Source organism: Eulemur rufifrons, chromosome 7 (assembly GCF_041146395.1).
Source record: "Eulemur rufifrons isolate Redbay chromosome 7, OSU_ERuf_1, whole genome shotgun sequence".
Lineage (NCBI taxonomy): Eukaryota > Metazoa > Chordata > Mammalia > Primates > Lemuridae > Eulemur > Eulemur rufifrons.
Window position 1 is genome coordinate 157,587,409 of NC_090989.1, and position 55,198 is coordinate 157,642,606.

General features: G+C 39.0%; 1 protein-coding gene and 1 pseudogene across 2 annotated transcripts; both read right to left on the reverse strand.

The window, feature by feature from the left end:
• Positions 1-419: 419 nt before the first annotated feature.
• Positions 420-46,901, reverse strand: DCP1A (decapping mRNA 1A). 2 transcript variants are annotated; one of them, XM_069473707.1, is made up of 10 exons: positions 46,754-46,901; positions 44,268-44,308; positions 41,054-41,181; positions 21,438-21,504; positions 18,016-18,154; positions 14,048-14,161; positions 6,029-6,787; positions 3,686-3,751; positions 1,468-1,686; positions 420-1,131 (listed from the first exon to the last, which is right to left on the reverse strand). In XM_069473707.1, exons 1-10 carry the CDS (start codon positions 46,886-46,888, stop codon positions 1,051-1,053), a joined length of 1,749 nt encoding a protein of 582 aa, XP_069329808.1. In that variant the 5' UTR covers positions 46,889-46,901; the 3' UTR covers positions 420-1,050. The 2 variants fall into 2 exon arrangements, with proteins under 2 accessions (XP_069329808.1, XP_069329809.1); XM_069473708.1 differs by lacking the exon at positions 14,048-14,161.
• Positions 27,541-27,639, reverse strand: LOC138388859 (U6 spliceosomal RNA; annotated as a pseudogene).
• Positions 46,902-55,198: the final 8,297 nt, after the last annotated feature.

Below are 55,198 nucleotides of genomic sequence, written 5' to 3' on the forward strand. Positions count from 1 at the left end.
ACAGCCTAGGAATATATTGGTAAAGTTCTGAATCTCATACTTTCTTTTCAACTCCATAATCTACAACAAAGTAAGGGCAGTGTGAATAACAGCTCCCTTTTCTGCATAGCTTTAAAACTATTCTCGGTACACTCAAGGAATGGAACCAGGATGGCTTAGACAGATGGTTCACTGGTCCTTTTGTCTAAGTGTTAAGGAAAACAATCAACAATGATTTCTAACTGTGTTTAGACAGAAAAGGAAAATAAAGCTGTGCTTCACACACATTTTCAAAATCACTGCAGAGCTTAACTTATAATGAAGATCTGATAGGATTTGGGTGTTACCAGCCCCAGCCTTTGCTTCAAAGGTGTGCCGTGCCTGCTCCCCTACCGTGCCTGCTCCCCCACCGCTAGAGCCTGCCAGCACTCTGTTCAAACGTTAGTGCCGGGTTGGGAGCGTGCTGCAAGGCAGCACTGGGGACACCTAAAAACAAAATGCTAGTAAGACATTTCAGAACTTTAAAGGCCCAAATAGGGCATTCATAACAAATGTACTCCACTTGAACAAATAATTCCTAATTTACCAACTTAAACTCAGATCCTTAAAACTCTGATCTTTAAAAGCTACTCTGCAGAGCTGACTTCTACTCTGTTCAGAACTGAACTATCAGCCTAATGCCCGAGAGTTTCTCGAGGCAGGGCTAGGGGAAGGGGCGTGGGCTGGGCTGAGCTGCAGTAAAGCTGGTGACGACTCCTCCCTACGTCCTTGAAAGTGAAAGCAAGCTGAGAGACTCCTTATTTCACATACTTGCTTATAGCTGATGAAAACACCCACAGAACTCAACACAATGATCTTTTTTTTTCTTTTTTTTTTTGTCAAAACAAAGGTCTGCTGGTGATGCTTCACAGTGAAACCTCCTTTATCACTGAGAATGTTACTTGGAAAACATTCTTATGGAATGAGTCTCTTTCTCATAGGCTCGATTTCAGGATTCTCAAAACTCAACGTTCTGTTTAGAAGTTTCCATGATGAAGCCTATTTGTTTCTGCCTTATATATTCTGCTCCAGTCATAGGTTGTGGTTGTCTTTGTTCTTGGTTAGAACCTGCAAGTAGACTTCATGAAGTGTACTGAGGAAGCTGGAATCATTCTAGAAGAGATGATAAAGGTTAAGAACACGAAATATTACATTTACCTCATCAGAACTTACTTCCTTGATAATAGCTTACAAAAACTGTAAGTAATTTGTATGGCTAATGACCAATTACCCCAATAATCCCACCACCTAGAGACAATAATTAATATATTGGAATTCACTCAGCTAGTTCTCCATCAGGAAGGAGTACATGCTCAAGAAGAGAGAAACATTACTCCCAGCTAGTCTTTGAATTTACTTTATGAACTGATTTAGTAGGAAGAACTTATACAATTTGTTTTCTTTCATTAAAGACTGAAAAATCAAAGACTAAATTGATATCCTACATACCTTTATTAGATGTATTAATGTATCCTGGAGCTGAGACTTGCTGAGAACAATGGAAGGCTTTTTCTGATTTTCTGGTGTTCCAATAGTTAGAGGAGAAGGGGAGCTTGCTTTCCTCTCAAGGTCTGAGGACCTTGCAAACGTCTGCTGGAAAACACTTGGAGACAGCAGGACTGAAGACACCGCGGTGGTCGCTGCAGTGGCTAGTGAGGGGCCTGCAACCTGACAGGGGACAGTGGTCATCCTGTACCCAAGTGCAGAAGCTGGCACCGGGCCCAGCGCAGGCATAAACGGTGTGAAGCTGGGGCAGAGTCAAATGCTAACCATTCTGGGTTCAGACAAACACTCAGTAGAAGCATTTGAACATTTTATACCTGGTTATGACGTTTCTGTTTGCTAAAGGGTGAAGAGCCCACTTAAGAATGCCCTGGAATTACTATGGGAAGCCAAGTCCCACTACCACAGAAGGTGAATATGATAAATAATAGCAAAGAATACATAGTAAGAACAATCCTACGTTCCTTTGTTCCTTCTCCACTCACACTGATTCACCTGTCTAGCCTTACAAAAAAAAAAAAATTAAAAAAAGAAAAAAAATTAAAAAAAGAAAAAAAATTTAAAAAAGAAAAAAAAAGAATAATTTTATGATAAATCAAAAAGGTAAAGTTTTTTTGTGGGGGTTGGGAGAGGAGGGGAAATGAAGAGGACATGAGGGAACTTTCTCGGGCGATGGAAATGTTACATATTGATTGAGTTAGTGGTTACCCAAGGGATATTACATACATGTGTCAAGACTCATTAAAATTACACTGTAATAAAAAGAATTTAAAAATCCAGTTATGTTCAATCTATTTAACAGATTTGATACCATTACAGGTATCAAAGACAAAATTTCTTAAAAATACAGCTAACATAGACCTCTCTCTCCCATTTAGATGTGCTTCTAGGCTAATTATAGCTAATAATATGAATATGCTAAACTATAATAGTAATAATCAGCATTTAAAATAATTCCCGCATTTGCTACAATCAGTAGAAGTCTACATTTCTCTTTCTCCTATATGATGTCTTCTCATTCATGAATAGCAAAGAGCTTGCCACACAGTTTTCAGGGTGTACTTTCTGGTATCTGGGCCATTTAGCTCACTTTTTTTGGTGTCAAACCAGGCTGAGAGCTCCTGCTGATCACCAGGAGCAGGACAAACTACAGAAAAGACTGTTTAATGAGACCAGTTAGAAGGGGGCTTTAGACTGGGTGTGGTAGCTCACGCCTGTAATCCTAGTACTCCAGGAGGCCGAGGCGGGAGGATTGTTTGAGGTCAGGAGTTTGAGACCAGCCTGAACAAGAGTGAGACACTATCTCTACTAAAAATAGAAAAATTAGCTGGGCGTGGTAGCATGTACCTGTAGTCCCAGCTACTATGGAGCCTGAGGCAGGAGGATCATTTGAGCCCAGGAGTTTGAGGTTGCCGTGAGCTATGACGATGCTATTGTACTCTAGCCAGGGCGACAGAGCAAGACTCTGTCTCAGAAAAGATGCTGGCTTTAATTTAAATTTTGAGACTGGAGAATTTAAATAAAGGCTCAAAGGCAAACAGGAATGTGACATCTAAGGAACTGAAAAAAGAGTGTGTATTTCAAGGTTGGTGGGTGGAGAGTGGGGGCAACATGTAAAAAATGAGGCAAGGGAGGACAAAAAAGGGACAGAATACGCAGGCCTGGGAGGTTTTGGTGTCAGAGGAGTGGGAGATGAGAGGACTGTAGCAGAGTAGGGGCTCTGCTCCCTGGGACCCCACGCTCTTCCAGGGCTTATAGAAATCAGGCTTGTCTATGGCCAAACCACCCTAAAAACGCCAGATCTCGTCTGATCTTGGAAGGCAAGCAGGATCGGGCCTGGTTAGTCCTTGGATGGGAGAAGTCAGGCTGATACACTCTCGGCAGTCACCCACTCACAAACACTGAGTGAGGGTCCAGCCTGTGACCCTGCCCTCTATACACACGGCTAGGGAAGACAGCCATACAGAGATGACCCAAACCTCCAGAGGGAGCAGAGGGAGAGCAATGAACTCCGACAAGGCAGGAGAGCCCAGCCTAGGAGGGGCATCTAAGATGGGCCTCAGCTTGAAAGCTAAAACTTTTCATTAAGGTGACATTTTACTTCACACCCAACAGAAGAACTTAAAAATACATATTGCGTTCTTCAGAAAAAGGGAGTCCTTACCGGGATGGCAGTGGATAACACCTTAGGCTGGACAAATACTTCAGGATCCTGGTTTTGCTGCATAGACTGAAATGTTTAAAAAGAAAAGATGAACAGATGTAGCAAGTTTCTACTAAGAAGATCCTAGTTACTGGTGAAAAATCTATGTTAGCAATAGGGAATGGTTCTGGCATTAACTAGTTCCTAGATTCCCGAGGGAAGAGGCTGACAGGAACTTGTGACAATGCAACCAATCACCAACTGCACAATGAGGCTCCTGGACTGCCCCTCCTCTATTTAGCTTCCCCGGGAAAAGAGGTACCTGTAAGGCTTTTAGTGCGTCTTTAAAGAAAAAGCTGAAACCTGTATCTCTTATAAGAGCCAGGGACAGCCCAGGCATATTTTTGCTGCTGAGTCTGTAGAGATGAGAGATCTAGGAAGTAGATACTCTGGATAAGGTGATTTAAACTTGGCACTAAACAGCCTTCACACAGAGGCACACTTCTACATGTCCTTATTCATTGGTGAGAAAGAACCTTCCTGTTGTAGAGCAAATACATTAGAACTTAAGAAAGTCCCAGGTCCTGAAAGTGGCCACTGCCAGGGAAATACAGATTTTCATGTAGGTAAGCATCCCCTGCCAGGAGGCAGGTAGGACTGGATGCTGTCCTAGAGGCCAGAATCTGCACAGGGCCGTGCTTAAGATTGCTGGTTACGCTTCCAGAACAACAGAGACAGTGGCAGCAGGCCCATTTCAGGGGTATGATACCTCTCTGTTGAACAGAATATTCTCTCTCCTTTTTATACTGCAGAGAACCTCAGTAGAAATTACCAAAGAATGATAACATAATGATGTGACCAATATACTAAGTTTCCTTTCTTTTGGTATAAGATTTCAAAGGAATGGAATAAAATATCCTATTAACCAAGAAATATGCATAATAATTATTATGGGCTCTTCTATTCAATATTATTTGGTAAAATGCTAAGATTGAGGATTATTATTATTGCTGTTGTTGAAGGGCATGAGACTAAAATCCTGAACGGCAGCCAATACTGTTTTAGAACAGCAGGTCTACCCACTTTCAGTTCTGTGATTTTACACTAGTCACTAGAACCCTCAATTGATTTTCTCTTTTGTAATCTCAACCACCTTATGAATTACTGTGAGGGACAAACTCTTCTTTACCCTCTACACCCAGTCTGCCACTAAGTCCCACTGATGAGACATCTCCACCTGTCCACATTCCCACATTCAAGGCCCTACCAGTTCAAACTCGGGTGACTGGTCCTACTCCTGTCTTCTTCCCAGCACATCACTCTTTGCTCAAAGCCCTTCAAAGACTTTCAGGGCTCTGAGAACAAAACTCAAACTCCTGAACACAATTTACAAGGTCTTCTTCATCTTCCAGTACTGGCTCCTCCAACTTGCTTTACATAGTTTCTGAATCCAGCCACACTACATTTCTTTAAGTTCACCAAACGCCTGCTCATACCCGGGCCACTGCACATGCTGTTCTCCTCGCCTCAAACACTTTCTCCACCTCTAGGAAAGGTCTGGTTAACTTCCATTGAGTTGCTGGATCTCAGCTGAAACATCAGTTTCATTAGGAAGCTTTATTTGACTTCACACCTCCAGATCTGGGATGTTCTAACAGCACCCTAGGGTACCTGGCACAAGGCAGGCACTCAAGGAGAGTACTGACGGAGCTGGGAGAGGAACTAAGCTTGGAGTAATTTAGATCTATGGTCCTGAGTCAAATGAGGACTCCTGGAATTGTCGGGCAAAAACAAAATGTTTTGTTTTTTAACAAAAAAAACCCTAAAATGACTGCATATCCAGATAAGACAATACAAATACAATTTCTTAGATTATATCCGTTGAAATAATTTTGGGAAGTGGAATTGAGCTACACCACCATTAACCAATTATTTAGTTGTTTGCTACAGGGATTCTTGCCTCCCCTGGCTCCTAGCCCCTGACAAACTTTATGAGAGCTTATTTGGAGGTTCTGGCAGGGGAGCACGGCTACTTGTATACCCTTGACTGAAGAACAGTCCTCCTCTATTGGAGAAGGTCGTCCTTTTTGACCGAGCGCGCAGCTTCGGGAGTGACGCACATGGAGCAGTGAGGGAGGAAGGGGACACCCGCCTAGCCAGCCAGATCAGCCGAATCAACCCTGGCGATCAATGGGTGACAGATGTCGCAGCCAGATCGCCCTCACATCCTGACAAGCTTTAAAGAGGTAACTCTTTAAAATGATCTGTCTCAAGTAAGTTAAGACCAAGGTCTTTGGTCTTTGTAGTTTCATCCCATTCAGTGACAGTTACCCACCCCACCCACTCCCACCCTGCCGCCACTACCTGAAAGGGAGCAAGCACCATGTTGCTCAGGGAGGTTGAGGCTGCTGCTCTTGCTGCTGCTGTCTTACAGGGAGGCTCTATGAAGCTCTCAGGTGTGGCCAGCTGGCCAGATGCTGAAGAAAAGCTGGGTACCATTGCACCTTTCCCAAGTGGCTGTGTCTGTATTTGGTCATGCTGTGGGGTCAACCTGAGTTTCTGGAGAAGATCAACGCTTGGGAGGGATGTGCCAGCTGTGTTCGTCATGCTCAGTGAGGCCCTGAAGGGGCTCTGGCTGGCAATCAGACTGGCGTGGCTTAGATCAGGGACTGGCTGGTTCAGGAGTGGAGACCTCTGTCTAGGTGTGGTCTTCACTGCTTGCATCATGGTGCTGTTTCGAGGTAAGCTGGGGGGAACCTGTGCAGCAGGAGCTTCAGCTGGCAGAGTGGGGCTGAGCACAGGGCTCAAAGGGATTGTGTAGCTTGGGGCATGCTTTTCACTAGTTTGTGTGATGGCGGCTGGAGTGATTAGCACCGGGGTGGTGACTTCAGGTTGGACTGAGTGGTGGGCAGCAGAAAGGACACCCAGGTTTTCTGATTGAGGGGCTCCGCCTGACTGCTCAAAGGGAAACGGTAGGAACGAACTGGGCTCTTTCTGGGAGGCATCTCCTGGCAGCCTCTCCACTTCTTCTGAATCCAGACCCACAACTGCTGGCTGTTCCTTTGGCAAAGAGGTTCCAAATAACTCTTCCACAGTCAGATGTTTGTGTCCAGATGGAGCAGACTGAAAAAAATCAAACCCCTCAGTGAAAGAAATCTCTTCCATATCAGTGCAACTAAACATTTTTTTCATTGACTAAAGGAGTTTGCAGAAGAAGGATAGATGGAGTCCGAAAATAAAAAATGGAAAAAACTGAAGTTGTGCTAGGGATTAAGGCCAAGGTACATGTAGTATCCCCAAGTTTGTGGATGGAAATCTGCACTAGTAATAAAATTCAAATTTTTAGAGACTCTGGGCAATAGTGTTAGAATTTACCTTTTTTTCTTGCTAAATGAATATAAGGTGAAGGGGAAATAACCTTATTATTGTGCCTAATTGCCCCATGTCAGTAACATATAGGGAATTGATATGAGAGAGTACAGAGTGACCAAATGCTAATCAGATGATTCCTACCTTTATTTTCACTGTTCTTGATAAAAAGCTAGGCACTACATCTCAGGGACTGGGTCCCAAATACCAGAAAATAAATTTAACCACTTAATAGCAGGCCATTCTCCCTCCTTATCCACTAATCACAGAATCCTTAAGAAAAAGTGAAGCGTTTAAGCCTGAAAATTTTAAAATTACATATTTTAGAAAATTGGCTTATTGACATCATTGCAACTATTCAAAGGAAAAATAGTCATGCTGTCCTGCACCTTCAAGCAGTATCGCCATATATTCAGTAACCTTTACTTCCTAAGTACTCATAGGATGCCAGGTCCTGCTATAATCTGAGCCCAAGAGGCAAAGTAAGGAATGACAAGTTCTGACAGAGCTTACATTCTTTTTTTTTTTTTTTTCTTTTTTGAGACAGAGTCTTACTCTGTCACCCAGGCTAGAGTGCTCTGGTGTCGTCATAACTCACAGCAACCTCAAAATTCCTGGGCTTGCAATCCTTCTGCCTCAGCCTCCCGAGGAGCTGGGACTATAGGCAAGCACCATCACATCTGGCTAATTTTTTCTATTTTTAGTAGAGACAGGGTCTTGCTCTTGCTCATGCTGATCTTGAACTCTTGACCTCAAGCAATCCTCCCACCTCGGCCTCCGAGAGTGCCAGGATTACAGGCATGAGCCACTGCGCTCGGCCAAGAGCTTACATTTTAATGGGAGACATATGTAAGTGCTTTGAAAACAGAGGAAGCCTCAACTTAGGGTCTTATTCCTAAAATGTGTGAACTACTTAGTTGTTTATATATATGTATGTTTATGCTGAAAAAATTAATTCACTAATAATATGATATTTTAGGGCCTCAGGAAGACTATAAGTCTTTCTCAAGTGTAACAGTGATAGCCCTATGGTATGATCACATTTCTACAGAAAAACAAACCCAATTTTTTCCAGGCAAATGTTTATTTCATCCACTGGAAAAATAATTATTGAGTTTACCAGGTGCCAAACACTGTGCTGTGATTGTGAGGTGGGGAAAAGAGGCAAGGACCACTGGTGATAAGGGCTTCCCTAGGACAGAGCTGCAGGGTGCCAGGGGTACCCAGAAAGGATGCTAAGCTGAGGGGGGCGCTGAGGTGAGCTGGCTGGAGAGCACCAGCACTCCGAGAGCTGCAAGCACTTCAGCAGGGCTGGGTCAGAGGTTTGGTAGGAGGAGGGGTGGTGAAGGGAAGAGAGAAGCACTGGCCAGACTGCGGAGTGTCTGAGACACATTAAGGGATCTGGACTTTATCCACAGGCCAATGGGGACATGTTAGGGAATGAGCCATTAAGCTTTATATTTTAGGATGTGCACTTTGGTGAACACAAAAAAGACTGATTAGATACCCTGGTATCTGGGTACTGGGTGGTGTTGTGTTGCTTGGTCAGGCAAGCCCAGGAAAAGCCCCTAGGCTGGGGGTGGGGGGAAGCCGGAGTCAGTTTTGAACACATCTAAGGTCTCCTTGGGACATTTGGAACTCAGGGGTACCGATTTGGAAGTTATTAAAACACAAAAATAGTAATACAAGTCAAGGGAGAAACGGCATTCCCTCAGGAGACTGCAGGGACAAAGCCTTAGTGCCCTACAGACCACCAACAGGTGAGGGTCTGGAGAAGCACTGCCCGCTGCCTCTGCTTCTTTCTAGCTGTGTAACCTGCATCTCAGCTCCTCTGTAAACTAGGGAGGGCCGGTGGGAGGCTGAAATGTACAGAACCCAGCAGCATATAGGAAGTGCCTGTTTAATGTCAGCACTCACAGTGACAACAGCAGAAAGCAAGTTCCTCCCAGGCAGGGGCTGACTTTCTCACCTCTTCTCTCATCCTTGCTTCCTTTCTCCTGGGCTTGCCTACACACGGAATGGCACCACCACCCAGTACCCCAGAGCCAGTGAGGACACAGAACAGGCTCAGGACGCTCTCTCCCAAAGATCTTCCAGAGGGAAAAGGTTAGCTTGAGGAGGGAGGGAGCTGACAGGCAGCACACCCTTCAGGCGTGGGCATAGGGGACCTTCATCAAGGGAGGGACCCATATCAGACAGCAGGGAGAAGTGGCTAACACCAATGAGGATGCAGGCAAATCTGTATTTAAGGGAAAGTGAAGAGAATGCTGTTTTGTATTTTCTCACTGGTGTGAGGATGGTGTTGTCTGCTAGGTGAGAGGCAACAGGGCAGGTCTGGGGAGAATGCAGTCGGTGCAAAAGAACTTGCGGAGGAAGAGGCAGAAGACGACTCCCTTTGTAAAAAATCATAGCTTCATATCAAGCCATTTTATCTTAGAAAATATTCAACAAAAGGAATTCTATTAATATTAAAAAGCTAACATAATATGTCTTGGCAAGTTAATATGACAAGAGGCCTTTGTTTAAGTGAGGAAATTCTCAAATGGCAAATTTGGGCCCCCACTAATAATGCCATAGTAAGACTCATAAGACTATCCTGTCATAACACTCTCTAGCACTTTAAAGGATTTTCCAGATTCAGAATCTCACTTCAAATAGAAGGCAGCATCAACACCTAATTATACACTGTGGATATAAAAAAAAGATACTAAAGATTTTATATGGTTTAATTTCCTCACATTTTCACTTCTGAGAAAACTAGAGTTTAGGGTCTGAAATCAAAGATGCCTAGGTTCAATTCTCAGCTGTTAACGGGGAAATTTACATAATCTTTCTATTTATTTCCTCATCTGAAAAATGAGGACAATTGTGGCAATTATCTCATACAGCTGTTGTTAAAATTAAATTCTCAATATAATGTATGGTGCCCAACATTAATTCAATAAATTGAAGTTTTGAAGTTCACTGTTATTATCACATTAACAACATATAGGCTTTTTTTTTTTTTTTTTTTTGTTTGAGACAGCGTCTCCCTCTATTGCCTGGGCTACAGTGCTGTGGAGTCAGCCTAGCTCACAGCAACCTCAAACTCCTGGGCTCAAGCAATCCTTCTGCCTCAGCCTCCTAGTGAGTAACTGGGACTACAGGCATGCACCACCATGCCCGGCTAATTTTTTCTATATATTTTTAGTTGTCTGGTTAATTTCTTTCTATTTTTAGTAGAGACGGGGGATCTCGCTCTTGCTCAGGCTGGTCTCAAACTCCTGACCTCAAGCAATCCTCCCGCCTTGGCCTCCCAAAGTGCTAGGATTACAGGTGTGAGCCACCACGCCCAGCCAACATATAGTCTTAATAGCAATCATGATAAATCTGTTTGGATACTTTTTAATAAGCATGAAATAATGTGCTGAGATATTAAAAATGTATCAAATCCTTCTGGAATATCATATCCTCATGATGCAAAGCAACAACAAACACAAGAACACCCGATGGGATAACCAAGGCTATGCTATTTTGAACCACTCTGTCATTCCCCAATGCAAGGAATCATTGAAGACACATGTTTGTTGAAAACTCCCTGGTAACATTTCAAGTCCACTCAATGTTAAGTCAAAACAGACAACGAATTCTCCCTTGGGACAGACTTCTCTGTGCAGGCCACGTAACTCTACTCAAGTGCACGGCTTCCACTTCCCATGCTCAACACTGTGACTTACTTTTGGATTCTTGGCATCATTAAATGTCTACGGACAGAACAGAGATAATCCATCCCCCTCATTTAAAAAAATATGCTAAAATATACATAAAATTTACCATTTTCACCATATTTAAGTGTAAAATTCAGTGGAATTCAGTACATTCATGATGTTGTGTAATCGTCACTACTAACTATTTCTAGAACTTTTTCATTATCCCAAACAGAAACTCCGTAACCATTTAATAATCCCCATCTCCCTTCCCTTCCCCCAAACACCCTGGTAACCTCTGTTTTACTTTCTGTTCTTATGAATTTGCCAATTTGCCTATTCTAGTTACCTCATACAAGTGAATCACACAACATTTATCTTTTTGTGACTGGCTTATTTCACTTAGCATAATGCTTTCAAGGTTAATCCATGTTGTAACATGTATCAGAATTTCATTCCTTTTATGGCTGAATAATATTCTATCATATGTATATATCATATCTTTATCCATTCATCTATTGATGGACACTAGAGTTTTTGAGTTGGTCCCACTTTTTGTCTACTGCAAATAGTGCTGTTACGAATATTCTTGTAAAAGTATCTGTCTGAATCCCTACTTGCAATATTTTTAATTATATACCCAGGAGTGGAATTGTTGGGTCATATGGCAATTCTGTTTAACTTTTACAGCTCACTGCAGCCTTGATCTCCTGGGCTCAAGCAATCCTCTCACCTCGGCTCCCAAGTAGCAAGGACAATAAGGCACATGCCACCATGCCTGGCTAATTTTTTTAAATTTTTTTGTACAGACCAGGTCTCACTATGCTGTCCAAGTTGGTTTCAAACTCCTGGTTTCAGGTGATACTGCCTTGGCCTCCCAAAGTACTGTGATTACAGGTGTGAGCCACTGTGTTCCTGCCTGGATTCTGAGATTTGTAAAGCTTTGCTCAGAGCAAGTGTTAGTCTGTCATTCAGTCAGCAACAGCCCATGGTGCAAGACAAAATCCTAATATACTGGATGAGGTTTTACAGTTTCCTCCTCAACCCACAGTTCTTGATGTTTAGAGCTATTTCTGTTTGGATTTACTAGTTATTGTGCTGGGCATTCTATTAGGCAGACATTATTCTTGATCACAGGAAGAAAAAACAAAACAAAACACAACACACTAGGGAAATAGTCCCAAGAGAAGTTTAATAAGTGAATTATGAAACTGAAATGGAATTCAGTACTATTTAAAGGCTTGACAGCATTATCTGCTCCTCAGCACTAGATGGCAGTGTTATTAAACAAATGTAGTGTCTGTATGTAGGGGCTGATTATAAATTTGAGCAAATATAATCAGTGGCTTCTGACAATATCCAGATCTCAATATTTTACAAAATTTTGTTGCTATGGCCTAAAAAATGAATGGAGTTTTAACACTCTTGGCTGATAAACCAGATCAGAAGAAATCTACAAACCCCGTCTCTCTAATGTTTTTAAAAATTGAATTCATAATAACATCTTTGTAATAGAACCATATTTAATATATGTTTGATCTTCAGAAACCTAAATCTAGTAAAAATGGAGCATGGGAATGCAATACACAAAACCTGGCTTAAATTAATTATCATCTAAATACCTAAAAACACTGGACAAAATGCTGATGGGAATGTAAAACGGTATAGCTTCTCTGGAAAACAGGGAGTGTCTTATTCAACTAAAACATCCAATTACCAGATGACCCAACATTTGCACTCTGAGGCATTTATCTGAGATAAATGAAAATTTATGTTCACACAAAAACCTGTACACAAATGTTCATAGAAGCTTTATTCATGCTAGCTGAAACTAAAAACAACCTAGATGTTCTTCATAGGCAATGGTCAAAAATAGTTACAGTTAACCAAATTTTGTTACTTCCCTACCATGCTGAGCAATAAAAGTGAACAAACTTGATACACGTAACAACTTTATCGAATCTCCAGGAATTATGCTGAGTGAAGACAGACAATCTCAAAAGGTTATATATTATGATTCCATTTATATAACAGTCTTGAAATGACATTATAGAACTGGAAAATAGGTTAGTGGCTGCCAGGGGCTAGGGGTGGGGGAAGTAGAGAGGGTAAGACACGGAAGTTGGTATGATCATAAAAGGGCAACACAAAGGATACTTGTGGTGACAGAAATATTCTGCATCTTGACTGTGGTGGTTGGATACACAAAGCTATACATGAGATAAAGTGCATAGAACTGAACACACACACATACACACACACACACACGCACACATAAAACTGAGGAAATCTGAACAAGATGTATGGATTGTATCAATATCCTGGTTGTGATATTATACTGTATTTTTTAAGATGTTATCAAAAGGGAAATGGGTACATGGGATATTTCTGTATTATTTCTTACAATTGCATATAAATCTATAATTATCTCAAAACAAAAAGTTTTATTAAAAAACTATAAGTTTTACTTGGTATCTATTCCTTTATCGGACTATCAATTATAAAGAGAACTAATTAATTCAACAAATATTTTCAACGCTAGATGCTAAGGATACAGCAATGAACAAGGCAGATAACACTGCCTGCCCCAGGGAGCTTATATTTTGGTGTCCAGGAGACAATGAGTAAAGAAGAAAAACACAAACTATGTTAGCTGGTTAGATGTCAGTAAGAAAATAAAGCACACAAGGAGGATGGGGGTAGGGTAGGGTAGTTATTTTAAATAGGGTAGTCAGAGAAGGCCTGTCCTATATGGAGGACATGTGAGATGTGAAGGAGGAAAAGGAGCAAGCCATATCTTCAAGGAAGTATTATAGGCCAAGGAAACATCAAGTGCAAGGGCCTGTCCTGAGGCAGGAGCATGTCTGGTACATTTGAGGAAAGATATGAGAGCCAATGAAGCTGGAGCCAAATAGGCAAGGCAGAGCCCCAGGTTAGAGGGGCCAGATCAGGTAGGGCCTCATGGGCCACTGTCACAATCTTGGCTTTTGAGTGAGATGAGACACCACTGGAAGGTTTTAAACTGAGGAATGTCACAATCTGACTTATGATTTGCCAGGATTACTCTGGCTGCTGGGCTAAGAATAGGTAAGGGAGTGGCAGTGGGCAAAAGATGGGAAATCAGATAGGAGGCTACTACAAGATCCAGTGAGAGATAGTTACATGGATCAAGGGAAATGACCTGGGCAGATAGATGTCATTATGTTGCTGCACATTTGGACCTTGACAGGTAAGTGCCAAATCAAACTTGTACCACATTAAAACCCTACAAAATGTTAGTCTTTGTTTTGTTACTTTGGACAAAGCTAAGCCTTTAGGTTGTACAAACCTTATCTTGTGACCCGGAGGGCGTCTCTTCTAGTGTCTCGGTGCTTCCCAGATTGGAGAGCTGAGTGCCTGGCTGTAACCCAGGGCTGGAGATATTTGAGTCGCCCATCTGATTCTTAAAAAAATTAAAAGAAAAAGTATCATGTGAAAGAAGTTTGCTGTCATTTGGCTCACAAAACAGCATTTAAGGTTATCAGAAATGCTATTTTTAAAAAAATAAGCAAAAAATCCCCCCAAATGCTTGCTTTGGGCTCTCAAGTAAATATACAATAAAACTTCTAGAAAGCTGAGCACCTAATTTTAGGCAACAGTGTTAGTCACAATTGTTAGTTTTATATTTGTGTTCCTACCACTACAATCAGGATACAAAACAGCTACATTACTCCAATAAACTCCCTTGTGCCATCCAGTTGTCATGCCCTCCCTCCACTCTCAGTAACCAGGTCTGTTCTCTCTCACTACAGCGTTGTCCTTTCAAAAATGTCACATAAATGGAATATAAGTAGAATGCTGGCTTCTTTCACTTAGCATAATGTCTTCGAGATTCATCCAAACTGTTGTATGTGTTCATTCCTTTTTATTGCAGAATAGTATTCCATTATATGAATACATTACCATTTGTTTAACCATTCACCTGTAGAAGCACATTTGTGTTGTTTCCATTTTTTGGTGATTCTGAATACAGCTTCTATAAACATTCATATAGGTTTCTGAGTGGACAAAAGTTTCATTTCTTTAGGGTAAATACCTAGGAGTGGTATTTCTGGGTCACATATAAAGATATTTTCTTTGTAAAAGTTTTATATTTTACATTTAGATCTATGATCCATTTTGAGTTGATTTTTGTATAAGATGTTAGTTAGGTTGAGATGGGTTTTTCTATTGTATATGGACATCCAATTGTTCCAACATCATTTAAATTTCTGTTAACATGCATATGACACAAAAAGTGAAAATATTTTGTTCTTAAAAAGAATCCTCAAGGCCGGGCATGGTGGCTCACGCCTATAATCCTAGCACTCTGAGAGGCTGAGGCGGGAGGATCACTTGAGGTCAGGAGTTCAACACCAGCCTCAGTACGAGTGAGACGCCATCTCTACTAAAAATAGAAATGAGCTGGGCAACTAAAAATAGAAAAAAAAAAATTAGCTGGGTGTGTGGCACAGCCCTGTAGTCCCAGATATTTGGGAGGCTGAGGCAGGAGGATCACTTGAGCCCAGGAGTTTGAGGTTGCTGTGAGGTAGGCTGACGCCACAGCACTCTAGCTTGGGTGGCACTCTAGCCTGGGCGACAGAGTCTGTCTCAAAAAAAAAAAAAAAAAAAAAAAGTCCTCAAAAAATGATCACTAGATGAACATGGCATTATGGATTTTTAGAAACTTAAGTTATATTTGGGCTATCTGATCCAGTATCTGGTGAGCATTACCTATGCCAAAACTGACACCAAAAATAGTTTAGAAAACTCAAGAGATCAGATTTTTTAAAAAGCAGCCATGTCAGGTTCATTAAAAAGAAAAAAAAAGCAGCTCCAAACTTCAGTCCAGAGACAGATTCATTTTGATGTCATACTATAAAGATATGTGCTTAAGCACAGGAGGAGGTACTCAAATGTTAAATGAACAACATGCATTTTTTCTATTCAAATGACTTAATCCTTATATATTATTTCAGAATATCATTTACTCAGTGTTGCCAATTTGAATAGGGGTGAAATAGTCTGTGAAAGCCTATGAAATATCTTAATCTTCTAACATGCCTCTGTTTGTGCAATATTACCATCAACCAGTATCAACTTCATTATGCTTGGGGAATGCCTGGAATTGAATTATACTAAATATAAACTCAAAATATTGTTCATTGGCTGGTTTGCAGGTAGGGGGTTATCAGAACTTATTAACATTAGTGTCATTAAAGTTGGTATACAACCCCCCTCTGCTAAATTTGATTGGCAAAAAAAACCCCAAAAACAAGAAACTCCACCTATTTACAGTTTTCAAAATCAGAAAGAACACATTAAAAAATAAATATCAAAGACTTAACCAAATCCCCAAAAGTTTCATTTTAATCTAACTGTAGACAACATTTTATTTATTCTATATTGTGGAAGAATTTTGTGTACAACAAAAATTATTGTGCTATCCATATTCTTTACTTTTGCAATATTTATATGACTAGACATCAGTCAGGGTTTTTAGACTGCCCACTTGACTCGAGAGTTCCTTTAAAGCTTTGTATATAAAAATAAGGCCTGCCTTCCTGCTTTTCTTTGGTGGCTATTTGTTTCTCAGCCCAAAGAATAAGCCAGGCCACTTCCTGGAGTATCTGCTCTAGTGTGCAACACCTACAGTTTCTGTCTCACATGGCACCTTGATCCAGTCATCGGGATGAGTGACAGAGCCCTGGACTTATTAGTTACCTATAAGAACACTGAAAGGCCTCTACAAACAGAACAAGGTGTCTATGTAGATAACTCAGATGTCGTTAGAGGCATGAGAGGGGATTTTGGGAATATAAGGAAACTTTTAAATTCAGAAAATGATTCTTGCAATTTATTCTCAGTTTCCTAAGAATTAATGAATTTATTATAGAGATGACTGCTTTCCCTATATTTAACTTCCACAGATCCATACATTCCTACTAATTCTCTTTGAGACATTGACGAATTTGGTACAACTTGAAACTTCTTACGGGCTCTAGTGTACAATTCTCTACCCAGGAAGTAGAACTTCCTTTGGTGGTTGAATATAGATGGTTTATTGTAGTTTATGGTGAATATGCCTCTTTTAGTTAGAAGAAATTACCTTCCAGAACAACTTTTTTCAAAGTTTGTTCCCTGAACTCCAGATTCTTGAGTAGTTAAAGGGTAGTATGTAAAAAATGGTCCTATAGTCAAAACAATCTGGGAACTGATGTTATTGTTTTATTTATCGTGGGACCTCTCAGTCTTGGGCACTGTAAAGTCCAAAGAGCATGAGGGGAGGAGGAGTCATGCTAAGATTTCCTTAACTCATTTGATCAATTTGAAGCATTTTTCAAGGTTAATCTGTTAAAAACCGAGAAGCCAGGGTTATAGCAGAACTGTTTGGAAAACAGGTCTTAGTGCTTTTCACACTATGTTTCTTGACGTTTTGGTGAGGTGAGGATGAAATAGAAAGGAAAGCATTTGCCCAATGTTTAATGAAGAGTTAAGGTGACAATTATAACTCTGTCGAAACAAAATGCAGCATTAGAAAGCTTTAGTCTCACTCTAATGAAGTGTGGAGCTTTGAGGTGCCAAGTAAAAAGCCAAGACAGTTCCACAGCCACAAAATTTGAAGACACTGTCATGAAATGTCCACTGCTTGGCACACTGTGGATAGTTTATAAGCATGTGTTGAATAAATTAACTAATGCATCACAATTGCCATTTTATTCAACTTTTGGGGGAAAATATTATCAGTTAACTTATAAGCTAAAATGCAAAACAGATGAAAAAGAAAACATCGAATTTCAGAAAAGTCTCTCATTTGCATAAAATTCCAAAAGATATTTAATGAAGGCTGTATACCTACCACCAATTACACATCATAAATGCACCTTTTAGTATTATGGGGTACAAATTATCAGAATACTTTCCAAAGCCTACATAAATTCCTACAACCACTGAGCATCCAAACTACTGGAGGGGTGAAGAGGCATGAAGCTTTTCCAGCTGTGGGCTAACTTCTGTGGGCTAACTTCTGCACTCTAAGATCATTTTCTCCTATAGTAATTTTACAAGAATACAAAAGAGCATTGCAAAATTTCTTGCCAAAACAAGCACTCTGAAGTAATCAGAGTTCTTTTCTTATTTTTAAGTCTTAAAATTGTAAGACATATTTTCTTTTTGAACTAATTATTTCTGCTGGCCCTAAAGGTGACTTCCCACAGCTTCCTGCAGGCCTCCTCCACCTCTTTTGGTCTTTTCTGGTCAGCACCCAGAGAGCCTCACCCTCTCGTACTCATCCTTGGCTCTGCTCAGCATCTCCAGGATGTCGATGGGCCTGTGATCGCTGCAGCCGTTGGCCTGGCTGGGGCTCTGTTTATCCCGAGCAGCTTGCTGGGATCTCCGTGTCTCTTCTTCTACCACACTAGAGGAGGAGAACCAGGTTTTAGAAAAGACTCTTTAGACACAGTCTGACCCATGATGTCCATTGGTGTCCATTTCCCAAAGATACACTAAGAATGTCACATGATGACATTGTCCTTGCAATACGTAACATTGAGCACAGTTATCTCATTCTAGGAATATATGACCCACCACTAACCATCTAACAACAGTGCCAATCAATATATTTCACCTTCAGAAAGACAAAAATACAGAATTTCTTCCTAGAGTTAGTCTAAGCAGGTTCATTAAAAACCGTACTAAAGTATCTTTTTTCCTAGAATTATCTCTAAATCAAACTAATTGGGAAATTTGAAAATGGACAATGCACCAGAAGCAAGGATCAGAGAGAGAAAAAAAAAAAAAAAAAAAAAAAAGGAGAATGCCCCCAAGACACAGGAAGGCTACAAAGCTGAACAACCCACTGTGGAAAGTTTATATCGATACTGTGCTGGCAAGGAGAAATATCAGCTTCTTGAAAATAGAGGTCTTGGTGAATCTTCAAAAGTTAATGACAGCACTACAAGCAAACAAAAGGTTTCCGTTATTTTTCCTCTAAAAATCACTAAATGGGAGACCAAGCTCAGGGTGGTCGTGGGAATGCTTTTTATTTTGATTGGTGCTGCTTAAGCTAATTCTTCACTTGAAAATCGATAAAGCAAGAAAACAATGCCACTGATAGGGCTGGGATCTTCATATCTATCTGTGGGCTTTCATTTTTAAAGAATATCTCCTCTCCACTCTATAGAAAGATTTTTTTTTTTTTTTTTGAGACAGAGTCTCACTCTGTTCCCCAGGCTAGAGTGAGTGCCGTGGCATCAGCCTAGCTCACAGCAACCTCAAACTCCTGAGCTCAAGCGATCCTCCTGTCTCAGCCTCCCAAGTAGCTGGGACTACAGGCACGCGCCACCATGCCCGGCTAATTTTTTCTATATATATTTTTAGCTGTCCATATAATTTCTTTCTATTTTTAGTAGAGATGGGGTCTCGCTCTTGCTCAGGCTAGTCTTGAACTCCTGAGCTCAAACGATCTGCCCACCTCGGCCTCCCAGAGTGCTAGGATTACAGGCGTGAGCCACCGCGCCCGGCCTCTATAGAAAGATTTAAAGCAATTAGAGCAAAATGTTAGGAACTGAAATCTGGGTGATAAGCACAGATATTTTATTATTTACTATATTTTTCTTTAAGCTTGAAATAAATAAAAAATTTTAATAAGGCAACTAAGAATAAGCCTACTCTCCATGGGATTTTTTGAGCACGGCCACAACTTCATAATTGTATTAACGAAGAACTTTCTAGACAATTATGACAGGCAATAAAACAATTCGGTAGTGAAAGGTTTATTTTTATGGAATAAGGGGTACAAGACAAGAACAGGCCACTCAGTGTCAGTTTATGACTTTAAAATATCCTGTTCAGGAACTCCCTTTAAAAACACTGGGTTAAGTAACATTAAACAGATCTTTTTTAAAAATATAGTCAGTTTTGGCTGGGCGTGGTGGTTCATGCTTGTAATCCCACCACTTTTGGAGGCTGAGGCGGGAGGACTGCTTGAGGTCAGGAATTTGAGACTAGCTTGGGCAGCATAGCAACACCTCATCTCTACTAAAAATAAAAAAATTAGCTGGGTGTGGTGGCATGGGCCTGTAGTCGCAGCTACTGAGGAAACTGAGGCAGGAGAATTGCTTGAGCCTACGAGTTGGAGGCTGCAGTGAGCTATGATCATGCCACTGGACTCCAGCCTGGGTGACAGAGCGAGATCTGTCAGGAGTCCTGGATCATAACTTGCCCTTAGCTACGTGCATCTTCTTTTAAAATGCAAATATACCCTGAACTGAGGTTTTAGGGTTAATTATTTATTTATACTTTTATGAGTTTAAAATTATACTGTTAAAAAAATTAAGACTATTTTCCTCCAAACATGTAGATAAAAACCTTGCAGTAGAGCAAAAGGAACGTTGATTTGACAGAGGGGGAAGAGAGGTCCATGTTTCTGAGGAGATTCAGGCAAACACTGAAAAGAAAGCAGAAGTGCACCAGAAGAGTCAGTCTGCCCATTGCAGCATTTTGCCCAGAACTCCGTAGCTCCTCAGCCCCTCCCAGCACCACAGTGCCTTGGGCTCCCAGAGTCTGTATTTGCAGTTCAGCAATGTGCATAGGCCACTCAATGGGTGGCTTCCACAGGCTAGCTTGGGAAAGGACAACGAACCACCCTTTATTACGCTAATTCAATGAAAATTATTTTCTATATTTCAAGAGTCCGAGTTACAAACAATCCATCAGTGGATTAGGGCCCGCTAAGCGTAGAGTCTGTGTCAAAAACAAGCTCACGGCTGGGCATGGTGGCTCATGCCTATAATCCTAGCACTCTGGGAGGCTGAGGCCAGAGTTCGAGACCAGACTGAACAAGAGTGAGGCCCTGTCTCTACCAAAAATAGAAAGAAATTAGCCAGACAACCAAAAATATATAGAAAAAATTAGCCGGGCATGGTGGCGCGTGCCTGTAGTCCCAGCTACTTGGGAGGCTGAGTCAGAAGGATTGCTTGAGCCCAGGAGTTTGAGGTTGCTGTGAGCTAGGCTGAGGCCACTGCACTCTAGCCAGGGCAACAGAGAGAGAGACTGTCTCAAAACAAACAAACAGCAACAAAGAAAAAAAAAACAAGTTCACTTAAAGGAATTTAACATTAATGTGTGTGGGAGTTCTCTACCAGGCTACTGAATACAGTATCACTTGTTACAGTGGAAATTTGTACAGAACCTAAACCTGAACCATTGTATATGCAGGTCAGGCTGTGCACTGGATATGGATGACATCCTCTGGAGCTGGACAGTCTGGCAGCCCTAACCTACATGTTCAACAGTAAGGTTCTTGTTAAATTATGATCTGTCTGTATGATTGGATATAATGCAGTCATTATAAATACTACAGAGGAAAATATTACACCCTGGAAAAATGCTGTTGACATGAAAGCAGTATATACAGTATGATCCTATTTTTGTAAAAAACAATCACACACATCCACTTAATGTACACACAAAAATAAAGACCAGTAGGAAACAGACTGAAATGCACATCGGAAGTAGTAAGAGTATATAATTTTATATTTTTAAAGCTTTTTTGCTTTTATCAAGTTTTTGGCAATAAAAAGGAAATGAAGGGTAAATACATGAGTTAGTAGACTTTAGTAACGAAGAGAAGTGGGGAGGGAAATTTTTCATTTCTCAGATACCATAAATTAAATCTATAGAGTAATATAAATACTTACTCAGCCATGAGTTTTGCTATACGGTGACAGTCATTCTTGTCATAAAACCAGATACTGTATATTGACACTTGAAAAACAAAGGAAAAAAAAAGATGAGGGGGAATGAGGTTTCAACATTTGGGTACATGTAAATAATGTATTATCATCATGGCATGTCACTGAATTCATCATCAGACCTTCAAATTGTTAATAGTACCTCTAAAGAAAAAAAAATACCTCCCCTCAAAACTGTTTAATAAAATCAGGACAGGTAAAACATTCAGACAAAAATTACAAAAAATAGTTGGTTTTAGGCATTATTATCAGATCTCACTGAACCTAAGATGCCACTAAGTGTAAGATGTTTATGTATTATCAAGAAAGCAAAAAGCTGCCAATTAAACTAAGATTCAATTAAACTGATTGTAAGATGATTCCAAAACAATATTAACATGTGAAAAAAAGTCTTAATTATTAGTAAAAACTAAGTTCACTGGCCAACCAAACACCAGAATCTTTGAGTCTCTTGCATCTTAAAATACAGAATTAAAATTCTGTTATATTACAGACAAAGCTCCAAAAACAAACACTACTGCCATATCCATCCTATGACTGATGGTTCACATGTGAAATGGACTGAGGCTCAGTCGATCACACTTCTTTTCCCATTTTTTTATTTCCAGTATGATAATCAGCACAAACAAAGCCCTCAAAAAAAATTTTTTGCAACATAAATGAACTTTATTATTAAAGATGTTAATACATAGAAGCTACTATTTTTTCGATAAGGTCAAACAGAAATACTGAATATACAAGCCAAAATAAAACACATGGATGGGTAAAGGCTCATTGCTACCATGTGTACCTACCGTGACAAACATAGCTTTTCCCAGCTTATACCTCCTTTGACACTTAAAATGACTCTCTGGCACAGGAAGTATCATTATGCTTTAGTTAAAAAAAAATTTAAGGAGGGGCATGGTGGCTCATGCCTGTAATCCTAGCACTCTGGGAGGCTGAGGCGGGAGGATTGCTTGAGCTCAGGAGTTCAAGACCAGCCTTAGCAGGAATGAGATCCCGTCTCTACAAAAAATAGAAAAATTAGCCGGGCATGGTGGTGAGTGCCTGTAGTCTGAGCTATTCAGGAGGCTGAAGCGGAAGATCACTTGAGCCCAGGAGCTTGAGGTTGCAGTGAGCTGTAGTAACGCTACTGCACTCTAGCCTGGGCAACCAAGTGACACCCTGTCTCAAGGGAAAAAAAAAAAAAAATTTAAGCCTTTTATTTTGAAATAATTGTACCTTCACATGCAATTGTAAAAAACACATAGATCTCTGTGCCATTCAAGTTGTCTCCCCCAATGGTAACATTTTACAAAATTACAGTATACTATCACAGCCAGGATGCTGACCATTTCCATGGCCACAAGGATCCCAGGTGCCTTTCTATAGCTACATCCACCTCTCTGGTTCCTCCCCTGTCTCTAACCGCTGGCAAACAAGAATCTATTCTCTATTTCTATACCGTTGTTATTTCAAGAATGTTATATACATGGAATCATATAGTATTAATATATAACCTTATAAGATTTGACTTTTCTGACTCAGCATCATTCCCTGGAGAGTAATCCAAATTATTGCTTGCATCAATGGTTCACTTCTTTTTTTCCCCAGCAACCTTCCGTCGTATTGGATGTACCAGTTTATTTAACTATGGTAGTTCCATGTTTAGCTTAACAAGAAACTGTTGAACTGTTTTCCACGGTGGCTATGCCATTTTATATTCTTACATTGTGGCTTGAATTTACATTTTCCTAATAGTTAATGATGCTGAGTATCTTTTTATGTACTTCTTTGCCATCTTACATCCTCTTTAGTGAAATGTTTGTTTGTGCCTTTGCTTCTTCTAATAGATTGCTTTGTGTATTTTTGTTTGTTTTTACCATTGAGTTTTGAGAGTTCTTCATATATTTGAGATACTAGTCCTTTGGTGGATATGTGGTTTAAAAATATTTTCTTCCAGTCTGTAGCTTGTCTTTTCATCCTCTTAGTAAAGTGTTCTCAGAACAAATTTTTTTAATTTTGATACGGTCCAATTTATCAATTTTTCCTTTTATCAAATATTAATATGCATATTTTTTGAGACAGTGTCTTGTTCTTTGATCCAGGATAGAGTGAAGTGGCGTCATCATAGCTCAGTGCAACCTCAAACTCCGGGGCTCACATGATCCTCCTGCCTTGGCCTCCCAAAGTGCTAGGATTATAGGTGTGAGCCACTGTGTCTGACCAACTTCTTTCATCGGTTTCTTTGTAATTTTTAGCACACCAGACCCTTTCTATGTTTTGTTAAGTTTATACCTAAAGTATTTATTTTTCCTTGTAGTGATTATAAAGGGTAGTGTTTTTAATTTTGGTTTCCACATGTTCAATTTTTTTTTAATTTTTATTTTATTTTATTATTTTTTTTTGAGACAGAGTCTCACTTTGTTGCCTGGGCTAGAGTGAGTGCCATGGCGTCAGTCTAGCTCACGGCAACCTCAAACTCCTGGGCTCAAGTGATCCTACTGCCTCAGCCTCCCGAGTAGCTGGGACTACAGGCACGCGCCACCATGCCCGGCTAATTATTTCTATATATATATATATTTTAGTTGTCCATATAATTTCTTTCTATTTTTAGTAGAGATGGGGTCTCGCTCTTGCTCAGGCTGGTCTCGAACTCCTGACCTTGAGCGATCCACCCGCCTCGGCCTCCCAGAGTGCTAGTATTACAGGCGTGAGCCACCGCGCCCGGCCTGTTCATTGTTAGTATATAGAAATGAAACTAACTTTTGGATATTGATCTCATATCCTGAGACCTTAAACTCATTTATTAGTTCTAGGAGTTTGTGCACAGAAAATCATGTCATCTGTGAATGGGGAGAGTTTATTTCTTCTTTTCTAATCTGTAGGCCTTTTATTTATCTTTCTTGACTTATTGCAGTGGCTGGAAATTCCAGTGATAGGCTGAATAGCAGTGGTGAGAATGGATATCCTTGCCTTGCTCTCCATCTTAGAGAGAAAGCCTTTAGTCTATCACCATAAATATGATGCTAGCTGTAAGCTTTTTGTAGGTATTCTTTATCAAAATGACATACTATACTTCTACTTCTAACTTGACAGTTTTTATCATAAACAAGCACTAGATTTTGTCAAGTTTTTTTTTTTTTGGCATCACAAAATCCAAAATATGATCATATGATATTTATTCTATTTCTTTTTTAGTTTTGCATATCTGGAATAAAGGCCACTTGGGCACTGTGTATATATTTAAAAAAAATACATTGTTGGATTTGATTTACTAATATTTGGTGGAGGATTTTTTTTTCCCAGATACTCTGTTTCCTGAGCTAGAGTGCAGTGGTGTGATGATAGCTCATTGCAACCTCAAACTCCTGGGCTCATAGGATCCTCCTGCCTCAGCCTCCCAAGTAGCTAGGACTACACGCGAGCACCACCAAGCCCAGCTAATTTTTCTGTTTTTAGTAGAGATGGGGTCTCACTCTTGCTCAGGCTGTATAGTTTTCTTTTTTTTTCTTTTAATACTGTCTTTCCTTTATTTTGGTATCAGAGTAATGCTGACCTTATAGAAACAGTTGAGAAAATGTTCTCTCCCTTTCTATTTTCTGGAAGAGACTGGGTAAAATTAGTGTGTCCTGCAGGTGATTACAGTACCTGAAGGCAGTCCAGGTTGGTCAGTCTCTGAGCCTTCAGTCTGCAGTGAATGGTTTCCCAGGTTTGGAACCCATTTCCACAGTGCCTCTTTTGTTCACAGAATTTCAAAACACTAAGAGCACTTAACACAGAATCAAACCCCAGTGAATAACAAGTAATTCTGGAATATTTTACATGATGTAAGTAAAACAACAAATTCACTTAGCTTTGACATCTCAATGGAAGGCGCACAGAAGCAGCCTTGTTACAGAGGAGATAATTACTAAGCATTATCTACCACAGAGTCTTAGTTATGCTCTTAATAGCTAAGGCTTGCTCCAATATAGAGTAAATCAGATCAGGGCTTTGAAAAGACTCCATATATGGCAATTACACACGAACACCTTTCTTGAAATATGCCTCTTCCAACTTTGGCTAATGAATACCCGAAACACCAAAGTCCAAATACAAAAGATTCCAGTTTCCCCCTTATAAACCATACATATCTGAACAGTCATATAATTTATAGTGGTCAGAAAAAGTTTAGGATACACAACACATCAGGCTCAGAGAGGAACATACAACTTTTTCTGTGCTAAACAGAGCCAATTAAGTATGTTTTCACAGAGACTTCTAAATCAAACTCTTAGGAAAGAATTCCATATTGATAATCAAAATAAGTCCACCAGAACTAACAACTTATTTATGATAAATCTTCACTTAAGTCCTCCCTTTTTCCTTTGAAGAAACATGATATAATTTAGAAATAAGACACATGCCTTCTACTCTTGTACATTATCAAATAAACTGCCAAAAAAGAGCCAAACACTTTCAAAGGCATGTTTGCAGAAGCAATAAAGATAAGGAAGCCATAATGATAGCTTAATGGGTAAGGGATAAGAGTCACACTCGACTCTGCCAAAAGCAGACCTGTAGAGGTTCAGACACGCATCCAAGAATCAGCTCTGTCTGCCAACATATCAAATGCTCAGTACACGCAACTGGCAAGAAAGTCCAGGGACTGCCACTAAGCCTGTCACTGTCACTCGTGAGGAAAGACAGACAAGTTCACCAGACAGCTAAAACCACTGAGGACCTCGTCTCCAAACCAAAGCAAAGAAAGTATTCTTCCTTCAAGAGAACCTACACTCGAAGACCCGTACATTCTGCCAATGATTCACGTGCTGAAACATTCTGAAATAATTTTCTCCAATTAACTATACCACAGAACATTTGGGCTATGGCAAATAATGATGACACATACGGCTTTTCTCAAGACGAAAGCAAAGCAGTTAGTTAATGGATACCCACCATACATTGTGACCACTAAGAGCTGTCCTGTGTGAGCCATGCCGCATATGGAAGTCACTGAAAAGTTAGGGGGTATGATAAGACATCTGATTGCCTCTAGGTTGTACTTCCATGAAAAACAGAATATCAAAAATTAAATGTTTCCTTTGCTTTTCAAATGAAGCCCCTTTCTTTTGAAAATGTGAAAAATAATAATGACAAAAATTAAAGGTATTTGGATTATTTAATACTGAGAAATTTTACAAATAGTTTCAAGGAAGAGTTTCCTATTTCCCTAGAGAGCCTTAGGTTGAAGATCCAGCAACCTATTATAATTTGATGTTATATTAATACTTCATTCTGTTTCTCATCTTGAGAGGTATATTGTATACACAAGATCAAGAAAATCCAAATTAATTTGGAGCCTTTGTAAAATCCCTTAAGACTTCTGGAGATGCTGTGACATGTCACAAAAGCAGAACTAGGAAGCACTCGCATGCATATGTTCTCTTTCTGATTCATTTATTATTTAGATCTGACCTACATTCTAAAAGGATTTGAGGAGGCTGGAGATTTTCTCGGTATGGTGCCAGCGGAAAAGGGGATATGGTAACAGCTTTTTGGTGATGGTGTTAACAGTTATAAAATTTCTAAAGATGGTATTGACAAAGATCTCTTATACCAGGAAACAGAAGAAAATGGGCTTTGAGTATGGCTAAATACGTTTTTATACATAAAGATGGAATAGGTATATAAACATAAGTCTACACTGGGAGGTGACAAAGTAAATACCTCTGCCTTGACAGATCATTTCCTTTAAGACAAGAATAAGCCTAGTGGCTCCCCACGAACATCAAAAGGTTGGGAGAGAGTGAGAAGAGGAGAAAGGCTTTGGGGTGGACAAGCAGAAAACACACAAACACACACAGGACAAAGGGTCTGGAGTCACAGACTGGTGACCTGGGATTACAACAGGAGATTTTGGTATATGCCTAACACTTAGGCAGGTGAGGAGATGCTGTGTATCTATAAGTAAGGCTGGTAAACGTGATTCAATTACCTCAGCAGCTTACCCCTTTTGGCAAAAAGAACACTCATCTCAGAATACTACTGAACGTGGTAGACAAAGAGCCCAACTTTTATTTTTATTTATTTATTTATTTTTTTTAATTTTAAATTTGTAGGGGCCATGCTAATCTTCTCTGTATCGTTCCAATTTTAGTATATGTGCTGCCGAAGCGAGCACCCAACTTTTAAAATTTAAATTGTATTATCTGTTTATTGAACACTGAATATTAATTATAGGACTTAGGTCAGGTAATTGAAAAACACTACTCTGTAGGCTCTTCAGTTTACCATTTCAAAATTTGGTACCCCTACCTAAATTAAATCAACTCTGAAGATATTTACCAGAAATACTGCTTCCACAGTCCGCTTTAACATTATAATTTCAGTATAGGATTCAGACACATGAAATGACCATTGAACTTCTCTAGGTATTAGGAAAATAAACTCAACAATTCTCATTCTCATTTATAAAATTTTTATTCTTAAATGATGGACAACCTCAAATAAAACAGTGAATCACACTAGAGTTTTGCCTCTGCTGTTAGAATTTACAGCCACTATTGCCACACAGTACTCACCACTCCTTAAAGCCGCCCAGTGTATGCTGTAAATGATTATGATTACAGGTGTGCCAAAATGCTGTCCACATCCAACTCCTCACAGGTTATCTATTCACCCTAGTATCCCACACAGATACTATCATTTTTATGTATCATAAAGGAGAGACAAAGGGTAGGAAGCATGGCCCCTGGCCTCTGTGAAGTTGAGTTCCTATTTCCTAGGCTTCCAAAGATCTACAGTTAGGGCTTTGAGAAGTATGTCAGATCATGGTGTAAGATAAGGGGAACTTCTTTTCTCTCCTTTCCTTAACTTCTATTCTCCTACACATTTTTCTACCAATTTACTAAGCAGTCATCCAAAGCAGGGTTGTAAGCACAAGTAACTATGGAGTGTAAGAGATCTCAGGGTGTGGTGGGATCAGTGATGAACACGTCCTACCCAGAACTCTTGCCGTTAGTACTTGTAAGGAATTCTAGTGCTGTGTGGCCACACATGTCATCTTGTCACAAGAAGAAAAGGTAGAAATCCAGGGGTGTTAATGTATAAAATATTCTAATTTTTAAATGTTGGGGGTAAATGCTCATCCTATGTTTTCCTTTTATTAAAAAGAAAAAGCTGGCCGGGCGCGGTGGCTCACGCCTGTAATCCTAGCACTCTGGGAGGCCAAGGTGTGCGGATCATTTGAGCTCAGGAGTTCGGGACCAGCCTGAGCAAGAGCGAGACCCCATCTTTACTAAAAATAGAAATTATATGGACAGCTAAAAATATATATAAAGAAAAAATTAGCTGGGCATGGTGGTGCATGCCTGTAGTCTCAGCTACTCGGGAGGCTGAGGCAGGAGGATCCCTTGAGCTCAGGAGTTTGAGGTTGCTGTGAGCTAGGCTGACGCCACGGCACTCACTCTAGCCTGGGCAACAGAGTGAGACTCTGTCTCAAAAAAAAAAAAAAGAAAGAAAGAAAAAGCTAAGTATGCTGGAAGCAGTGACTTTGTAAGTAACTCAGGTCTGCCTGGATTCCCCAGAGCACTGAATCTGAGGGCTCAGCCTTGAGGTTTATGTTGCCCACTTCAGAGTGTTTTCAGTCTTCTTAGACTAGTAGTTACTTAGTTTCAATTTTTACATCTACACTGAACTTCACTGCGTAAACACAAGGTAAAAACCTATATACTACATGTTAAGAACATATTTCTGTCACTTAGCTATAAATAATTGTGCTTTCCTTTGTAAGTTCTCAAAAGAAAAAACATTAAAAGTATTGAATACTTAACATGATAATTATCTAAAAGAGATAAAAAGTGCGTGCATGTGTTAACTTTTAAAATCTTTACAATTAAGATAGAAGCACAATAAAAAAAGATAAAAATTGCTTTTATCTGACATTACCTGGGGGGAGGGGGAAGGCAGTAATTAGTGAATCACAATGAAAAGAATCCACTTTGCAAATTCTGAAATGTTCATGGACTCACAAAGAAGGTACTTGGTAAAGACTCTACCAAATCATACTAAGATGTGGCCTACAATGAGATAGAAAGCAATATATATATTTAAAACATCTGACCTAACAGTGTTACCAAGCCAGCCCTGGATTCTAAGTCCTGTTCTTGGTGTTTTTACCTCTTCAATCTACAAATGTGGCAACAGCAACGCTCTTTCCTTATCTTGGTCAGAAGGCCAGACTAATGCAGTTGCCAGAGATCCTTTCTCCTTCGCTGATTACAGAATCACACCAACCACAGCAGCGCCGCAGCTGATGGTGGAAGTCTGCCTGCCTTTCTTCAGGCGAAGAAAGAAGTACTGTGTTGAATTCAAAGATCACAAGAATGAACCGTGGAACTTTTCTTATTGTTTATAAATTCCTCTTGCAGTTTGGAGGTAGAACTCACATTTTTTGACTTGACAAATTATAAACTTATCTTGCAAGAAAATTTCTTGCACTGTGCTCTAAGTCTGAAGATTTGCGCCACATGCCAACAGCCACCTACCATCTCTACTGTTCTGAGTCTTGCCCTTGAACTGAGAAAGGACAAGCAGAGAGACAAAAAAAGCACACACTACAACATTTCTTCTACTGAAACTTTCCATTTGGCAGCTGCATTTTCAACATTATGGAAATGAACCTCCCTACTTTTTCTAGTGATCTAATTTTAATTAAAAATGCTCTATATCAGGAGACTGATGCTCGATATAAAGGAAAAGTTATAAGTGAAGCAGAAATGAAGGAGTACTTCTCCCTGGCTTTTGGAGGTAAGTTTTTAAAAATATTCAATAGCAATAATATTTTTAACTTTCAATTGTACTTATTAGGTAATTGTCTTTTTTTGTTAAGCAGGCTAAAGACCAACGTATTAGACTAATGGCTAAATGGCATTAACACTTTCTTCAGGAAATTTCAGATTAGATTTTACCTACATATGATCATTTTGAAAGTGTTTTATACAAACCACAAACTTGTTACTGTTTAAAAGTGTCAAGGTAAAATAAAATTCAGGATATATTTGAGTTCTTTTGGAAAAGTGAAAAGGACTCTGTTCATTTTTCTTAACTACTTTTGGATTATAGAAAACATTTAAAAATGAAAAGTGGAATTCAGTAGGAGATACATAACTTAAGGTGTTGGGTGGAAGAAACATGAAAAACTGTCCCTATTAGAATGTTTACCTTCCAGTAAAAAGATGCCAAGTCTAACATCCACATAAAGTAAAATAATCACTTCTCTTTTAGTTAAAACTACCATTACATACTAGTCTAAGGACAGAATAAAGTTAGGTTTGAGAAGAGAAAATCTAGACTATATACTCTAATTAATGGATGAGTATAATTTCCGGAAATGACCAAGAAAAAACATGTATATATCCTCACTGTCTGGTAGATCAGATTTTCACTATTACTAGCCCCTCAGTTATTCAAATTTATTATACACCTGATAACTCTCAAATCACAGACCTTAAATCATTAATTTTTATCATTAATTCACAGGGAGTTGTTTTAAGAATAAACATGCATAGCTCTGGGCTTAACGTAGTAGCATATTTCATTAAGAATCTTGACCCTTACCAGAAAGGCAGAGTCCTGATATCAAAAGCTTTAACACACTTCAATAACTTCTGCTTATAATTTTCTAAGAAAATACAATAGAAATTAAGAACTAAAATAATAAATACAATTCTTTAAAAGTGCACAACAGTCTTAATGTAAATGGTATAGCAATTGGTAAAGTGCTTGGCAAATGACATATTCAATAAATATCTCAATTATCTGAATTAAATAATCACCTTGGTTAAAAACAAAGTAAAAAGCAGTATTGAAATAGTTTTTGCAAAAGAAAATCATTAAATGCCAGAATCAATGTTACAGAGCTTGATGGTATCACAAACCTGTATCTTAATATTTTCAGTTAACCAGGTAATACTACAACTGTCTAGCTACAAGAAAGAGAAAATGCAGTTGTTTGCCTTTATAAGTCATGTGCCACAAATGATGTTTCAGTCAGTGATGGACTGATTGCATACACAGTGGTCCCTTGAGATTATATTATGGTATTTTCACTATACCTTTTGTTTAGATATGTTTAGATACATAAATACTTACCATTGTATTACAACCGCCTACAGTATTCTGTATAGTCACACATGGTACAAGTCTGTAGCCTAGAAGCAATACCATGTAGCCTAGGTGTACAGTAGGGACACATTTCTCAGAATGTATCCTGGTCGTTAAGTGACATATGACTGTACTTTCTTATTGATTCATGTAACAAATTTAGATTCTTAAAAAAATTGCTCAGAAATCCACATTATAGAATATTCTTGGGGTATTTCATAATTAAGTAACAGGTAAGCATATATATAAAAAACAGATTCCACGTTACCACTTTCACTCTAGGAGGTATCCAGAGAAGTGGAAATCAAAGGACCCCTGACACTGGTTTTGGGAAAAGCAACTTCTAAGAGAAATATTACTTAGTGAGGTATGTTGCTTGTAGCAGGTGCTCACCACTTTGCTAAAGGAATAGCGGATAACAGAAGCATGATTTCCTCACCACAGAAGAGTGGCCTGTGGAGACAAGTTTGCTGTGAAGATAAGACTAGGCATGTGGATCCTGTATCTGCCTTTTCAGAGGCTGGTCTCTACAAGGAGAACTAACTGTCCTAGTACCATTTACTGAGTAGAACATTCCTCTCAGCATTTTCTTTAGATGTGATGGGAGAGATTTAAACTTTAGTCCAATTATTTTACTGTTTATGAGTCCATTCAGACCTATATATTACCAACTAAGTTTTGTTAAATTGTTTTTCTAGGAAACTGTCCTTATCATCTAAGTTTTAAACTTATAGGCAAAAAGTTCTTCACAGTGGTTTCTTGTTTTTAAAAAAATGTATGTTTTCTATGTTGAGTTCCAATAAGCATTTATTTTATATATATATATATATATATTTAATTCCTAATGTTGCTAACTGCACCTCCTGTTTTTATTGTTGCTGTTGGATCAATCATAGTACAGAGGAGTTTTCTGTTTTGTTGATCTACTCTGTTCTACTGCAATTTCTACTTTGTATAATTAATTTCTACTCTTATCTTTATTTTCCTTCAATTTTACTCAGATTTCTCTTTTTTCCTTCCTAACTTCTTTGGCTGAATGGCCTACGTGTGGTAATTTTTATAAAACTTCTAACATACTTGAAAAAAATGCAAATGCTCTAATTGCTGGAAGCAGGGTTCTTTACATATCCATTAGATCAAGTTTGTTAACTGTCTTGTTTATTCCATAACCTTATTAAATTGCCTGCTTTATCTATCAATTACTAAGGTGGCTTGTTAAAAATATCCCACTGTAATTATGGATTAGCATTCAATTTGTAATTCTAACATATACTAGGTGCATACCAATTCGAAATTATTTATCATTATGTGGTAACTTTTATCCCTAATGATGCCTTTTGCCTATGTTAATCACACAGTTACCATGTATGATTAACATAGTTATATCAGCTTTTTGGGGTCAATAGTTGCCTGATATCTCACACCATCTCTTATTTTCAACCTTTCTAAGATCTTAAGCTTTTAAAGTTTCCTGAAAACAGCATATAGGAAAACTCTATAACTTTGTCCAATCTCAGTCTTTGAACTGGCAAGTTTAGTTCACTTTACATTTGTTCTAATTGCTGATTTATTTATTTCTGTCATTTTATTTTTGGTTTTCTACTTCCTATGGTTTCTATTTACTTTTTTTCCCTTCCTAGTTTATACCAGTTTGAAAGTTAAGATATCCTATTTCTGTTGTTCTGCAGTGGTTACCCTGAATCTTTTGAACACACATAACCTTATTTAAAAGTCTGGGCGCGGTGGCTCACGCCTGTAATCCTAGCACTCTGGGAGGCCGAAGCGGGTGGACTGTTTGAGCTCAGGAGTTCGAGACCAGCCTGAGCAAGAGCAAGACCCCGTCTCTACTAAAAATAGAAAGAAATTATCTGGCCAACTAAAATATATATATAGAAAAAATTAGCCAGGCATGGTGGTGCATGCCTGTAGTCCCAGCTACTCGGGAGGCTGAGGCAGTAGGATTGCTTAAGCCCAGGAGTTTGAGGTTGCTGTGAGCTAGGCTGACGCCACAGCACTCACTCTAGCCCGGGCAACAAAGCAAGACTCTGTCTCAAAAAAAAAAAAAAAAGTCTATAGCTAATCAATATCTACCCTCATTTCAATCTTGGGATGCTTTAGGATTGAACAGCTTCTTTTTTATGTTATTGCTCTAGTACTTTCGCTTCACCTTGTTTTTAATACCTCTACTCAAACTAGTCATTTTATTGTTTTATACAGTCAATACTTATTTTGATTTACCTTTTTAAAAAATTCATTATTATTTCTTTTATCTCATTTCTTCCTTCTGTGTTCAGTTTTCTTCCATATTCTTTAAAATTGTGCTGTTAAATTTAAATTAATTGAAACTAAACAGATTAATGATTTAGTTTAACTAAAATGAAATACGGTTAAAAATTCAGCTACACTAGCTACATTTCAAGTGCTCAATAGCCACATGTGGCTAGTGGCTGCTGCACTGACAGTGCTGCTTTAGCACAACAGGGTCTGCTGGAGACAAATATGATTTTTATTGAAAAATATCTTTATTTTGTTCTCTTGAATTACTGAATTGGTGGTTGTTTTTTCCTCAGTCCTTTGGAAATATTATTCCTTTGTCTTCCAAACTCAGTAGCTGCAACTGAGGGGTATGTTGTCAGTCTAACTGGTGCTCCTTTGTAAATATTCCATCTTAAGCAGCCGATGGTTGTTTTTGTCTCTTTGCCTTTGATGTTTCACCGTAACATGTCTGGGTGTGTATTTATTTCTATTTATTATGCTTGGGGGCTATTTTACTGCTTAAATCTGAGATTTATGTCTTCTATGGATTCTAGAAAATTCTCAGTCACAATCTTTTCTTTCTTTTTTTTTTTTTGAGACAGAGTCTCACTCTCTGTTGCCCGGGATAGAGTGCCGTGACGTCAGCCTAGCTCACAGCAATCTCAAACTCCTGGGCTCAAGCAATCCTCCTGTCTCAGCCTCCCGAGTAGCTGGGACTACAGGCATGCACCACCATGCTGGCTAATTTTTCTATATATATTTTTAGCTGTCCATATAATTTCTTTCTATTTTTAGTAGAGATGGGGTCTCGCTCTTGCTCAGGCTGGTCTTGAACTCCTGACCTCGAGTCATCCTCTCGCCTCAGCCTCCCAGAGTGCTAGGATTACAGGCGTGAGCTTCTGTGCCTGGCCACAATCTTTTCAAATATTGTCTCTCTATATCTATTTTATCATTCTGAAATTCTTATCTATCATATGTTAGACTTTACCATTCTATCTTCTCTGTCTTATTTCCATTTTTTTCCCTTTCTGGGATACATTCTGGATTTCCTTAGATATATATGTCTTCTAGCTCACCAATTCTCTTCAGTTGCTACTAGTTAACTGTTGACTCCATGTAGAATTTAATAACTAAAATTTTAATTTCTGTAAGTTCTACTTGGCTATTTTTCAAATCTACCTTTTCAAAAATAGCATTTATCCTTTTCTTATATTTTTTTGCTTTATTTATAATCAGTATTTGACATTTACATCCATTAAAGTCTCTAACTGATTATTCCATTAACTAAAGTTTTGGGGAGGGTTGTCTGATCCTGCTGTTTGTTGTATTCAACCTTTTATTCACTATGAATTATTTCCTTATATATTTAGTAATGTTGGATGATGAGGCCTATCCGTGAGATTCCTGGGCAACTAGGCTTAAGAATTTATCTTGGCCAAAGGGTTTTGCATTTGATCTTGCCACATGCCCTAGAGTACTCACCAGCTGATGAATGGTATACCTTGAACCCCAAATCTGTATGAGGGAAGGCCCTGGTTACAATTTTCAGGGAGACACCTTCCTTCTGACTCATAGCCCAGATCGAGATAGAAAAGCTTGTTTGTCATCTCCCTAGGTTGGTGGGCAAAGAACTTTAATTAATTGATATGTAGTTCATTAGGAGAATGTATGTTGGTATGTGTGTCTCAGCTCTAGTTCTCCACCTCAAGAGGTCTTGTCTCCTCATCCTATTACACATTATAATCGAGGCCTTATATTAAGAGCTCCCACCCCCAAGAACCCTATAACAGGGGCAGCCAGTGTTAGCTCACATGCTTCCCACTTCAAATTTTGGTTGGTCCATGAAATGTCCCTTACTCCCTTTTTTGCTATGCTATGCATTTAATATTTTATATAGCATATCTAAACGTCTGTGGGGGGAAGATTTTCCACCCAGATGTTGCTGTACAGGAGTTGAGTATTTTGTGTGATATGCCTATGTCGCAGAGCTCTTAGAAGTTTAGTTGACTCCAAGGAATGGCTTTATAATCCAATTAATTAACAATAAGGATTCCATTTACAAATGAAATCAGAAGAGCAGCAGATTGGTGACAATACACATGCTTATATGGTAAAAGAGCCATTTTTTAAAAAAGCTAATAACAGATAAAATAAAAACTTTCACCAGTATTTCTGAGGGAGTTAAAAATTAAAAAAGCCTCACGGCCAGGTATGGTGGTTCATAGCTGTAATCCCAGCACTTCGGGAGGCTGAGGGTGGGAAGACTGCTTGAGGCCCGAAGTTTGAGACCAGCCTGAGCAACACAGTGAGACCCTGTCTCCATAAAAAATTAATTGGGCGTGGTGGGATGTGCTTGTATAGTCCCAGCTACTCAGAAGGCTGAGATGGGAGGATCACTTGAGGCAGGAGCTGCTTCAAAGGAGTGTGAGGTTGCAGTGAGCTATGATGATGCCATTGCACTCTAACCCAGGCAATAGAGTGAGACCCTGTCTCCCTCATTCATTCATTCATATATACATAAATAAATAAAACATCCTCACATTATTACAAAGTTTTAGTTAGGCTAGTGCTTTGTGTTCCAGTATTCTGATAAAAAGCAATACCATGACCACCAACCAGAATTGCTTCTCCTGAGGATTTAAAAAAAAACCAAATCTGTGCACTCAAAAATTTCTCATTTTTGGCCAGGTGCGGTGGCTCACACCTGTAATCCTACCACTCTGGGAGGCCGAGGCGGGGGGATCGTTTGAGCTCAGGAGTTCCAGACCAGCCTGAGCAAGAGTAAGACCCCATATCTACTAAAAATAGAAAGGAATTATATGGACAACTAAAAATATATATAGAAAAATTAGCTGGGCATGGTGGCGCATGCCTGTAGTTCTAGCTACTTGGGAGGCTGAGGCAGGAGGACTGTTTGAGCCCAGGAGTTTGAGGTTGCTGTGAGCTAGGCTGACGCCATGGCACTCTAGCCTGAGCAACAGAGTGAGAATCTGTCTCAAAAAAATAAAAAAATAAATAAAATAAAATAAATAAATTTCTCATTTTTAACATATATAATTTTTTTAACTTATCGTACCAAGGCTGTCTAGTAATGACCCCCACAACATTTGAAAATAATATTTGTAAAGAGAAGCAAAAAGCCTCTAGCTCATCAATGGTGCTAGTCAGAATGGATAGGAAGAAGGACATTACAGGCCTGGGTTATAGGAGAACCTGAATAATACTCAGGTCCCCATGACTTTTTCACTAATAAAATCATTTGGCTTGAGTTCAAGATGGAGACACAGTCTATGATATTTTATATTTGTAAGTGCCTAATAAGACCTTATATTCATGATGCTCTTTTAAGATAAACATGTCAGATCAGTGGTTGAAGTGATTTATCCAAGGTTACAGCTGGTAAAACGGCAAAGCCTAGAATAGAACTCTTGTCTTCAAAATAAATTCCATGCCAAAAGAGTGTTACCATGGCAAAGCCACCCTCAGGGATATATTCTGCAGCTTTTGTATCTAGAAATCATTTATAAATTTCAAAAAAGATTACTAAATGAGAGGCAAAAAATCTGATCCAAAGCTTCCCAAGTGGTTGTTTGCTTTGGGTATGATACAGCAAAGGGTGTGTCAGAGCAAGCATTTAGATTTCCATTGTCCAATATGGTAGCCACTAGCACATATAGCTATATAATTCAAATGGATTAAATTAAATAAACTAAAGGCCGGGGCATGGTGGCTCATGCCTGTAATCCTAGCGCTCTGGGAGGCCAAGGTGGGAGGATTGCTTGAGCTCGGGAGTTCAAGACCAGCCTGACCAAGAGTGAGACCTCATCTCTAATAAAAATAGAAAAATTAGCTGGGCATCATGGCACATACCCGTAGTCCCAGCTACCTGGGAGGCTAAAGCAAGAGGATCATGTGAGCCCAGGAGTTTGAAGTTGCAGTGAGCTATGATGACACTACTGTGCTCTACTCAGGGTGACAGAGCAAGACTCTGTCCCCAAAAAAAACAAAACAAAAATAAAACTTCCTCATTCATATTAGTCATATTTCAGGTGCTCAATAGTCATATGTGGCTGGTGGCTACTATTTTGGACAGTGCTGATACAGAACTTTACCATCACTGCAGGGTTCTATTGGACAGCACTGCTCTAGAAAGTGGACTGATGAAGTAAGTAATTTTATTGTTGCAGTAGAATGGAAAGACCACTGGCTTTGAAGCCCAACAGATCTAGATGTGAATTCTGTATCGGTCACTTATCACCTTATTACTCTTAAGCAAGTTTCTAAACTTCTCTGAGCTGCTTGTTTCCTCAATCTATAAGTTGGGGATCAGAAATAAGGTGCTGGGAATATCACTGCTGCCAAGTAACTACAAAATTTGCAACTTCCCCATTCTCCACTATAGCCTCAATGGGGTCTTGTGGCTGCCAAAAGGCCCTTTCACAGAAGAAAAATAAACCATTTCTAAAACATTCAAGAGACTCACCAAACCTATGCCCTTGGTTAATGTAAGCATTTTCTTTGTAAGATTTTACCTTTTTCTTGCGGGGGGGGGGGGGGGCACTTTGTATATATAAATTAAAAAAACAAACGAATAATTTTGAACTGGAAAAAGTTATGGTTCATTGTTATATTAACTCTAAAAAATGATTTCAATGAAAGAAGATGGATATCAAGATGTAACTTGAGTTAAATGGGTCAGGTGTGGTGGTATTATTTCCCACAAGAGAACAGTAGAAGAGCAGCTACAGAATCAGGTATAATTACCTATGTGCATTAATCAGATACTAACTAACTTTTTATTTAAAGAACAAATCCCCAAACAATTTAATAGCTTGCTGACCTGACAAGACTATTTTCCACTTTTAAGTCTAGGTAGACAAAACACATACTCAAGAGAGGCCTTAACACTCACAAAATCACTTGTTACTTCTCCCTGATGTAGCTATTCCTCTAAATACTTTCCCCAATGCAATGACCTGGTTAAGTGAGTTTTCTGTTCAACTAAGGAAACCTCTGTTTCAACCTTTGTTGAAAATCTTTCTAAAATAAAATGAATTAGTTCTCTTTCTCCCTAAGAATATTCTAATTAAAATAATAAATATTCCTGATGATTTAAGGTTTCATTGTAACAAGTTAATATATGATACTACAGTGGGGTTAGAGTTATAAAACATCGACATTTTTTATGTTGAACCCAGATATCTAGGGAACTCTACATATCTGCTAGATTTTCAAAAAATAAACCCTAATATTAGCTTGTTTTCTTATAATTTGTCTTCACTTCTTCCACAAATGGACTATAGGAATATTTCCAGATACTTGTATAATTGAAGCTCTGATTAGTTAGATTCTGATTAATCATTGTTCAATTGTATGTGTGTTATGTCACACTTTCAGTTTGTTTATTTATTTATTTATTTTTTGGAGACAAGAGCCCCTCTCTGTCCCCCTGGCTAGAGTACAGTGACGTCATCATAGCTCACTGGAACCTCAAACTCCTAGGATCAAGTGATCTTCATGCCTCAGCCTCCTGAGTAGCTGGGACTACGGGCGTGCACCACCATGCCCAGCTAATTTATCTATCTTTTTGTAGAGATGGAGTCTCACTCTTGCTCAGGCTGGTCTTGAACTCCTTATCTCAAGCGATCCTCCTGGCTCAGTGTCTCCGAGTACTAGGATTACAGGTGTGAGCCACTGAGTCTGGTCACACTTTCAATTTCACAGGACCTCTTACTTGTGAAAGAAATAAAATATAATTCACTTCAGGGTTATGCTAAATGGTAACGAGGCCCATGGGTATCCTGATAATTTTCCTTACTGACTACTTTAATAATCAAACTTTTCTTAGGAGGAATAGCTAGATTAAGTTGCCAGGTCGTAAAGAACAAGATTATGCCAATTTCACCTTTTAAAAAATTAGATCTGTACTATGTTACAGAATTTCCCCTTTAATGGAATGTTCAGTACAAAGAAAATAGCCATCTGAAATAATTCTACTGTTAACATTAGTTTAAATAAATCCACCTAAACTTACAGGTATTAAAAAGCATTTCCAATATGTCCACAGAATTTGAAATTTGAGAGGTCGACTAATAGTTTACTGAAAGTCAAGAGATGCTATTTCACTTAGATACTTAAAAGTGAACTAGGAAGAATTTGGGGCTTCTAGCTTTAAAAATAGATCTTGCTACTTCTCATTTAGGGGATAAGAGATGTATAGTATCTAGTACTTTTTTATATTTTATACTGAAGACATCCCTCAACACCAATTACCTCCCAGTCAAGTGAATTCAAAAACATTAACTTTTGCTTTTTAAGTTGGAAGCAACATGTCTCCAACAGTATCCTTAGATGATGATTACTGCACAATTATTCTGCTATCATAACCAGTTTTGTTATCCCTACAGTTAACGCCAAACAAAATGATTGCCTTCGGTCCTCAAACACCCATACGTTTAATACCCACACTAAAATACTGGAACCACGTATAGTTTTAGTACTGTATTTTCCTGAAAGGGCCACTCTGGCCTTTCTGACTGTATCCAATCATGAGAGTCTGTAAAATGCCTGAAAAGATCCTGGACTAGGAAGCAGAAAAAGAGCTATAATCCTAACTCATTAACTAAATATCTGTCATACATTTCTGAGTCTCAGTTGCTTTAACTGCCTTCCTAACCCGTATAGGTTATTGTATCATTAGCATTAAAGTACCCAGTAGACACCCAACTAAATAAACAGATTGAGAAACCCCACTATTCAGGGCAAAGATTGTACTTTCTTTGTGAAAAGAATTATCATCATTATCTGTCTCCATCCTATGTCTCCAAAACTAATCTCTATTGGTCAGGGATGGGGGTAGCCAATAGTTCAGAGCTACAACAAAAACAAGGGAGTAAAACTTATTTTCATAAACAAACAATAGAAATATAATGCTATTAAATGAAATAATATAGTTAACTAAAATAACATATATTATTATATATAAAAGGGTGTTTTCAACTTTAGAGCCCAGTTTAAAAGGTTTGATCTAAGAGAATCATTTATAATCATAAAAGAGAGTATAGACCATATTTTGTACTATAATTTGAAATTCCAAAAATAATGTACTGATAGAAACTAAAGTCACTCAATTTTAAATGTAAATATATTAACTGTAATAAAACAGATATACTCACAGCTTGCATTTCTATAGAGAAGAAATGGTTCATGGAGCTGAAATTCCAAATCTTTATTCACTGGTTCAACTAGATTGTGCATATTCAGTCGATTCACAATGGTAAAACCATGGTAAGGTGAAGCTGACCTTAAATTTAATAGAAGAAAACAAAATCTGCAGTTACTATTTTTTTTTTTTTTTTTTTTGAGACAAGTTCTCACTCTGTTGCCTGAGCTAGAGTACAGTGGCGTCATCATAGCTCACTTCAACCTCAAATTCCTGGGCTCAAGAGATCCTCCTACCTGAGCCTTCCTAAGAGCTGGGACAACAGATGCACGCCACCATGGCTGGCTAATTTTTCTATTTTTTTTTTTTTTTTGCTCTTGCTCAGGTTGGTCTCACACGCCTGGCCTCAAGCAATCCTCCCACCTTGGCCTCCCAAAGTGCTAGGATTACAGGCCATGAGCCACCACGCCCAGCCTGTAGTTACCATTTAATCTGCAGAAATGTTACCCATGATGTACTTTATTTTATTTCAAAAAAGAACAAATATTAACACATTAGTACATTATACAATATTATCAGCACTTAAAACCATAAACAGAAAATTTAAGTCAGATTAAACTCTTCTTCTGCTCAGAAGTCTTCAAGAACTCAGTTGCTCAGTGTAAAGGCCAAAGTCCTTACTAAGGCCACTGAGGCCCTACCTGATATGCTCTCCCTGACTTCATCTCCTATGCCTCTTCCCTTGCTCTCCCTGTTCCAGTCACATGGGACTCCTAGCCACTTTCTCTGCAGGTGTGCTTCTACCTAAAGACCTCTGCCTGGACCACTGCCTAGAATCTGCAAAGCTATCTCATCTCTTACAAGCCTTTGCTCAAATATCACCTTCTCAATGAGGCCTACCTAAGCCACCCTTTTTAATGCTCCCAACTTGCTCCCAAGCTCAATAATCTCTAGCCCTCCTCTCTTTATCTATACCACTTATTTTTAATATTTATTGTCACTCCCCCCAACTAGAACGTAAGCGTCATGCAAATGGGGATTTTTGTCTTATTTTTTTTCACAGATATATCCTAAGATAGACACACTGTTGCTGAATGAAATATCATTCATTTATTTTAAATGTGGTACAGGATTGGCTATAATGACGACCCACTATTGCAACAATGATTTTTATTGCACCAAATAGGTCTTTACATAGTTTTCCTGAGTTAGATGGAAAATGCCTTAAGTCTAATAATAAGAAATATCCTTGGTTCCCCTATGGGGGGCGGGATTCAGTACATGATCCTTTAGACACTCCTCACATGTATCTAACACTTCACAATTTCTCGTTTGTTTCTCTGTAATGTACATGGGGAGATAACAGAACCCTATTCTACAGATTAGGAAACAAGCTTAGAATGATTAAAGTCTGTGCCTGAAGTCACACAAATAATTTAACTAGGATTTAGCTTTACATTTCTGACTCCAAATCCAGGGTCCTTCTATAAGTGATCTCTGCCAAGTGACAGCCTGACATCCTGGTATAACTTTATCCAAGATACATAAAATATTATTGCATTTCCCAAATAAGAGTTTCTTGCATCTCCTTTTATTAGAATCAATATCACGTAAGCCTCCATGAATTGTATTAAACCAAGCTACTCACTATACTAAATCTCACATATTCTACCATCAGTGGATCTGTACTATACTTTAACAGTAAAGCCAAATTCCAAATATCATAGAAACCAAGGTTCTATTAACAGTTAAAGAATTTCTAGAGATTTATACTGCTAATGAAGAAGGTAAAGATAAGGACCATCCCTTTTTTAAAAGGAGAAAGATAAATAACAGGAACAAAGTGTCAAAAAAAGAAAAAAAAAAAAGCTTGGTGTACAAATATCAAAGAATTACACTTAAGAAAAAATGACTGTGTTTAGGCCAGGTGCGGTGGCTCACGCCTGTAATCCTAGCACTCTGGGAGGCCGAGGCTGGTGGATCGCTCGAGGTCAGGAGTTCGAGACCAGCCTGAGCAAGAGCGAGACCCCGTCTCTACTAAAAAATAGAAAGAAATTATCTGGCCAACTAAAAATACATACAGAAAAAATTAGCTGGGCATGGTGGTGCATGCCTGTAGTCCCAGCTACTCGGAAGGCTGAGGCAGTAGGATCGCTTAAGCCCAGGAGTTTGAGGTTGCTGTGAGCTAGGCTGACGCCACGGCACTCACTCTAGCCCAGGGAAGAAAGTGAGACTCTGTCTCAAAAAAAAAGAAAAGAAATTACTGTGTTTAGACAGGATCTCAAAGCTTCACACCAATATTTATAGGAATATTTGACTAATTCATTTAAAGTAGCATCAATGGAGAAAGGTGACCCTTAAAGATAACTCAATACAAGAAAATGGGAAAGACTAGATGTCAGTAATAACCCCTGCAGACTTTCTAAGCTTTAGAAAACAAGTGAAGGAATCCACCCCCAACAGACCAAGACCTTAGAGGGATCTAGAACAACAAGTACCCCATGACTATCACATCCTGTCAGTTGCCTTCAGGCCCTAAAAGTTGTCTAACAAAACAAAGTTGTAATTTGCAAACCAATCACATTTTAAGATAATTAATTCTCAGAGTAGTTGAAAATAAAAAATGTACAATTATGAATAATCCAGGCTTTTAAAAAAACTCTCAAATAAACTAAAAATACATATTACTAAAGACACTGTACATAATCCAGAACATTTTTGGAAGGATAGAAAGGGGACAGAACCAGTCATAAAAAACAAGCTTTCATTTAGCAACTACAGAGCAAAGGGACCAACCTCTCAGCTACATTATTTTATACAGCTCTCATTTAGTAACCACAGAACAGAGGGACTGACCTCTCAACTACATTATTTTATATAGCTAGTCTATGCATTATCTTTTTCCCAAATATATATCTTTTTTTTTAATATGGGGGGGGTAGAAAGGCATCTATTTTAGACTGATTCATTACAAGAAAACATTTTCTATTTTGAGTCAGTTCTGCTAGGCTCCTAAATAAATTTGAGTTCCTTTTATTTTCAATCACAGGCAGGCTCAGAGAAGAGAAATAATGAATGTGGTTAGGATCTCACAGGTAGGGATAGATAAAAACTTGAAGGGGGACAAGTGGGAAGGTTCCAAAGACAAATGTACAACAGAACTAAACCACTGACATCATTCACCATTAGATTTTTAAAAAATAAATATATGTATTTTAAAAACTTACCTTCGATATACAAATAAGGTCCCTTCTATATCAGTCTTCTCCTACAATAGACAATAAGTCAATTAGTTTTTTTCCCATAATCCAAGCCCAAACAGTCCCAATAGAGAGAAAATGTTTCATGTCTAAGATCAACTTGTTTTATTTATTATAAAATTGATCACTTTTGAACAGGTAAAGTAGGCCTTATTCTCATTCCACTAATTGCTGTCACCAGTTTCTTACGTATCCTTTCAATGCTACTGATGCATACATAAGCACGTGCAACGTTCAATCCAGCAACCTGTCTATATCTGCAGCATTTTTCTTTTTTAATTAGTAAAGGAGAAAATCATAGAATTAGCTTTCACTTTTTAAAGTTAAAATATTTTAGCTAGATTTATTAATTTTAAAGCCAAGGTCTTGTGCATAGCAATTTCTTCACTTTTAAAGTTTATCTATGTTAATAAAAAAGAAAGAGGAAATTTTCTAATAGGATACTTTGTTTCACCACTGGGGGATTTTGATATTTTCATATGTAGCAAATTTTGTGGTTAGTTAAGTACTACTATTCAATACAATTAGTTTATTATTTTTAGACCTTGATGAAGAATCATAACTACTGAAACTATATTCTGCCCTAGTGTAATTATTACAGGTCTTACAAATAATTTAAAATATTTTTTAGTTCAAAGTGAAAATGTTTTGATTAGGAAAGTACAACTTATTACCATCTTTCATTTGCTGTTACAAGAGTGTATTTAGGTTTTAAACATAGTTACAATGTTTTTGGAAAAATAACTTTATCAGTCTGCAGTTCACAGCCTAAACTGGACCTAAGTATTTTACTGTAATCCACAAACTATTAAAACTTTAAATGTTAGTCATATCAAATTGAACTTGTTGGGATAAAAAAAATTTAAAAAATTTATCATCTTGATTTCTTGCACAGGTATTGCTCTAACTTAAGTATCACTGTGAAACTTTTCCTTCCTCAGGATTCAGAAGCTTTTTCTTGGCTTTAAACTGTTAAGTTATTAGTATAAGAAATTGGTAACCAAATGTCTCACAGTAAAAGAAAATTTGCCCCCCAAAAAACATTACAACTGCAAAATTACAACTCACTGTAAAATAATGGAAAGAAAAGAATTTGGTTATGCTCTATGTGCCATGATCCAAATAAACAATAGCAGCTTATTTTATTTTTCAACAAGTTGTTAAGCTTGTATTTCATATTTAAAATAGAACTCTATAATTTAAAATTTTTAAATCCGTATTTCACAAATTTATATATAGACTAAGAAAAGAAAAATGAATCAGAAAATTTCAAACTAAGTCAACGTCTAAAATGGCTACATTTATAAAACAATCTATAATTTTACTCTTTGTGGCTTCCCATACTTCCTTCTCTTCCTGGTGAAGGAAAGATAAGACAATTATGAAAACTCTCATCTGAATTAACTGTTTATAAATGCCAAATGATTTTCATAAAATGACTGATAAGTATAATCTATGCATGTGGATTATACTGTAAAGGACATATCATAATAATCTTTAAGAATTTTGTTAAAGATTTCATTTCTTATTGAAATGTGAATCCCAGTCATTGGTAAATTCAACCCAACAAACATTTACGGATTATTTTCTAAGTGTAAAGGGTGTAATTAGACAAGTTAATTAGGAAGGGTCATTTGCAAGAAAATGGGAAATTATGTTATTTAAACAACTAATGAAGTTTCAAGAAGGGGCTGAACAGTCAGAGAAGAGACTGAATGTAACTTTTCAGACACCCTCCCGTGCACAAAAGCCAAAAGGTACTTAGTCTGATGGGAACATTCAGAGATGACATCACCAGCATCAAAGGTGGAAAAAAACACTTTTACAGGGTCTCTCTTTCCTATAAAAGGTCTTCAGGGAATCCAATGAACATAGAAGCCCTTTTCCTAAGTGCCTTGAAATCTTTTCTAAAACTCTGGAAGAACAGTGCAGTTCGATTAAAGCTGGACCCACCCAACCCCCTCTCTTCCAAGAACTGAGACTAATGGGATTTCAAGCTTTAAATCCAAATGACCTCTGCGAAGAGGGCTCTCATTTATATACGTTGGGGAGAGAGGAGGAGTGTTTATTTGGTAGATCATGTATATGCAATTTATCTAACAATCCTCAAAGCCTCAAACACAAGCTTTCAGGTACCTTTCTGACCCTATCGGTCTCATATTCTCCAACACATCAGCAAAGAAGGCAGGTCGCCCACGTCCCCAGACCCGACCCCGAGGGACTGATCCAGCTCCAATCCTCTCCTCCACCAGCTTTTCCCTGAGATGTCGCAGGCCTACTTCTCTCATTTCTATTCCCCAATCCCGGGCGCCTCGACTTCCCTCAGGCTACAGTCGGGTTCTTCGCCAGTCCCTGGCCTCCTGCTTCTCCCCCCAACCCTAGGCAGCCCGCGCGGCCCCTTTAAGAGGCGGCGGCAGCCGAGCGGGCGTCCTCAGCGGCCAGGCCGCACTCACCCACTGGTTGGCCTTGGGGCAGAAGGTGTACAGAGCGACCTGGCCCGTGAGGTCTGCGATGCTGGTGATGTAGGGGTCATGTTGCTTCAGGGCCGCCAGGCTCATCTCCTGCCCAGCTCTACTCAACGACTCCATCTTGAATCCCGGAGCCGAGCCCCTCTGGCGGGGGCGGAGTCACGGACAGGAAAGTGCCATCGAGGCAAAGTTCCCCCCGCCGCGTCAGTCCCGTCGACTTCCTCCTCTCCTCCGGGTTCCGCGGCGGTGTGGTACGGCAGCCATTCTGCTCCGCCGCGCGTACGCCCCGGGCAACGGGTTCCGGCATCGTCAGGTTCTATCGGCTCAGCTTTCCGCGCGGCGTCCAAGGCTGCGCGGCCTAGCTACAGGCTGGAATTCTGGTTCTTCCTCTCCGCGAGCTTAAACGTCCGGGTGCCGGGACTGGGGCTGCCTGCTCGTTTTCCGAGCTCTTGCCAGGCGGAGGCTGGAGACCGACGCGGTGCCTGACTCGCGCTCGCGCCCAAAGGACCTGGGGCCATGGAACGGAAACATCGCTTTGGAAATGGCAGGGATCCACGGGTGGTTTAGAAAGCACAGAAAAGCCAGTGTGGGGGAAACCCCGAAAATTACCCCACATGCCAAATATCTCTACATCATCACCGTTAACAGTTTGGTGATTTCTGAAAGAAAAATTTGAAAACAACCAAACTAACCCGCTTGGAGCCACTCAGGAGTATCTTGCTATCCACGTTTGCACCTGGTTTTCCTCATCTGGATCCCACAAAAAGATTTACGTCCAGTCCTGGGAAGAACTTATGAAGGCTTGAGTTTGTCTTGCATTATTTAAAGCATGAAATACATCATTCATTCCTGTAGCAAACATCTGTTGGGCATTTTAAGGCATTTAAAAGCCAGGTACTAGCTAGAAAGCAAAACAAGTCGTGGAGACCAAAGGGAGGTCTATCCCCCTAGACTTGTCAAAAAGCAACGTTTTCTTTTACTAAAAAGACACCCACTCCTGGCGGGGTGGCATGCGCCTGTGGTCCCAGCTACTCAGGAGGCTAAGGTGGAGGTGGGAGGATTGCTCGAGACCAGAAGTTCGAGGCCAGCCTGGGCAACTTAGGGAGAATCCCCCCTCAAAATGAAAAAAATGAATAATAAATAAATAAGACCCACCATATTTCATCAAAATAACACCAAATATTTGAATTGTTGCGTATGATTTTATATCCCAGGACCATTTGTTACTGGAAAGAGAAATTTACAGTCTTTACAGAATCATGTAAAAAGTACATACAAATGTGGGCCAAGAAACGGTATCATTCATTCATCCTTCATTACGGAAGTATTTATTGAATGGCTAATTGTGAACTGGTGGCCCCTTGGGAGCTACTCACTCTATGATCTTCCTGTTTCTGGGAGAAACTGAAAGAAATAGGACAATGCAAGGAAACAGGGAGGATGCTACAGACATTTCTCTTTTAAACCCAGAGTATAGAGCCACTAACTCTGAATGACTGGGAAAGTCTAGAAAGGCTTCATGGAGAAGGTGACATTTGAATTGATGCTCCAGGGATGAGTAGAAGGTCATCAGGGAAATAAGGTATGGTCTCTGGTTCATCTCACAGCCCAGTGAGGTAGAGAAGATGTGGTCATCCTCATTTGACAGATGATTTATTGAGACCTGGGGTGAGAAATCACTGGTTCAGAGTTCCACGCTAGTCAGGGGGATTCAGTATTAGAATCCTGGGACTCCTGCCTTCTGCCCTGGAATCCTTTCTTCTTCCACGCCCCACCTGCCTTTCTTCCAGTGACTGGAAGCAGGAGCCCTATTCCCCTCCACCTACCTTCAATCTGTTTTAAAAATCTATAACCTGGCCAGGTGCAGTGGCTCATGACTGTAATCCTAGCACTCTGGGAGGCCGAGGCGGGAGGATTGCTTGAGCTCAGGAGTTTGAGACCAGCGTAAACAAGAGTTAGACCCTGTCTCTACTAAAAATGGAAAAAAAATTAGCCGGGCAACTAAAAATAGAAACAAAAAATTAGCTGGGCATGGTGGCACATGCCTGTAGTCCCAGCTACTCGGGAGGCTGAGGCAGGAGGATTGCTTGAACCCATGAGTTTGAGGTTGTTGTGAGCTAGGCTGACGCTACCATAATCGCCTGAGAAACAGAGTTAGACTCTGTCTCAAAAAAAAAAAAAAAAAGTGAAAATCTATAAACTAATTTAAAAAAATATATATGTATTTGTCTTTTTGTTTGTTTGTTTTTGAGACAAAGTCTCACTCTGTCACCTTGGGTAGAGTGCAGTGGCATGATCACAGCAACCTCAAACTCCTGGGCTCAAGCAATCCTTCTGCTTCAGCCTCCCGAGTAGCTGGGACTACAGGCATGCACCACCACACCCAGCTAAAAAAATATATGTATGTATTTGTAAATAATACATTCACTTGGTACTAAATTCAAAGGACACACCTGAAACATAATTTCATTTTTTCTTACATAAATTTTCTAAAATAATCTAAGACATTTCCCACTAATTTACTGTTTTTGAGTGAGTAGGGCTAGACTAGTGAAGAATACCAAGCTATTTTCGGGAGTTTTCCTATTTGGAATATGCATGTTTGCATGCTCCCCAAACATGTTGACTCTTATGCTCTCTGCAGTTCTTAAGGTATTTTAAAGACAATGTGAATTTCAATTTTAGAATTGAAAATTATCCTTGTTTATCTATTTCTTTTTTCTTTTTTTTAGAGACAGAATCTTGCTTTGTCACCCCAGGTATACTGCAGTGGTGCCATTATAGCTCAATGTAACCTCAAACCCCTGGGGCTCAAGTGATCCTCCTGCCTCAGCCTCTCCAGTAGGTGGGATTACAGGCGCGGGCCAGCATACCCGGCTAATTTTTTTAACGGAGTCTCATTCTTGCTTAGGCTGGTCTTGAATTCCTGAGCAAGCTCAAGCGATCTTCCTGACTTGACCTCGCAGAGTGCTAGGATTATAGGGATGAGCCCCCGCACCCAGCTCATCCTCATTTATCTCAAGGCCTTATTTTGCCTTATGTTTGTGAATCAAACCTTAAGACTTTTTGTGTCTTTAGACAATAGACTCTGAGAGGGGAGAGATGGCATGTTCGTCTATTAGGTCCCCTCTGACTTTCAGTAAAGATTGGTAATTGAATGTCGTCTTGAAACCCAGCTCCTTCAAGGCCACACAGAAAACTAGTGGGAAGGGAAGTGAACTGGTGACTAGAATCAGAGGTGGGAAGGAGGCTTTCTTTACACTCAAAAACCTTCAGTCCCCCCCCCCCTTTTTTTTGAGACTAAGTCTCACTCTGTCACCCTGGGTAGAGTGCAGTGATGTCATCATAGCTCACTGTAACCTCAAACTCCTGGGCTCAAGCAATCCTCCTGCCTCAGTCTCCCCAGTCGCTGGGACTACAGGCATAGTCCTGGCTAATTTTTTCTATTTTTGGTAGAGACGGGGGTCTCACTATTGCTCAGGCTGGTCTCGAGCTCCTGAGCTCAAGTGATCCTCCTGCTTTGGCCTCCCAGAAGGCTAGGATTACAGGCTTGAACCACCATACCCAGCCTTTCAGTTACTTTTGATTTGTATTCCATGTATGTCAATTTTTAAAAATAAAAATAATTAAAAAAATGAAAACCTAAAAACTCAATCAGTCCAACCTCTTCTCTCCCCCACTCTGAGTGGCTTTGTGGTAAAAAATAAAACTTGGCATTTAAAATCATGGGGTCCAAGGGAAAGGTTAGTGGAATTCAAGTCAGGCAATCAGTCTTTTAGTTCCAGATCTACCTGCTGTGTAACTTGTCACCTAGTCAAAGACTTTCCATTTCTCCAGCGTAAAGCCCTTACCATGGCCTAGGAGACATCCCTTGATCTGCACTCCTGCTATCTTTCCATCTCATTTTCTATGAATTGTCCTGTCATTTATTCCACCCTAGTCTACTAACCTCCTTACTGTCCTTGTACATGTGCTGTCAAAAGACAAAATTACAAAAAATTTAGTATAAAGATCTAATTGGCTTTCATTTGCAATTCTAGAATCTATAAAATAGAATGAGTGTTCCAATGGGCTGAGCAGAGGAGGTTGGCTTTATAGGCAGAGAAGGGCTGAAGAAAGCAGATATAGGGAACAAAAGGCAGATGGTAGTTTCAGAGTTACTTACTTTAAAGGATTAAAACAGAGGGATTTCCTTGTCATCCCAGCTCAGGTAAACTAGGCCCCTTCTGATTGGTTGCTGTGAATCTCCTATTTTTGGAAAACTGGCCTGTTTCAGAATTCAGTTTGATAATGTCACTTAGCACAAGTGACTTCATTCTAGGTTGGTCTGGTCTGCTGGGGCCTAGTGCAGAAGGTTAGTCCAAAGCAATGGCTTCCCATAAACCTTGTTTAGCAGTGCCAAATGAGTCTTGTCTCAGGTCCTTTGTACTTGCTGTTCCCCTTTTCTGGAACACTGTTCCCTTTGATATCCCTCAGATATCCTTATGGTTCATTCCTTATTTTCTTCGTAGTACTTATCTGCCAGTTATAATTATTTTATTTACTTATGTTTGGTCTGGCTCGTCAGTTTGATGAAGGCAGGAACCATGTCTGTCTCTTTTACCATCACATTCCCAGTGCCTGGCACAGAGGCAAGGCCTAATATATGCATCTCTTGAATTAATTGGAATGTTAGGATATTGTTTCTTTATCTATTTGTATAAATCTGAGAGAAGGGATGGTGGTTTCAACTTCATCTCTAACAAAGTATTTGTCATGAATGCTAAACATATAATGGTACCTGATTTGCTTGTATTAATATATTTTGACTTAGGCTCTATGCTCCATGAAGCAAACATATTAATGTTTCTTTTAGTATAGTTCAGAACGATCATTCAGCATCTTTTCAATCTTGCAACTTCCCCCATGTCTGTTTTTTTCCTTCCTCTCTGTCTCTCCCTCTTTTCTCCCCTCCTCTTCTTCTCCCCATCCTCCCTTTCTCTCTCTCTGTCTCTCTCTGTCTCAGATTTTTGAGATTTATTCTAGAAGTGTCTGCTTATTACTGTTTGCCTTTATAGGCAGAAAAACCAAAGCCAATTAATTTTCCCAAGGTCATGTGATGATTTATCTGCTGAGTTTGGATTAGCATCTTCTAGCCTTGGCTTCCAGGTAGATCATGTATCTTGCTACCATTCTGCCTGGCATACTCTTAAATTACACTGGCTACACGTGAGTGAAACTTGTTATCCTCATGCTGCTGTTTCACTACCGGTATTTATTTTACATGATTGATATCCAAAAGGTTGTGGACTTACTATAAAATTTATTACCTGCTCCTTACCAGTTACTTAGGATAGTAATTCTTTCCTTCAGTTTCTCCAAAAAGGCCTCCGACTTTTCTAGGTTTTTGTATTTTTAAAATGATCCTTTATAAAAGTATTTTTAAAGGTGCTATATGTTTTCTAGAATTACATTTTTGCTATGTGAACTAGATGAGTCTGTCAGTTTTGGAGCAGAAAATACTCATGCTTTCAACAGAAAGAAAGAAACAGCTGTTCTATGTGGAGTAATGTAACTAGAATGTAAGAACATGGGACTAGAATGCCATTTAGTTCATCTCTTTATTGCCAGGCAAGGTTGCATATAACATAGTGTTCTTGATAATGTTTAGGTAGAAAGTTTTATTTTTTTTTACTGTTACTTAACCCAGTGTAATGTTTCAAATAGCAATAGCTCGCAATGATATAAACAACAGCAATTTAGTCAACTGATACACTGCTTATCCGTGGAACTCAAAGTGCTTCATAGGTATGTATATTCACAGGCTCTCAGGATTGCTATTGATGTTAATAATTGTTACCCATTTGTGAATGAAGGAGCCCAGAGGCACAAGATTAGTTGACTTGCCTATGGCAGAGATTGTTTGAGGTTCACCAATAATCCTTTTATTTTTTTCCCATTGCATTGGGCACACAGCTGGGCTTCACTTCCCAAGCTCCTTTGGGTTAGGTATGGCTCTGTGCCCCATTTCTGGTCAATGGAATGTTAGCGGAAGTGCTTTGTGCCATCTCCAGGTCCAGGCTTTGAGGAGCACATTGCCCCCCCAACGTTCTTATCTTTCTGTAGACTGGGTGCAGGCAATGGTGAGGCCGCTAAGGAATGTCAGAACCACAGGATGGAAAGAACTTGGACCCTGAATCACACACAGAGGAGACCTGCCTGCAGACCAGGGGTTTGTTTCTGTCTCAGACTGTTATATGAATGAGAAGTAGACGCTGGTGGGATTGAGTAATTATGTACTTTGGGGTCTCTGTTAACTCAGTGTAGCCTATCTCGATTAATTATACTGTTCCAGATTGTTTAGAAAGTCAGCAATAAAACTTCAGTCTTCTGAAGTAGAATTAAAATCAAACATATGATTTACCAGAACACATTGCTTAGTGCTTTGACAATAAGTCAAGATTTTAAAAGAACTCCAGTCATAGTTCTGCATTTACAATCAGTTATAGGCACAAATTTGCAGAGTCACAAAGTGGCTAAAGACCAAAAATGTTTTTGTCTATACCATTTAGGCAATTGATTTTGCAATTGCATCATGAAGTAATCTGCTCAGCAAAAATGGAAGGCTGTCATTTAAAATGCACTTTTCCATGAGAGTTCCACAGACACTCTGAGTTCCTTTGATCCTGCCTACCTTTTCCCCTCAGGCATATTAAAATACAAGTATTTCTTAAGCCCACAAAATAAGAAGGGTTTGATTAAAGACATCCATCTGCTGTGTTAATTCTGAAAACTGCAAGCTTCTTTGTTGATAGGAAGTACTGATAACAGAACCTATAAACTCTTTGCTTGTGGATTCTTTTCTGTATCCCCCCAGTTTTGGTTCTAGGGTGCTTCTAGTCTTACATTGCCATTACTCATTCACTAATATTTATTTATCTGGAAAAATTAATGTCAGAATTATTTTTACATATGCCTTTAATTCATTTAATTAATTTTAGTTTTCTTGGATCTGAAATTTGATTGTCAGTGACCAGGGAATATTGATAAGCTATTGAACTCCTACAGATTGAATTTGCTCAGAAACGCCTATAAGAATGAATTATTTATCTTTACTGTATCCTCCCACTTTGAGGTAAAACCACAGTGTTACACACTTAAATGGTTCAATTGCTTTCTATTTTTTCAATTGCATAATTTCTTAATTTAGGTCTCCAACATGTGGTCTACTTGAGGCAAAACTAACATAAGATTCTTGTGTAAAGCACTCATTATAAGATTTGTGGAATAATAAACATAGTTTAGATACTGGACTCCATTTATGTTATTTTGGTAAGCTTAAATTCATTTATCATGAGGGCTCAAGTAGTGAAAAATTCTATCTTTTCCTGCTCAATTGCACTTACAGAAATTAATGTTATACAGGATACATTAACCATCACTCTGAATTACTGAAATGCTATAATTTAATGGATATTAACTGTCACAATATGAAAAACCATTCACTCATCTGTATGTTGCCTGCAGCCTTGAATTTAAGGAATATTACCTGTACTGGCCTTGAAGTAGATCTCAGTATTCATTATCCAAAGAGAAGGGCATAAATTATGCTTTGTCATTTAATAAGCCTTAGCCTAAAAGATAATAGAATAACCAATTTTCCTGCACAAAAAATTCTTGCCACTATTGTGATAAAAGAGGTTGAACTAGGTCAGGAGTGGCCCTTTTTACAACATTGCTCACGAACACTAGAAGGATTAAAAATTTATGAATTACCTCCTAGAAATAATGATCTGGTACAGAAACGTAATAAAATACCCACTCTCCTGTGTCTTCCTAAGCTTCTCCTTGCCGTTTTATTTTGTGATTGTATTAGCATGACAACTTTCTGAAGCTCTAGAAACTGTCTTTTGGCAAAGATGAAGATTTATAAATCAAAAGATTTCTTATTGAAAATCCAGAGGCAGATGGTGTAGAAAGGTAACGTTAAAATGTGAACCAAATAGAATTTCATTTTATATGTTCTGTATATTTGTAATTTTGTTTTATTTATATCACTGATAAGTACAAGCAAAAAAATTGAAAGAAAAAGATATGGCATTAAAAATATCATACAACATAAATGTCTTTCTGGGTAAAATTATATGAAAAATACAGTAGAGTTATTTTTATATGCAGTCTTCCAGCAGTAAAAACTGTCAAAATTACTTCTTAAAAGAGCTATCTAGTTTTGAAAAGTTACTTGTTAATATTTCTTTAACCTTTCAGACACTTCTAAGTCTTTGTTCATGTTTTTTAAAGAGGATTTTAAAGGCCATGTATTCATGTGATATTTAATGCTAGAAAACAATCTAAGTGGGACTGTTTGGTGATAGATGTAACTTAGTTTTAAGGGATGTTAGGAAGAAATTGGGGCTTTCTATTTGTAAATGTTTAAAAATTGTGTATTTC

Bases quoted from the DNA above. Each gene is read 5' to 3' on its own strand.
- DCP1A (XM_069473707.1), bottom strand. From the start codon at position 46,888: ATGGAGTCGTTGAGTAGAGCTGGGCAGGAGATGAGCCTGGCGGCCCTG. The intron at 14,162-18,015 runs GTGAGGCTCTCT...AATTTTTTTAAG, and splicing joins CCAAGGATGAGTACGAGAGG to AATCAGATGGGCGACTCAAA. The intron at 1,687-3,685 runs GTAAGGACTCCC...GTCCCCTGTCAG, and splicing joins TGTTATCCACTGCCATCCCG to GTTGCAGGCCCCTCACTAGC.